The sequence below is a fragment of the Pseudophryne corroboree genome, chromosome 3, assembly GCF_028390025.1.
Source record: "Pseudophryne corroboree isolate aPseCor3 chromosome 3, aPseCor3.hap2, whole genome shotgun sequence".
In the NCBI taxonomy this organism is placed as follows: domain Eukaryota; kingdom Metazoa; phylum Chordata; class Amphibia; order Anura; family Myobatrachidae; genus Pseudophryne; species Pseudophryne corroboree.
In genome coordinates, this window is record NC_086446.1 from 140929907 (window position 1) to 141000843 (window position 70937).

Genomic DNA, 70937 nt, shown 5'->3' on the forward strand with positions numbered 1-70937 from the left:
AATCTTCAGCTGCACCAAATCCAGCAGTCTTCTGCCACCTGATACTTATTCCAGTGTCATCTGCTGATGTAGCTATGTTTATTTACCCTGTACTTGTCCTATATTGTCGTCAACTGTAAATTGCTGTTTTCCTGTTTGATTATTTGTTTATGTACTCTGTAATTGGGCACTGCGGAACCCTTGTGGCGCCATATAAATAAAGGATAATAATAATAATAAATAATATAATATATAGCAGTACGGTACAGTAGGCCACTGCTCTACCTACCTCTGTGTCGTCAAGTATACTATCCATCCATACCTGTGGTGCATTTTAGAAAAAAACATGTCTCGGCAGAGCAATCTATAAATCCATAATTTTTCAGACAGCAACAGTGGGTATTGTAATAGTCACCCAAACCATCACTTTTATAGGGTTACATGCACCCACATGCTACAGCCTGTCTCAATAATTTTACTGTCACGGTGTGTGTGTGTGTGTGTTTTTATTTGGGTATTTTTTGTTGTTGTAGAACTACAGGTACCAGCAAGCCCGTTATTTCCCCGCCTGCTGGTACTTGAGGTTCTCCAAGTACCAGCAAGCGGGGGAGGCTTGCTGGGCCTTGTAGTTCCACAACAACAAAAACAATATTCTTTTTTTACACACATGGCTATCAGCCCGGCACCCACCACCCAGGGGTGCTGGGGACAGCCTCGGGCTTCACCTCTGGCCCTTGGGTGCCTCGAGGGGAGGAACCTCTTGATTTAAGGGGTCCCCACTCCTCCAGGGAACCCCGGCCAGGGGTGACTAGTTGGAGGGGTAATGCCAGGGCCGCAGGGACCTACATAAAAGTGTCCCCCGTCTGTGGCATTATCTCTCTGGCTAGTGGAGCCCGGTGCTGGTTTTAAAAATATGGGGGACCCCTACATCTTTTGTCCCACGTATTTTTGGAACCTGGACCGTTCTAAGAGCCCGGTGCTGGTTGTCTAAATACGGGGAACCCCTGTCCAATTTTCCCCCCAGTATTTAAATAACCAGGACCAGCTCAAAGAGCCCGAGGCTGGTTATACTAAGGAGGGGGGACCTCACGCATTTTTTTTAACCCATTCAGACCCTTCTCCTTTAAGTTAATGGAAGCCCTGGACAACAAAAGTGCATTCATGTCCTCCTCCCTCACCCTTCCCAGTCCCAAACACTCATTTTTTTTTCTTTAAAAATGTATAATATATAACAAGAACAATGAGCAGGCAGGCAGCGGGCATTGGCGGCATCGGACTGAGATAGAAATTAGTGGTGGAGGGCTGGGTCAGTTGATTGTGGGAGAGTTTGTAAGCCATTGACGGTGGCAGCGGGTATCGGCTCAGAGGCAGTAGCGGGCATTGGCTAAGGGTCATCGGCAGGATTCGGCGGAAATTATGGCTGTAGTGCCTCACTAGCCACTGACCTCACCGCACGCCACTGTGGGACAGATGTAACATGCAGAGAGAGGTAGATTTGGGAGGGGGAATGTCCTAGCATAACTGTTAATTGCAGTGTAATACTGTAATTCAGCTGTGCAGCATTTGTGGCTAAATGTCAAAGAAGCCAGTATTTACCCCGCATGCAAAACAATAAATGTATTTGAACATACCTCCCAACTATACCAATTTTTGCAGGACAGTCACTTTTTTTGGGAATGTCCAGCTAACCCAAACAACCCCCCCCCTGTGGGGGCCGCAGTGTCCCATAGTCATGGGGAAGGGGGGGGGGGGGGGGGTGGAAGGCTCCCTGTAGCTTGTTGCTCTGCAAATATGCACATTGTGGGTAATTCAGACCTGATCGCTAGGGTGTGTTTTTTGCTTCCCTGTAATCAGGTAGTTGCCGCCTACAGCGGAAGGGAAAATTTGCTGTGCAGGTGTGTGATCACATGTGCACAAGAGCTGCACAGCTCAGCACTTACTCAGCCATTGAGGTGACGTCACAAATCCTCCCACAAAACGCCGGGTCCCTCCAGTGTTTTTCCGGACACTCCCTAGAAACATTCAGTTGCAACCCACACAAACACCCTCTTCTTGTCAATCTTCTTGTGATCTCCGGACCGTCGCACTTACGCATTGTGGCGCATACGCTTGTGCAGTGCAGACCTGATTGCCCGTTGGGTGAAAATAAATTGAAGCGATCTGGTCTGAATAAGCCTCAATGTCTATTCACGGGAGACAGAGGGGCTGGGGCATGGCCAGCAGCTCACAGAGCACCTATAATGACAAAAATGGGAGACATGGCTCATGATCGCGATATACCTGCGAAGGTACGCCCTCTACTGATTGACAGGCAGAGGCATTCGCATTTTCTGCGGGGCACCCGGAGAAAATGTAGGCACACGCACAGGATGGACCCTGCGTATATGCCCCAATCCTCTTCATAGTTTTTGCGGTTGGAACGCGTATTACGATCCAAACTGAATTAGGCCCTATGTCTTATATACACGAGCAGTGTGAAAATGGGGGTAATTCGATGGGGGTAATTCCAAGTTGATCGCAGCAGGAATTTTGTTAGCAGTTGGGAAAAACCATGTGTACTGCAGGGGAGGCAGATATAACATGTGCAGAAAGAGTTAGATTTGGGTGAGTTATTTTGTTTCTGTGCAGGGTAAATACTGACTGCTTTATTTTTACACTGCAAATTAGATTGCAGATTGAACACACCACACCCAAATCTAACTCTCTCTGCACATGTTAAATCTGCCTTCCCTGCAGTGCACATAGGTGGTCATTCCGAGTTGTTCGCTCGGTAATTTTCTTCGCATCGCAGCGATTTTCAGCTTAATGCGCATGCGCAATGTTCGCACTGCGACTGCGCCAAGTAAATTTGCTATGCAGTTAGGAATATTACTCACGGTTTTTTCATCGTTCTGGTGATCGTAATGTGATTGACAGGAAGTGGGTGTTTCTGGGCGGAAACAGACCGTTTTAGGGGCGTGTGGGAAAAAATGCTACCGTTTCTGGGAAAAACGCGGTAATGGCTGGAGAAACGGAGGAGTGTCTGGGCGAACGCTGGGTGTGTTTGTGACGTCAAACCAGGAACGACAAGCACTGAACTGATCGCACTGGCAGAGTAAGTCTCGAGCTACTCAGAAACTGCACAGAGATGTCTTATCGCAATAGTGCAAATCTTTCGTTCGCAATTTTAAGATGCTAAGATTCACTCCCAGTAGGCGGCAGCTTAGCGTGTGCAATGCTGCTAAAAGCAGCTTGCGAGCGAACAACTCGGAATGAGGGCCATGGGGGGTAATTCTGAGTTGATCGCAGCAGGATTTTTGTTAGCAGTTGGGCAAAACCATGTGCACTGCATTTACGAACAGATGATTTTTTATATAAATTTTAAAATGTTAGTAAATGTGTGTTTTTTTTTCAACCTGGAAGCCCAACATCGATTAAGATCGATCTTAAATAGACCCCTGGGTTTTAAGGATAACCATGGTTGAGTCCAATGGTTAATTCACATTGACCGAAGTTCTAATTAAGTCACCCGTGCTCAAGCATGATATCCTTAAAATCTGGATTGCAATGACAGCATTTGGGAACTATGCCTAAGGGTTTAATTTTTACATTTATCCACTGACAATAAATCTGCCTACAATATCCCTGTAACTGTTATGATTACAGTATTTCACTAAATAATTTAATTTGCTGAACCCTCTGTAAAAAGAAATATTAAGATGCTGTAATTCCCAGATGCAGCAAATTTGTTAGCTAGTGGGCAAAACCATGTGCACTGCAGGGATGGGGGGGGGGGCAGATATAACATTTGCAGAGAGATTTAGGTGGGTTATATTGTTTGTGTGCAGGGTAAATACTGGCTGTTTTGTTTTTACACTGCAATGTAGATTTCAGTTTGAACACACCGCACCAAAATCTAACTCTCTCTGCACATATTATACACCCCCCCCCCTGCAGTGTACATGGTTTTAGCTAATAAATTTGCTGCTGTGATCAGATCTGAGTTAAGCCCTATGTATTTGGCACTGGCAAAGGGTTAGAGCCTTGCTGTAGAACTCACACCTTTCTTATCATGCATTGTAATATTTCCTATGTCCTGATGTTGTGCTCTCTGCTCCATCCAAGTAAACAGCAATGTAGCGTGGCTATCAAAGAGCGTGAAGATTGCAGATTTCCTGTGATTAATGCTAAAGAATGCTATTATAGAGGCTGCTGCTTTAATTCAAGTGTCACTGGGGTTAAATGGTGTTTTTACCTTAAAAACACAGGTAGAGTATACAGTACAGTGGTAGAGTGGGAGCATGTAGTGCTATTGATTACAGATTTGATGGAGCTTAAACATGGATAAGGTCAATAGCTATAAGAGTTTATCTTGTGTATCCTTTATTCTTAGTCATGGTCAGATAAGATTAGAAAATACCATTTAAGTGGAAATTTCCTGTTAGCTGTTTTTCAGTTTGCTCAACTGTCTGATTAACTGGTCCTAAAAAAGGACCAAAGGAGCTAAATTGCCCTGTGATCTAGCTAAATTGCACCAGTTAAAAAAAAAAAAAAACTAAGCTGCTGTAATTCCTGGATGTTTCCTTACTGCATCAACAGGAAGTGACAAGAAACAATGTAATGTGGAACCGTACAGCAGAAGGGATTGCGGCTACCCCACAATAAGTGCAGCGGAATGTAAGAAGAGGAATTGTTGCTTTGACTGCAGCATTCCCGGGGTTAACTGGTGTTTCTTCAAGTCACAAGGTATGGAGCTGCTGTATAGTTACTCGCAAGTCAGTAGTTGTATGATGCTCACACCTGTTAAGCTGGATACACACAGAATGCCCTACACAGGGGGTGAAATGAGCGCCCCCCCACCCCCCGTACGCTCAGCACACATCACGCTGTGCTGAGCGGGGGGAGAGATGTGTGCTGAGCAGTTCGCTCAGCACACATCTCTCCCCAAAATCGGGCCGTGAATACGGACCTTTAAACTGGATCCACACTTAGATTATCTGTCCATTTTTTTTTTCTAGTTGAAACAAAATTATGCTAATATGTGGCAGCAAATGACAATTGACCATTTGCTCACAAACACTGGAAAACATCCAAAAATGGTCATTTAGATAAATTGGTTAAATCCATTTCATTTAGCTAATTTATCCAAACTACCTTTATTGTATCTTTGTGGGTGAATGATGTGTGGGTCAGTGTTGAGGGTGGTGGAGGAGATGGGTAATAGGCACAGCAGGGTGTGGACAGTCAAATAGTGTGCTTAGAGGTTCAGAGTCATTGTATGAGACTCTGGCAACAGTGAATTGATGAGTCTGGTGTCCATAGGGTGGGACGCACTAACCTTTTTATGCTATTGAAATAGTTCTCCTCCTGACCGACGCAGTTCCTTGCTCCGAGGTTGGTGTATTGTCCTGTTGCAGCGCCTCTCCACTGTGGTCACAGTGAGCTGTGTGGTGTTGCTGGCGCATGCCAATCTCCCCCCAACCTCCCTCTGGCATTTCAGACCTACGTACGCATGATGGGATCTTGTATGATATGCGCGTGTGCTGTAGAGATGAAAGTGGCGGTGAGGAGGCAGATCGTGAGATGGGGAAACTTTGTGGACTGTTAGCGAAGGGGAGCACTGGGCAATCTGAGTTGCAAAGAGGGCAGCAGAAGAGGTTATTGCATGTGCACTGGTGACAGGTCCATCCTTGGTGGCTAGCCTCAGTGGTAAAGGGGTACATGAGCTAGTGTCCCTTGGTCAGCCATGTACCATGGCCACCTCCCTACCTCCTATATATTCTCCCAAATCTGTCACTTTGTTACGGTCTGCTGCTGGCACTGGTGTATCGTCCTGCAGATGCCGTCTCCGCCCATTGCTGTGACTTCCCCCAGAGTTAGCCACACAGAGTGACAGATCTGGGAAAATATATAGGAGATCATTACTTTCACTTGCAGCCTACCTTATTTTTTGCAGCCTAGCATGCTCCTGACCCCTTCTCTCACTAATACTTATACAACATTCATGAACTCATCTTAAGGTTTCTTTATTATTCAGTCACACTGTCTTGGATCCAAACCATTTCCTGTGGCATTGCAGTCAAACAATTGAGCTATTTACCCTTGCATAGAAAGGTATAATCTAAGCTAGAGAATTCTATTTGGAGCTCACCTTGTACTTTGTGAAGAAATAATCAGCATTGTGGCTGAGCAGATATATGGAGTGTGTGGCTGCACACTGCATTGATCTGCTGAGTTGCAATGCTAATAATTTTTTTTTGCAAAGTACCAATAGCTTCATATAATGTTCACAATTTTTATGCAGGATCAAGTAGCTCAATGGGTAGGGTGTTTGATTAGAATTCAACAGGTTATAGGTTTGAATCCTGGGTATGGTAGTTTGAGGTGTTATTTAATAAAGTGTGTTTATATATTAGTCACACATGGCTTACTTGTACAAATGGCATGTCACCAGTTAGTGCTGACTGCTGATATGCCATTTGCACAAGCAAGCCATGTGTGACTGTATATGCATTTAAGGAGGGCCCCCCGGCAATACCACAAACCATTGAGTGTCAAGTATACTAGATATATCTTCATATCTCATGTGCTTTCTCTGAGACCAATCTTGTTATGCCCCTTCCCCACGAGGCATGCGCCTTTTGTCCATATTGCAAAAATAGTGGGGGGGGGGGGGGGCATATAATTCTCTGTCACAGGGCACTAAAAAGTCTAGTTATGGCTCTGGTATGCATTATGTAATCTGGCAGACCATCTCTCCAACACTGGCTGATTGGAATAGAAATCCGGTTATCTATGTGAGCAAATGACCATCAACGATTTACTCTCAAACACTAGAAAATGGACAAAAATGGTCCCCTAAACAAATTGGTTAAATTTTGGGTTTAACCAATTTGTGTAATGACCATTTTTGACCACTTTTCTAGTGTTTGGGAGCAAATGGTTAATTGACATTTGCTCCTATACATTACCAGATTTTTATTCCATCCATCCAGACTGGATAGATAGCCTGACAGATAATTGTGTAGTGTACGCCCAGGATAACTGTCAGTTATGCTTTCTTTTATGATGGCACACAAATGGGTGGGCAGATCCAGGGCAAGCACTGCCCACTCATGCATAGTTGTCAACTGATGTGAAGTTCCAGGGGGCAATCTCAGTTATAAATAAAAGTATCTGGAAATTGTCCCTAGTTTAATAAAAAAAAAAAAAATTGATCAACTCCATTTATTTAGTAAGATATCCCAGGTGATAGGATGCCGACATCTCAAACTACAATACCAAGGATTCAAACCTATAACCTGTTGAATTCTAATCAAACACCCTACCCATTGAGCTATAAGATCCTGCATAAAAATTGTGAACATTATATGAAGCTATTGGTACTTTGAAAAAAAAAGTATCAGCATTGCAACGCAGCAGATCCATGCAGTTTGCAGCCACACACTACATGTATCTGCTCAGCCACAATGCTGATTATTTCTTCACAAAGTACAAGGTGAGCTCTAAATAGAATTCTCTATCTTAGAATTATACCTTTCTATGCCAAACTTAGAAGTTGGGCCCCCCACCCTGGGATCCCCCAGAGGGAGGCCCGCCCCGTCATGCGGCAGGCTTGTCCGTTTTGGAAGCAGGCTGACGGGCAGCCCAGGCTTGCTTCAGTCTGGGCTTGGCAGGTCTGGAAGCATGAGCTTGCTTTGGGTATGCCTGACCATGGGTACGCTTTACCTGGAGGATGAAAGGGCCAAGGAAAAGTACTTTTAGCCTTCTACGTGGTAGGAGTCATACTAGGTAGGCAAGTTGTTTTAGCAGTAGCCAGATCAGCTACAATCTTATTGAGGTCTTCTCCAAAGAGAGTGTCTCCCTTGATAGGAAGCACCTCCAGGGTTTTCTTGGAATCCATATCCACCGACCAGGATCTCAACCAGCTGTATAAAGTATTACCTTGGAACTGGCTCTCCACTCCCCATTATCTGGTTATCATGACTTCCTCCGCCAGTTTCCAGACTCGCTTGCTGAAGCTCGGCCACTTCTTCCTAGCAGCAGGCTCCTGGATCACTGGGCAGCAGAGGTGCTTGGGAGCCGGATGGGGGAGGAGCAATAAGGCAGGCAGCCTTTGGCACCCACACACACACACACACACACACACACACACCAAAAAAGAACATATCCCAGTTTAACATAACGCTATGTGGTGCAAGGTATGGAGCTGGTCACTTGTATCAGACCTCTGACATTTGCCTTTTCACCCATATTGCATACTTTTTCTTGCAGGTTGTGTCTTAATTCAAGAAGTGTTCTAAGTACTTCAGCTTAGTATCTTTACTGACCCCTCTTTACCCCACACTACATAACTGACCCCTCTATACCCTACACTACATCACTGACCTTTCTATAACCATCACTGCATTACTGACCCCTCTTTACAGTACACTGACCTCTATATACCTGCTAGTACATCCCTGATGCCTATATTCCCTACGCTACATCCCTGACACCTCTATTCCCTACGCCACATCCCTGATGCCTCTATTCCCTACGCAACATCCCTGATGCCTCTATTCCCTACGCCACATCCCTGACGCCTCTATTCCCTACGCCACATCCCTGACGCCTCTATTTCCTACGCTACATCCCTGACGCCTCTATTCCCTACGCCACATCCATGACGCCTCTATTCCCTACGCCACATCCCTGACGCCTCTATTCCCTACGCCACATCCCTGACGCCTCTATTCCCTACGCTACATCCCTGACGCCTCTATTCCCTACGCTACATCCCTGACGCCTCTATACAGTACAATGCATTACTGATCCCTCTAGACCATACATCCTCATTACATCAGAGAGTTAGTGAAACACTGGAAAAAATAAGGGTATAAGTAGACTACAGAAACTGATGCTCTAAACAAAGGAGAGAGAGAGAGAGAGAGAGAGAGAGAGAGTAAAGCACAAGGGAAAGTGGGCAATTGGAACACCATAGAGAGAGGAGAGATAGAAATGCCTGAAAAAGTAAAGGGGGTTGGGTATGGCATCCGGCGCTCGGGATTCCAGAGGTCACATGATCCCCAATCCTAATACTAACCCTCTGGGGGGGTGGCGGATAGGGCTAACCCTCAGGGGGTGGCAGCTAGGGCTACCCCCCCCCTCCTAGTGCCTTCCCTTACACCACCTCCCCTGGTCCGACTCCTAACCCTCCCTCCAATACTCACCTTCGGGATGTTGGCTGTCTGTGTGCCGGCACCAGTCTCCCAAGTGGTGTCAGGATTCCAACATCGGTCAAATGACCGCCGGTATACCATCTGCCGGGATGGTAAATGTATCCTGAGGACAGGTAGTGAGTGTGGAGGGATAGGTGGTTCAGTAAAATGTAACGGCTCAAACTGCGATCATTCACTGATAAATTGATTTATAGCTCTCCCTTTTTAACCATTGCAATTATAAAAGCAATGTTTTTTTAAACTTTTAAATAAAGCTTGTTAGCATCCCCAGCACACTGTATATGCTGGGAGATGTAGTTCTCAATATGAAAACATTTAATTACTGTATGAACTCTAATCCCACAACTGAAACCTGGATGGTGCTCCTGGCAAGTGACATCCTGGCCAAGGGGTAGATACGCCCCTGAGGGTCAGGGCCAGCAACAGAAATCTTGGGCCCCAGTACACTGATATCTCTGGGGCCCACTTAAGCCCCCCTTAACTTGGCAGAGGGATCTTTAAAAAAAAAATGGAGCCTTTGACTCGGACCGTCAGTGAGGCCGGCAGGTGGTTTTCATACTGGGCTATCCAGCTCTTCGGTGGCGGTGGCAGGGACATTCAGAAAAGGGCCAGCACAGCAACATGCATAATAATGGCAATACAGTATGGACAACAGGGACTGGACAAAGTGATGGGGTAAAAGGAGGGGGGAGGGTTTAGTTGGCCTGTTGACACTGCAGCATACTTACGACTGCAAGGGATATAGGACTCTTGAGTTCACGGGCCAATTTCATGGCAGTCTCGGATAGGAGGGCATTGTGGATTCACCAAGGGAATGCTGATGCTGACTCCAAGAAGAAAGGGAGTCTCTTCCCTATGAAGGTGAAGCCTTGTTTGGCGACGGCCTAGTTAATTTGATCTCGGCAGCTCCCGCAGGTAAGCCAACCTTCTTGCCCTATGTTCCCTCTCAACGGATGAAGACGCATCATTATCTACCGCAGTCATTTTGGCCCAATAGATATGCAAGAAGTTAAGATTCCCCTTTCTTTGCAGGTAGAGGAAGGAGAAGGAAGAGGTCTGTAGCCTCTTCAAGATCGCAGGAGCAGAGATTGTCCTCTGCTTCTGCCAAATCCACTGCATGACGCTGGGGCTTTCTTGCAGGAGCCCACACCAGTGGGGGCACGTCTAAAACTCTTCAGTCAGTTCTGGATTCATTCGGACCTGGACTCGTGGGTTTTACAAATAGTGTCCCAAGGGTACAAACTGGGGTTTCAAGACGTTCCCCCTCACCGATTGTTCAAATCGGCCTTAGTCAGCAGGGAGAAGGTTTTTATTCAAGCCTCTTCGTGGTCCCGAAGCCGGACGGCTCAGTCAGACCAATCTAAATTCTGAAATCCCTCAATTTCTTCCTAAAGAAATTCAATTTCAAGATGGAATCTCTCAGGGTAGTGATCTCCAGTCCGGAGGAAAGAGATTTCATGGTTTTGGTAGACATAAAGGATGCCTACTTACATGTTCCCATTTAGCCACTGCATCAAGCTACCTAAGGTTTGCAATTCAGGATTGTCATTACCAATTTCAGACATTGCCGTTTGGTCTGTCCACGGCTCCGAGGATTTTCACCAGGGTGATGGCGGAAATGATGGTTCTCCTTCGCAAGCAAGGAGTCACAATTATCCCGTACTTGGATGATCTCCTGATAAAGGTGAGATCCAGGGACCAGTTGGTGCAAAACATTGCACTCTCCCTGACAGTTCTTCAACAACATGGTTGGCTCCTATACTTGCCAAAATCGCAGTTGGTCCCAATGACGCGGTAGTTGTTTTTGGGAGTCATACTGGACACAGAAGAGGTTTTCTTCCAGGGGAAAGGCTATGGAGATCCAGAGTCTGGTCAAACAAATTCTGAAACCAGCAAGAGTGTTAATCCATCAATGCATTCGGTTGCTGGGGAAGATGGTTGTGGCCTACGAGGCCATTCAGTTTGGCAGGTTCCATGCTAGAGTGTTCCAGTGGGACCTGTTGGACAAGTGGTCCGGATCCCACCTACACATGCACCGGAGGATAATCCTGTCTTCCAAGACCAGAATCTCACTCCATTGGTGGCTGCACAGTTCTCACCTCCTAGAGGGGCGATGGTTCGGGATCCAGCACTGGATCCTACGGACCACAGATGCAACCCTCCGAGGCTGGGGAGCAGTCACACAGGGGGAAAACGTCAAAGGAAGATGGTCAAGTCAGGAAAGTTGTCTCCACATAAATGTTCTGGAGTTAAGGGCCATTTAATAACTGCAGACACAGTACACACTGGGACGGGTGCCCAGCATCCTCTACAGACTAAGAGAAAAGGATTTACCGGTAGGTATTAAAATCCTAGTTTCTCTAACGTCCTAGAGGATGCTGGGGACTCCGTAAGGACCATGGGGATAGACGGGCTCCGCAGAGTTCATGATCTTCACTGAGGTAACGCACAGCACTGCAGCTGTGCGCCATTGCTCCCATACACCTCACATACTCCGGTCACTGTAAGGGTGCAGGGCGCAGGGGGGGCACCCTGGGCAGCAATATAAACCTCTTTTTGGCAAAAATATAACATATATACAGCTGGGCACTGTATATATGTATGAGCCCCCGCCAATTTTACAGTTTAAGCGGGACAGAAGCCCGCCGCCGAGGGGGCGGGGCTTCTCCCTCAGCACTCACCAGAGCCATTTTTTCTCCAGAGCACCGCTGAGAGGAAGCTCCCCGGACTCTCCCCTGCTTATACCACGGTAGAGAAGAGGGTTGAAAAGAGGGGGGGGCACAAAATTCGGCGCAAATTACATACAGCAGCGCTACTGGACAAACATTAAGTTATTGTGTTATTCCTGGGTTATATAGCGCTGGGGTGTGTGCTGGCATACTCTCTCTCTGTCTCTCCAAAGGGCCTTGTGGGGAAACTGTCTTCAGAAAAAGCATTCCCTGTGTGTGTGGTGTGTCGGTACACGTGTGTCGACATGTCTGAGGAAGAAGGCTATATTAGAGAGGAGCGGGAGCAAATGAATGTGGTGTCTCCGCTGACACCTGATTGGATGGATATGTGGAATGCTTTAAATGCTAGTGTAAACTCATTGTACAAAAGATTAGACAAGGCTGAAGCTTTGGGACAGTCTGGGTCTCAACCCATGCCTGATCCTATGTTGCAGGGACTGTCAGGGTCTCATAAGCGCCCACTATCCCAGATTGTTGACACAGATACCGACATGGATTCTGACTCCAGTGTCGATTACGATGATGCAAAGTTACAGCCAAAATTGGCAAAATCCATTCGATATATGATTATGGCAATAAAAGATGTTTTGCACATCACAGAGGAACCCCCTGTCCCTGACAAGAGGGTACATATGTACAAGGGAAAGAAGCCTGAGGTAACCTTTGAGGGGGTCACACGAGCTGAACGAGTTATGTGAAAAAGCTTGGGAATCTCCAGATAAAAGACTGCAGATTTCCAAAAGGATTGTTATGGCGTATCCTTTTCCATCAACGGATAGGTTACGATGGAAATCCTCCCCTAGGATGGACAAAGCATTAACACGCACAGCTACAGTTGGAAAATCAAATTTTTTACCTTATGTTCCCTCAAAGCATAAGAAAGCTCCGCATTATCAAATGCAGTCCTTTCGGTCACAAAGAAACAAGAAAGTGCGAGGTGCGTCCTTTCTTGCCAGAGGTAGGGGCAGAGGAATAAAGCTGCACAACACAGCTAGTTTCCAGGAACAGAAATCCTCCCCGGCCTCTACAAAATCTACCTCATGACGCTGGGGCTCCACTGGCAGAGTCCGGCCCATGTGATGTCATGCAGCTGCTCTGACCACACCTCCTGTTTCTCCGTTGCCGACCCCATTTTGAAACCATGCCCCCGCACCGCTCCATCTCCGACTTGGAAATGGAGTGTTGTTGACCCCCCTCCCACCCCCCCCTTCACCGATTCACAGACAGAGGCGATCGCATTATCTGCGGGGTGTCGCAGAAAATGCAGGCGGATGCGTATGCTCTTAGCAGTTTTTGCAGTTGGATTGCGATCCAACCTGAATCAGGCCCCATTACCTATCACAATGCACTGCGGGTAGTACAAAATGGGGTTAATATAGGAGAAAAAACCCCAACCTTAACTGTCCCTGGTGGCTAGTGGAGCGGCTGCCCAGTAATCAGTGTCCACGCCAGTGCGCACACGGCCCGCCCCCATCAGCGGCCTCGTGATCCCGGAGGGCGGTGTGTGTGTGTGACTGACCTTAGGAAGAAACCGGAGCCTCCGCTGCAGTGACCCAGCAACCGGGGCACGGGAGTATACTGCGCCATTGGGAGTGATGGAGCTGCAGTAAAGAAGTCTATTAGACCTAGCCTGCTGCAGCCCTTGTAGATTCTTATAAAAAAAGTTCTTCTTTTCTTGCCAAAATTAATAGCTAAGAATAGGCTGCCTGAGGCAGCCCCCTGTTAAGTGGCCTGCTACTGAAGGCACCAACTACAAACTGAGCTCCCTGTTCATGGAAGCGAGGTTATAGAGGAGGGGGCGCTGAGCATCTTGGGAACAGTCAAAAGCTTTGAGCCTGTTGGTGCCTCAGATCAAGATCCTACTCTACACCCCAATGTGAATCCTTGTGGAGTCCAGTGTACCACACAGAAGAAATTAATGTGTCACACCCATTGGCAGCAACATTAGAATAGCTGCTGATGGGCACAATTGAGAAAGGAAGGGGGGAAAACATTTGAATCCAGCACATATATGTAATTTGAATATGTAATTTGTACCTTCCTACTTTAAAATGTAATGGATGAACCTCACCCTGTGAGAACTATCTTCATGATCAAGAGACCTCATATGCAAGATAAGTATGTGTTGGGATAGGGCTGTGGAGGGCGGCTGCTCGGGCACACCCCTGTCAAGTTAAGGAGATTCAACAGAGGCAGCACAAGGGAACTCTCATCTGGGGACAACAACTGCAGGGAGAACACATTTTCAGACGAATGTGGGAGGGCAGAAGGCTGCCTAATACTGAAGCACCCCCAAACAACAAACCAAATGCAGCAACTAGTGCAAGCATTCCTGGGGGAAGGCCTGCAGCAGATGGATTTGAATATGGTGATGTCATCCAAGCAGTGGGCATAGTTGGCTGCAACCCTCGTCTGCATATGAAAAGAGAAAAGGGTCACGCAGGGCATGGCGGCCTTTGTGGGGTTGCGCTTGGATGACGCCTAAATCGCTTTATACACCCCCACCCCCCATCAGTGTGGGCTCATGTTGGCCATGCCCCAGCCCCTGAAGCATTCAAGCTGATTTCTTGCAGCAGCTGGACCCAGTAACAGCTCCAGAGTTGCTCTACAAGACAAGTAAAAGGGTGTGAGCCCTGCAGCACCACCTGTAGTTTGCATACACACATATATAGGACAGCATCTCTTATATGCCCCAGGGTCAATAAAATAGTATCCTTATCTAGGGTATCCATCCCCTCAGATAAGGTATCCGTCCATGCCGCTACAGCACTACACACCCAGGCCGACGCAATTGCCGGTCTGAGTAAGGTACCTGAATGTGTATAAATGGACTTCAGGGTAATCTCCTGTTTGCGGTCAGCAGACTCTTTGAGGGTAGCCGTATACTGGGACGGGAGGGCTACCTTCTTGGATAAGCGTGTTAATGCTTTGTCCACCCTAGGGGAGGATTCCCATCGTAACCTATCCATTGATAGGAAAGGATACGCCATAAGAATCCTTTTGGAAATCTGCAGTCTTTTATCTGGAGATTCCCAAGCTTTTTCACATAACTCGTTCAGCTCGTGTGACCCCCTCAAAGGTTACCTCAGGCTTTTTTCCCTTGTACATATGTACCCTCTTGTCAGGGACAGGGGATTCCTCTCTGATGTGCAAAACATCGTTTATTGCCATAATCATATATCGAATGGATTTTGCCAATTTTGGCTGTAACTTTGCATCATCGTAATCGACACTGGAGTCAGAATCCGTGTCGGTATCTGTGTCAACAATCTGGGATAGTGGGCGCTTATGAGACCCTGACAGTCCCTGCAACATAGGATCAGGCATGGGTTGAGACCCTGACTGTCCCAAAGCTTCAGCCTTGTCTAATCTTTTGTGCAATGAGTTTACACTAGCATTTAAAACATTCCACATATCCATCCAATCAGCTGTCGGTGGAGACACCACATTCATTTGCTCCTGCTCCTCTCTAATATAGCCTTCTTCCTCAGACATGTCGACACACGTGTACCGACACACCACACACACAGGGAATGCTTTTTCTGAAGACAGTTTCCCCACAAGGCCCTTTGGAGAGACAGAGAGAGAGTATGCCAGCACACACCCCAGCGCTATATAACCCAGGAATACACAGTAACTTAATGTTTGCCCAGTAGTACTGCTGTATGTAATTTGCGCCGAATTATGTGCCCCCCCCCCCCCCCTCTTTTCAACTCTCTTGTCTACTATGGTATAAGCAGGGGAGAGTCCGGGGAGCTTCCTCTCAGCGGTGCTGTGAAGAAAAAATGGCGCTGGTGAGTGCTGAGGGAGAAGCCCCGCACCCTCGGCGGCGGGCTTCTGTCCCGCTTAAACTGTAAAATTGGTGGGGGCTCATACATATATATAGTGCCCAGCTGTATATGTGTTATATTTTTGCCAAAAAGAGGTTATATTGCTGCCCAGGTGCCCCCCCCCCCCCTGCGCCCTGCACCCTGCAGTGACTGGAGTGTGTGAGCTGTATGGGAGCAATGGCGCACAGCTGCAGTGCTGTGCGTTACTTCAGTGAAGATCATGAAGTCTTCTGCCACCTCTGAAGTCTTCTTTTCTTCTCATACTCACCCGGCTTCTATCCTCCGGCTCTGCAAGGGGGACGGAGGCGCGGCTCTGGGACGGACGGCGATGGTGAGATCCTGCGTACCAATCCCTCTGGAGCTAATGGTGTCCAGTAGCCTAAGAAGCAGGACCTTGCAACTCAGAGTAGGGCTGCTTCTCTCCCCTCAGTCCCTCGATGAGGGAATCTGTTGCCAGCAGTGCTCCCTGAAAATTAAAAACCTAACAAAATACTTTCTGTCAGAAAGCTCAGGAGAGCTCCTGAAAGCATCCAGTCTCCACTGGGCACAGTATCAAACTGAGGTCTGGAGGAGGGGCATAGAGGGAGGAGCCAGTGTACACCAAGAACTAAAGTCTTTCTTAAAGTACCCATGTCTCCTGCGGAGCCTGTCTATCCCCATGGTCCTTACGGAGTCCCCAGCATCCTCTAGGACGTTAGAGAAAATAGGATTTTAATACCTACCGGTAAATCCTTTTCTCTTAGTCCGTAGAGGATGCTGGGCACCCGTCCCAGTGCGTACTGTGTCTGCAGTTATTAAATGGCCCTTAACTCCAGAATATTTATGTGGAGACAACTTTCCTGACTTGACCATCTTCCTTGGATGTTTTCCCCTGTGTGACTGCTCCCCAGCCTCGGAGGGTTGCATCCGTGGTCCCTAGGATCCAGTCCTGGATCCCGAACCATCGCCCCTCTAGGAGGTGAGAACTGTGCAGCCACCAATGGAGTGAGATTCTGGTCTTGGAAGACAGGATTATCCTCCGGTGCATGTGTAGGTGGGATCCGGACCACTTGTCCAACAGGTCCCACTGGAACACTCTGGCATGGAACCTGCCAAACTGAATGGCCTCGTAGGCCGCAACCATCTTTCCAAGCAACAGAATGCATTGATGGATTAACACTCTTGCTGGTTTTAGAATTTGTTTGACCAGACTCTGGATCTCCATAGCCTTTCCACTGGAAGAAAGCCTCTTCTGTGTCCAGTATGACTCCCAAAAACAACAACCGCGTCATTGGGACCAACTGCGATTTTGAATAGAACCTCACCCTGGGAGAACAATCTTCATGACCATGGTATCTCCTATGCAAAATAAGTATGATTTGGGATAGGGCTGGGGAGGGCCGCTGCTCAGGCACATCTCTGTCAAGTAAAGGAGATTCAACTGAGGCAGCACAAGGGAACTCACATCTGGGGACAACAACTGCAGGGAGAACACATATTTTCAGATGAACATGGGAGGGCAGAAGGCTGCCTAATACTGAAGCACCCCCAAACAACAAACCAAATGCAACAACTAGTGCAAGCATTCCTGGGGGAAGGCCTGCAGCAGATGGATTTGCATATGGTTGTGTCATCCAAGTAGTGGGTCAAAGTTGGCTTCAACCCTCGTCTGCATATGAAAAGAGAAAAGGGGCGTGCAGGGCATGGCGGCCTTTTGCGGCGCTTGGATGACCCCTAGTTCACATTAAACACCACCACCCTCCTTCGGTGTGGGGCTCATGTTGGCAATGCCCCAGCCCCTGAAGCATTCAAGCTGATTTCTTGCAGCAGCTTGGCACTGTAACAGCTCCAGAGCTGCTCTGTAAGGCAAGTAAAAGGGTGTGGGCCCTGCAGCACTACCTGTAGTTCGCATTGTGCGTTGGAAGGCACAAAGTAAGCAGACAGGAGGAGAAGTCAGGATAGTGCACAAGGGTATAGAAGGGAGGGGCTCAAAAAAAAAAGAAGTGGAAACAGACAGCAAACTAGGCTGGAGAGAGACCTGAGACAAAGAGATCTGAATTATATGAAAGCCGACCAGTGGAAACACAAATTATGCAGTCAAGTGTCCCACATTTGGGGAAATCGCAGGAGCAGCACACCCAGAGTGCAATGGGTGAGCCTTGCCCTGGGAGAAGCACCTTCCTGATCATAGTATCTCACCTGGCAGGTAAGTAGGAGTTGGGCTAGAGCTGGGGAGGGTCGCTGCTCGGGCACCCCCCTGTCAAGTGAAGGAGATCCAACTGAGGCAGCACAAGGGAACTCTCGAAAGAAGAACAAGGCTAGAGGAAGATCTGAGACAAAGAAATCTGACTTTTACCAGAGCTGACCAGAGGAAAGCACAAACACAGTCCCCCACTACCACAAATAATGCAGTCGAGTTTCCCACATTTGGGGAAATCACAGGGGTCAGCATACCCAGAATGCAATGAATGAACCTCACCCTGGGAGAAGAATCTTCATGACCATGGTATCTCCTATGCAAAATAAGTATGATTTGGGATAGGGCTGGGGAGGGCCGCTGCTCAGGCATATCTCTGTCAAGTAAAGGAGATTCAACTGAGGCAGCACAAGGGAACTCTCATCTGGGGACAACAACTGCAGGGAGAACACATATTTTCAAATGAACATGGGAGGGCAGAAGGCTGCCTAATACTGAAGCACCCCAAAACAACAAACCAAATGCAACAACTAGTACAAGCATTCCTGGGGGAAGGTCTGCAGAAGATGGATTTGCATACAGTGATGTCATCCAAGCAGTGGGCCAAAGTTGTCTGGAACCCTCATCTGCATATGAAAAGAGAAAAGGGGTATGCAGGGCATGGCGGCCTTTTGCGGCGCTTGGATGACCCCTAGTTCGCATTAAACACCTCCACCCTCCTTCGGTGTGGGGCTCATGTTGGCTATGCCCCAGCCCCTGACGCATTCAAGCTGATTTCTTGCAGCAGCTGGGCACTGTAACAGCTCCAGAGCTGCTCTGTAAGGCAAGTAAAAGGGTGTGGGCCCTGCAGCACTACCTGTAGTTCGCATTGTGTGTTGGAAGGCACAAAGTAAGCAGACAGGAGAAGTCAGGATAGTGCGCAAGGGCATAGAAGGGAGCGGCTCAAGAAAAGAGAAGTGGAAACAGACAGCAAACTAGGCTGGAGAGAGACCTGAGACAAAGAGATCTGAATTATATGAGAGATGACCAGGGGAAACACAAATTATGCAGTCAAGTGTCCCACATTTGGGGAAATCGCAGGAGCAGCACACCCAGAGAGCAATGGGTGAGCCTTGCCCTGGGAGAAGCACCTTCATAATCATAGTATCTCACCTGGCAGGTAAGTAGGAGTTGGGCTAGAGCTGGGGAGGGTCGCTGCTCGGGCACCCCCCTGTCAAGTGAAGGAGATCCAACTGAGGCAGCACAAGAGAACTCTCAAAAGAAGAACAAAGCTAGAGGAAGATCTGAGACAAAGAAATCTGACTTTTACCAGAGCTGACCAGAGGAAAGCACAAACACAGTCCCCCACTACCACAAATAATGCAGTCGAGTTTCCCACATTTGGGGAAATCACAGGGGTCAGCATACCCAGAATGCAATGAATGAACCTCACCCTGGGAGAACAATCTTCATGACCATGGTATCTCCTATGCAAAATAAGTATGATTTGGGATAGGGCTGGGGAGGGCCGCTGCTCAGGCACATCTCTGTCAAGTAAAGGAGATTCAACTGAGGCAGCACAAGGGAACTCTCATCTGGGGACAACAACTGCTGGGAGAACACATATTTTCAGATGAACATGGGAGGGCAGAAGGCTGCCTAATACTGAAGCACCCCCAAACAACAAACCAAATGCAACAACTAGTACAAGCATTCCTGGGGGAAGGTTTGCAGAAGACGCATTTGCATACAGTGATGTCATCCAAGCAGTGGGCCAAAGTTGGCTGGAACCCTCATCTGCATATGAAAAGAGAAAAGGGGTATGCAGGGCATGGCGGCCTTTTGCGGCGCTTGGATGACCCTTAGTTCGCATTAAATACCCCCACCCTCCTTTGGTGTGGGGCTCATGTTGGCAATGCCCCTGCCCCTGAAGCATTCAAGCTGATTTCTTGCAGCAGCTTGGCACTGTAACAGCTCCAGAGCTGCTCTGTAAGGCAAGTAAAAGGGTGTGGGCCCTGCAGCACTACCTGTAGTTCGCATTGTGTGTTGGAAGGCACAAAGTAAGCAGACGGGAGAAGTCGGGATAGTGCGCAAGGGCATAGAAGGGAGCGGCTCAAGAAAAGAGAAGTGGAAACAGACAGCAAACTAGGCTGGAGAGAAACCTGAGAAAAAGAGATCTGAATTATACGAGAGCCGACCAGGGGAAACACAAATTATGCAGTCAAGTGTCCCACATTTGGGGAAATCGCAGGAGCAGCACACCCAGAGTGCAATGGGTGAGCCTTGCCCTGGGAGAAGCACATTCATGATCATAGTATCTCACCTGGCAGGTAAGTAGGAGTTGGGCTAGAGCTGGGGAGGGTCGCTGCTCAAGCACCCCCCTGTCAAGTGAAGGAGATCCAACTGAGGCAGCACAAAGGAACTCTCGAAAGAAGAATAAGGCTAGAGGAAGAAATGAGACAAAGAAATCTGACTTTTACCAGAGCTGACCAGAGGAAAGCACAAACACAGTTCCCCACTACCACAAATAATGCAGTCGAGTTTCCCACATTTGGGGAAATCACAGGGGTCAGCATACCTAGAATGCAATGAATGAACCTCACCCTGGGAGAACAATCTTCATGACCATGGTATCTCCTATGCAAAATAAGTATGATTTGGGATAGGGCTGGGGAGGGCCGCTGCTCAGGCACATCTCTGTCAAGTAAAGGAGATTCAACTGAGGCAGCACAAGGGAACTCTCATCTGGGGACAACAACTGCAGGGAGAACACATATTTTCAGATGAACATGGGAGGGCAGAAGGCTGCCTAATACTGAAGCACCCCCAAACAACAAACCAAATGCAACAACTAGTGCAAGCATTCCTGGGGGAAGGCCTGCAGCAGATTGATTTGCATATGGTTATGTCATCCAAGCAGTGGGTCAAAGTTGGCTTCAACCCTCGTCTGCATATGAAAAGAGAAAAGGGGCGTGCAGGGCATGGCGGCCTTTTGCGGCGCTTGGATGACCCCTAGTTCGTATTAAACACCTCCACCCTCCTTCGGTGTGGGGCTCATGTTGGCTATGCCCCAGCCCCTGAAGCATTCAAGCTGATTTCTTGCAGCAGCTGGGCACTGTAACAGCTCCAGAGCTGCTTTGTAAGGCAAGTAAAAGGGTGTGGGCCCTGCAGGACTACCTGTAGTTTGCATTGTGCATTGGAAGGCACAAAGTAAGCAGACGGGAGAAGTCAGGATAGTGCGCAAGGGCATAGAAGGGAGCGGCTCAAGAAAAGAGAAGTGGAAACAGACAGCAAACTAGGCTGGAGAGAGACCTGAGACAAAGAGATCTGAATTATACGAGAGCCGACCAAGGGAAACAAAAATTATGCAGTCAAGTTTCCCACATTTGGGTAAATCGCAGGAGCAGCACACCCAGAGTGCAATGGGTGAGCCTTGCCCTGGGAGAAGCACCTTCATGATCATAGTATCTCACCTGGCAGGTAAGTAGGAGTTGGGCTAGAGCTGGGGAGGGTCGCTGCTCGGGCACCCCCCTGTCAAGTGAAGGAGATCCAACTGAGGCAGCGCAAGGGAACGTTCGAAAGAAGAACAAGGCTAGAGGAAGATCTGAGACAAAGAAATCTGACTTTTACCAGAGCTGACCAGAGGAAAGCACAAACACAGTCCCCCACTACCACAAATAATGCAGTCGAGTTTCCCACATTTGGGGAAATCACAGGGGTCAGCATACATAGAATGCAATGAATGAACCTCACCCTGGGAGAACAATCTTCATGACCATGGTATCTCCTATGCAAAATAAGTATGATTTGGGATAGGGCTGGGGAGGGCCGCTGCTCAGGCACATCTCTGTCAAGTAAAGGAGATTCAACTGAGGCAGCACAAGGGAACTCTCATCTGGGGACAACAACTGCAGGGAGAACACATATTTTCAGATGAACATGGGAGGGCAGAAGGCTGCCTAATACTGAAGCACCCCCAAACAACAAACCAAATGCAACAACTAGTGCAAGCATTCCTGGGGGAGGGCCTGCAGCAGATGGATTTGCATATGGTGATGTCATCCAAGCAGTGGGTCAAAGTTGGCTTCAACCCTCGTCTGCATATGAAAAGAGAAAAGGGGCGTGCAGGGCATGGCGGCCTTTTGCGGCGCTTGGATGACCCCTAGTTCGCATTAAACACCTCCACCCTCCTTCGGTGTGGGGCTCATGTTGGCTATGCCCCAGCCCCTTAAGCATTCAAGCTGATTTCTTGCAGCAGCTTGGAACTGTAACAGCTCCAGAGCTGCTTTGTAAGGCAAGTAAAAGGGTGTGGGCCCTGCAGCACTACCTGTAGTTTGCATTGTGCATTGGAAGGCACAAAGTAAGCAGACGGGAGACGTCAGGATAGTGCGCAAGGGCATAGAAGGGAGCGGCTCAAGAAAAGAGAAGTGGAAACAGACAGCAAACTAGGCTGGAGAGAGACCTGAGACAAAGAGATCTGAATTATACGAGAGCCGACCAAGGGAAACAAAAATTATGCAGTCAAGTTTCCCACATTTGGGGAAATCGCAGGAGCAGCACACCCAGAGTGCAATGGGTGAGCCTTGCCCTGGGAGAAGCACCTTCATGATCATAGTATCTCACCTGGCAGGTAAGTAGGAGTTGGGCTAGAGCTGGGGAGGGTCACTGCTCGGGCACCCCCCTGTCAAGTGAAGGAGATCCAACTGAGGCAGCGCAAGGGAACTCTCGAAAGAAGAACAAGGCTAGAGGAAGATCTGAGACAAAGAAATCTGACTTTTACCAGAGCTGACCAGAGGAAAGCACAAACACAGTCCCCCACTACCACAAATAATGCAGTCGAGTTTCCCACATTTGGGGAAATCACAGGGGTCAGCATACCCAGAATGCAATGAATGAACCTCACCCTGGGAGAACAATCTTCATGACCATGGTATCTCCTATGCAAAATAAGTATGATTTGGGATAGGGCTGGGGAGGGCCGCTGCTCAGGCACATCTCTGTCAAGTAAAGGAGATTCAACTGAGGCAGCACAAGGGAACTCTCATCTGGGGACAACAACTGCAGGGAGAACACATATTTTCAGATGAACATGGGAGGGCAGAAGGCTGCCTAATACTGAAGCACCCCCAAACAACAAACCAAATGCAACAACTAGTGCAAGCATTCCTGGGGGAAGGCCTGCAGCAGATGGATTTGCATATGGTTCTGTCATCCAAGCAGTGGGTCAAAGTTGGCTTCAACCCTCGTCTGCATATGAAAAGAGAAAAGGGGCGTGCAGGGCATGGCGGCCTTTTGCGGCGCTTGGATGACCCCTAGTTCGCATTAAACACCTCCACCCTCCTTCGGTGTGGGGCTCATGTTGGCTATGCCCCAGCCCCTTAAGCATTCAAGCTGATTTCTTGCAGCAGCTGGGCACTGTAACAGCTCCAGAGCTGCCCTGTAAGGCAAGTAAAAGGGTGTGGGCCCTGCAGCACTACCTGTAGTTCGCATTGTGCGTTGGAATGCACAAAGTAAGCAGACGGGAGAAGTCAGGATAGTGCGCAAGGGCATAGAAGGGAGCGGCTCAAGAAAAGAGAAGTGGAAACAGACAGCAAACTAGGCTGGAGAGAGACCTGAGACAAAGAGATCTGAATTATACGAGAGCCGACCAGGGGAAACACAAATTATGCAGTCAAGTGTCCCACATTTGGGGAAATCGCAGGAGCAACACACCCAGAGAGCAATGGGTGAGCCTTGCCCTGGGAGAAGCACCTTCATGATCATAGTATTTAACCTGGCAGGTAAGTAGGAGTTGGGCTAGAGCTGGGGAGGGTCGCTGCTCGGGCACCCCCCTGTCAAGTGAAGGAGATCCAACTGAGACAGCACAAGAGAACTCTCAAAAGAAGAACAAGGCTAGAGGAATATCTGAGACAAAGAAATCTGACTTTTACCAGAGCTGACCAGAGGAAAGCACAAACACAGTCCCCCACTACCACAAATAATGCAGTCGAGTTTCCCACATTTGGGGAAATCACAGGGGTCAGCATACCCAGAATGCAATGAATGAACCTCACCCTGGGAGAACAATCTTCATGACCATGGTATCTCCTATGCAAAATAAGTATGATTTGGGATAGGGCTGGGGAGGGCCGCTGCTCAGGCACATCTCTGTCAAGTAAAGGAGATTCAACTGAGGCAGCACAAGGGAACTCTCATCTGGGGACAACAACTGCAGGGAGAACACATATTTTCAGATGAACATGGGAGGGCAGAAGGCTGCCTAATACTGAAGCACCCCCAAACAACAAACCAAATGCAACAACTAGTACAAGCATTCCTGGGGGAAGGTCTGCAGAAGACGCATTTGCATACAGTGATGTCATCCAAGCAGTGGGCCAAAGTTGGCTGGAACCCTCATCTGCATATGAAAAGAGAAAAGGGGTATGCAGGGCATGGCGGCCTTTTGCGGCGCTTGGATGACCCTTAGTTCGCATTAAACACCCCCACCCTCCTTCGGTGTGGGGCTCATGTTGGCTATGCCCCAGCCCCTTAAGCATTCAAGCTGATTTCTTGCAGCAGCTGGGCACTGTAACAGCTCCAGAGCTGCTTTGTAAGGCAAGTAAAAGGGTGTGGGCCCTGCAGCACTACCTGTAGTTTGCATTGTGCATTGGAAGGCACAAAGTAAGCAGACGGGAAAAGTCAGGATAATGCGCAAGGGCATAGAAGGGAGCGGCTCAAGAAAAGAGAAGTGGAAACAGACAGCAAACTAGCTGGAGAGAGACCTGAGACAAAGAGATCTGAATTATACAAGAGCCGACCAAGGGAAACAAAAATTATGCAGTCATGTTTCCCACATTTGGGGAAATCGCAGGAGCAGCACACCCAGAGTGCAATGGGTGAGCCTTGCCCTGGGAGAAGCACCTTCATGATCATAGTATCTCACCTGGCATGTAAGTAGGAGTTGGGCTAGAGCTGGGGAGGGTCGCTGCTCGGGCACCCCCATGTCAAGTAAAGGAGATCCAACTGAGGCAGCGCAAGGGAACTCTCGAAAGAAGAACAAGGCTAGAGGAAGATCTGAGACAAAGAAATCTGACTTTTACCAGAGCTGACCAGAGGAAAGCACAAACACAGTCCCCCACTACCACAAATAATGCAGTCGAGTTTCCCACATTTGGGGAAATCACAGGGGTCAGCATACCCAGAATGCAATGAATGAACCTCACCCTGTGAGAACAATCTTCATGACCATGGTATCTCCTATGCAAAATAAGTATGATTTGGGATAGGGCTGGGGAGGGCCGCTGCTCAGGCACATCTCTGTCAAGTAAAGGAGATTCAACTGAGGCAGCACAAGGGAACTCTCATCTGGGGACAACAACTGCAGGGAGAACACATATTTTCAGATGAACATGGGAGGGCAGAAGGCTGCCTAATACTGAAGCACCCCCAAACAACAAACCAAATGCAACAACTAGTACAAGCATTCCTGGGGGAAGGCCTGCAGCAGATGGATTTGCATATGGTGATGTCATCCAAGCAGTGGGTCAAAGTTGGCTTCAACCCTCGTCTGCATATGAAAAGAGAAAAGGGGTGTGCAGGGCATGGCGGCCTTTTGCGGCGCTTGGATGACCCCTAGTTCGCATTAAACACCTCCACCCTCCTTCGGTGTGGGGCTCATGAGTGCTATGCCCCAGCCCCTTAAGCATTCAAGCTGATTTCTTGCAGCAGCTGGGCACTGTAACAGCTCCAGAGCTCCTCTGTAAGGCAAGTAAAAGGGTGTGGGCCCTGCAGCACTACCTGTAGTTCGCATTGTGCGTTGGAATGCACAAAGTAAGCAGACGGGAAAAGTCAGGATAGTGCGCAAGGGCATAGAAGGGAGTGGCTCAAGAAAAGAGAAGTGGAAACAGACAGCAAACTAGGCTGGAGAGAGACCTGAGACAAAGAGATCTGAATTATACGAGAGCCGACCAGGGGAAACACAAATTATGCAGTCAAGTGTCCCACATTTGGGGAAATCGCAGGAGCAACACACCCAGAGTGCAATGGGTAAGCCTTGCCCTGGGAGAAGCACCTTCATGATCATAGTATCTCACTTGGCAGGTAAGTAGGAGTTGGGCTAGAGCTGGGGAGGGTCGCTGCTCGGGCACCCCCCTGTCAAGTGAAGGAGATCCAACTGAGACAGCACAAGAGAACTCTCAAAAGAAGAACAAGGCTAGAGGAAGATCTGAGGCAAAGAAATCTGACTTTTACCAGAGCTGACCAGAGAAAAGCACAAACACAGTCCCCCACTACCACAAATAATGCAGTCGAGTTTCCCACATTTGGGGAAATCACAGGGGTCAGCATACCCAGAATGCAATGAATGAACCTCACCCTGGGAGAACAATCTTCATGACCATGGTATCTCCTATGCAAAATAAGTATGATTTGGGATAGGGCTGGGGAGGGCCGCTGCTCAGGCACATCTCTGTCAAGTAAAGGAGATTCAACTGAGGCAGCACAAGGGAACTCTCATCTGGGGACAACAACTGCAGGGAGAACACATATTTTCAGATGAACATGGGAGGGCAGAAGGCTGCCTAATACTGAAGCACCCCCAAACAACAAACCAAATGCAACAACTAGTACAAGCATTCCTGGGGGAAGGCCTGCAGCAGATGGATTTGCATATGGTGATGTCATCCAAGCAGTGGGCCAAAGTTGGCTGGAACCCTCATCTGCACATGAAAAGAGAAAAGGGGTATGCAGGGCATGGCGGCCTTTTGCATTGTGCGTTGGAATGCACAAAGTAAGCAGACGAGAGAAGTCAGGATAGTGCGCAAGGGCATAGAAGGGAGCGGCTCAAGAAAAGAGAAGTGGAAACAGACAGCAAACTAGGCTGGAGAGAGACCTGAGACAAAGAGATCTGAATTATACGAGAGCCGACCAAGTTCAATCCCACCCAGGAACGTAATTGACCTTGTTATCAGATTTTGGTGATCTTTAAGTAGACAAGTCAAAATTTCAAACCCCCTCTTATGGTGTAGGGTACCTGGCCTTCTCTGATGTAATCAGAGTTAGATTTGATTCAGTGATTTTATAAAAACAGCTAGGAAGCACAATTTAGCAGTGGGTTGCAGAGAAAAAGAAATATGCTGGCAAAAAAATCCAATTGAGTGATTAAACAGCTCTTCATTTTCTGGCTTTATTTTTATGCTAACAAATTTGTTCTCCTGAAAAGTGTCCACAAAGCCAAGTCTCTGATTAACACCTTTGTAAGGATGGTTTTTCACCTATTACTAAATTAAACTTGCTTCATTGGAAAGGCAGCAAGATGCATCCTCATTTCAATGTCTACTGAAATAATACGGGTTGACACCAGGAAACATTAACGCCACTGCATCCTTGCTGCTTTCTCATGTGGAAGTCTGTTTAATGTGAAAACAAGGTGATATCTAATTAGCACACAGGTAAGGAATTAAGAAAATCTTTATTTAAGGGTGAAGATGTTGCTAACAAAATCGTTGCCCCAATGCATCATTGAAATTCAAGCTGAAAAGATGATTTTAATATATCACTTGTACATTTTGTATTGCTCTTCTGGTGACAATGTAGTTTGTTTTTGTCAATTACCATTTTAATAATAGGGTAAAGAAAATTAAGTGGATTTTTGAAAGAAAACAATACTGTCAATATACTATTAAAACAAATTAAAATGGTAAAAGTTATTGTACTTTAAGTAAAAATAAAAGAACCAAAATATCAATCCCAGTTTTGGATTACTTTAATTAACAAAAAAAAAAATGCATATAGCAAAGGATAGTTTCAATCTGCCTACCTCTGGGTTATGGGCCCAGCATGCTTCCATTGCAGTACTCTGCTGCACATGTAAGTGCAAGAGAACCTGAAGCACTCACTCATCATGGAAAAGTACCAATGTGTTTCTTCGTTGGTTGGTGGAAGAAACATCTTACAAAAACTCTCCAGATTATTGACTTTTTAAAGTTTTTCTAGGAAACGTTCTAGATAAATGCTTATTAGCCTTTGTCAGTATGTACTTTTTGCAAAGTGTCTCTGTGGCGCAATCGGTTAGTGTGTTCGGCTATTAACCAAAAGGTTGGTGGTTCAATCCCACCCAGGGACGTAATTGACCTTTTGATCAGATTTTGGTGATCTTTAAGTAGACAAGTCAAAATTTCAAACCCCCTGTTATGGTGTAGGGTACCTGGCCTTCTCTGATGTAATCAGAGTTAGATTTGATTCAGTGATTTTATAAAAACAGCTAGGAAGCACAATTTAGCAGTGGGTTGCAGAGAAAAAGAAATATGCTGGCAAAAAAATCCAATTGAGTGATTAATAGAGATGAGCGGGTTCGGTTCCTCGGAATCCGAACCCGCCCGAACTTCAGCTTTTTTTACACGGATCCGAGCGACTCGGATCTTCCCGCCTTGCTCGGTTAACCCGAGCGCGCCCGAACGTCATCATGACGCTGTCGGATTCTCGCGAGGCTCGGATTCTATCGCGAGACTCGGATTCTATATAAGGAGCCGCGCGTCGCCGCCATTTTCACACGTGCATTGAGATTGATAGGCAGAGGACGTGGCTGGCGTCCTCTCCATTTAGATTAGAAGAGAGAGAGTGAGATTGAGACAGAGACACTTGATTTACTGGAGCTTAGGAGTACTAGAGAGTGCAGAGTTTACTAGTGACTGACCACTGACCAGTGACCACCAGTGCAGTTTTATTTAATATAATCCGTTCTCTGCCTGAAAAAAACGATACACAGTGACTCAGTCACATACCATATCTGTGCTCAGCCCAGTGTGCTGCATCATCTATGTATAATATCTGACTGTGCTCACACAGCTTAATTGTGGGGGAGACTGGGGAGCAGTTATAGGTTATAGCAGGAGCCAGGAGTACATACATATTATTAAAATTAAACAGTGCACACTTTTGCTGCAGGCAGGAGTGCCACTGCCAGTGTGACTGACCAGTGACCTGACCACACTGACCACCAGTATAGTATACTATATTGTGATTGCCTGAAAAAGTTAAACACTCGTCGTGTGACTTGTGTGGTGTTTTTTTATTCTATAAAAAACTCATTCTGCTGACAGACAGTGTCCAGCAGGTCCGTCATTATATAATATATACCTGTCCGGCTGCAGTAGTGATATATATATATTTTTTATATCATTATTTATCATCCAGTCGCAGCAGACACAGTACGGTAGTTCACGGCTGTAGCTACCTCTGTGTCGGCACTCGGCAGTCCATCCATAATTGTATACCACCTACCCGTGTTTTTTTTTTTCTTCTTTATACATACTACATCTCATTATCATCCAGTCTATATTAGCAGCAGACACAGTACAGTACGGTAGTCCACGGCTGTAGCTACCTCTGTGTCGGCACTCGGCAGTCCATCCATAATTGTATACCACCTACCCGTGGTTTTTTTTTCTTTCTTCTTTATACATACTACATCTCATTATCAACCAGTCTATATTAGCAGCAGACACAGTACAGTACGGTAGTCCACGGCTGTAGCTACCTCTGTGTCGGCACTCGGCAGTCCGTCCATAATTGTATACCACCTATCCGTGGTTTTTTTTTCTTTCTTCTTTATACATACTACATCTCATTATCATCCAGTCTATATTAGCAGCAGACACAGTACAGTACGGTAGTCCACGGCTGTAGCTACCTCTGTGTCGGCACTCGGCAGTCCGTCCATAATTGTATACCACCTACCCGTGTTTTTTTTTTCTTTCTTCTTTATACATACTACATCTCATTATCAACCAGTCTATATTAGCAGCAGACACAGTACAGTACGGTAGTCCACGGCTGTAGCTACCTCTGTGTCGGCACTCGGCAGTCCATCCATAATTGTATACCACCTACCCGTGGTTTTTTTTTCTTTCTTCTTTATACATACTACATCTCATTATCAACCAGTCTATATTAGCAGCAGACACAGTACAGTACGGTAGTCCACGGCTGTAGCTACCTCTGTGTCGGCACTCGGCAGTCCGTCCATAATTGTATACCACCTATCCGTGGTTTTTTTTTCTTTCTTCTTTATACATACTACATCTCATTATCATCCAGTCTATATTAGCAGCAGACACAGTACAGTACGGTAGTCCACGGCTGTAGCTACCTCTGTGTCGGCACTCGGCAGTCCGTCCATAATTGTATACCACCTACCCGTGTTTTTTTTTTCTTTCTTCTTTATACATACTACATCTCATTATCAACCAGTCTATATTAGCAGCAGACACAGTACAGTACGGTAGTCCACGGCTGTAGCTACCTCTGTGTCGGCACTCGGCAGTCCATCCATAATTGTATACCACCTACCCGTGGTTTTTTTTTCTTTCTTCTTTATACATACTACATCTCATTATCAACCAGTCTATATTAGCAGCAGACACAGTACAGTACGGTAGTCCACGGCTGTAGCTACCTCTGTGTCGGCACTCGGCAGTCCATCCATAATTGTATACCACCTACCCATGGTTTTTTTTTCTTTCTTCTTTATACATACTACATCTCATTATCATCCAGTCTATATTAGCAGCAGACACAGTACGGTACGGTATTCCACGGCTGTAGCTACCTCTGTGTCGGCACTCGGCAGTCCATCCATAATTGTATACCACCTACCCGTGGTTTTTTTTTCTTCTTTATACATACTACATCTCATTATCATCCAGTCTATATTAGCAGCAGACACAGTACAGTACGGTAGTCCACGGCTGTAGCTACCTCTGTGTCGGCACTCGGCAGTCCGTCCATAATTGTATACCACCTACCCGTGGTTTTTTTTTCTTTCTTCTTTATACATACTACATCTCATTATCATCCAGTCTATATTAGCAGCAGACACAGTACAGTACGGTAGTCCACGGCTGTAGCTACCTCTGTGTCGGCACTCGGCAGTCCGTCCATAATTGTATACCACCTACCCGTGGTTTTTTTTCTTTCTTCTTTATACATACTACATCTCATTATCAACCAGTCTATATTAGCAGCAGACACAGTACAGTACGGTAGTCCACGGCTGTAGCTACCTCTGTGTCGGCACTCGGCAGTCCATCCATAATTGTATACCACCTACCCGTGGTTTTTTTTTCTTTCTTCTTTATACATACTACATCTCATTATCAACCAGTCTATATTAGCAGCAGACACAGTACAGTACGGTAGTCCACGGCTGTAGCTACCTCTGTGTCGGCAATCGGCAGTCCATCCATAATTGTATACCACCTACCCGTGGTTTTTTTTTCTTTCTTCTTTATACATACTACATCTCATTATCAACCAGTCTATATTAGCAGCAGACACAGTACAGTACGGTAGTCCACGGCTGTAGCTACCTCTATGTCGGCACTCGGCAGTCCATCCATAATTGTATACTAGTATCCATCCATCTCCATTGTTTACCTGAGGTGCCTTTTAGTTGTGCCTATTAAAATATGGAGAACAAAAATGTTGAGGTTCCAAAATTAGGGAAAGATCAAGATCCACTTCCACCTCGTGCTGAAGCTGCTGCCACTAGTCATGGCCGAGACGATGAAATGCCAGCAACGTCGTCTGCCAAGGCCGATGCCCAATGTCATAGTACAGAGCATGTCAAATCCAAAACACCAAATATCAGTAAAAAAAGGACTCCAAAACCTAAAATAAAATTGTCGGAGGAGAAGCGTAAACTTGCCAATATGCCATTTACCACACGGAGTGGCAAGGAACGGCTGAGGCCCTGGCCTATGTTCATGGCTAGTGGTTCAGCTTCACATGAGGATGGAAGCACTCAGCCTCTCGCTAGAAAACTGAAAAGACTCAAGCTGGCAAAAGCACCGCAAAGAACTGTGCGTTCTTCGAAATCCCAAATCCACAAGGAGAGTCCAATTGTGTCGGTTGCGATGCCTGACCTTCCCAACACTGGACGTGAAGATCATGCGCCTTCCACCATTTGCACGCCCCCTGCAAGTGCTGGAAGGAGCACCCGCAGTCCAGTTCCTGATAGTCAGATTGAAGATGTCAGTGTTGAAGTACACCAGGATGAGGAGGATATGGGTGTTGCTGGCGCTGGGGAGGAAATTGACAAGGAGGATTCTGATGGTGAGGTGGTTTGTTTAAGTCAGGCACCCGGGGAGACACCTGTTGTCCGTGGGAGGAATATGGCCGTTGACATGCCTGGTGAAAATACCCAAAAAATCAGCTCTTCGGTGTGGAAGTATTTCACCAGAAATGCGGACAACATTTGTCAAGCCGTGTGTTCCCTTTGTCAAGCTGTAATAAGTAGGGGTAAGGACGTTAACCACCTTGGAACATCCTCCCTTATACGTCACCTGCAGCGCATTCATAATAAGTCAGTGACAAGTTCAAAAACTTTGGCCGACAGCGGAAGCAGTCCACTGACCAGTAAATCCCTTCCTCTTGTAACCAAGCTCACGCAAACCACCCCACCAACTCCCTCAGTGTCAATTTCCTCCTTCCCCAGGAATGCCAATAGTCCTGCAGGCCATGTCACTGGCAATTCTGACGAGTCCTCTCCTGCCTGGGATTCCTCCGATGCATCCTTGCGTGTAACGCCTACTGCTGCTGGCGCTGCTGTTGTTGCTGCTGGGAGTCGATGGTCATCCCAGAGGGGAAGTCGTAAGCCCACTTGTACTACTTCCAGTAAGCAATTGACTGTCCAACAGTTCTTTGCGAGGAAGATGAAATATCACAGCAGTCATCCTGCTGCAAAGCGGATAACTGAGGCCTTGACAACTATGTTGGTGTTAGACGTGCGTCCGGTATCCGCCGTTAGTTCACAGGGAACTAGACAATTTATTGAGGCAGTGTGCCCCCGTTACCAAATACCATCTAGGTTCCACTTCTCTAGGCAGGCGATACCGAGAATGTACACGGACGTCAGAAAAAGACTCACCAGTGTCCTAAAAAATGCAGTTGTACCCAATGTCCACTTAACCACGGACATGTGGACAAGTGGAGCAGGGCAGGGTCAGGACTATATGACTGTGACAGCCCACTGGGTAGATGTATGGACTCCCGCCGCAAGAACAGCAGCGGCGGCACCAGTAGCAGCATCTCGCAAACGCCAACTCTTTCCTAGGCAGGCTACGCTTTGTATCACCGCTTTCCAGAATACGCACACAGCTGAAAACCTCTTACGGCAACTGAGGAAGATCATCGCGGAATGGCTTACCCCAATTGGACTCTCCTGTGGATTTGTGGCATCGGACAACGCCAGCAATATTGTGTGTGCATTAAATATGGGCAAATTCCAGCACGTCCCATGTTTTGCACATACCTTGAATTTGGTGGTGCAGAATTTTTTAAAAAACGACAGGGGCGTGCAAGAGATGCTGTCGGTGGCCAGAAGAATTGCGGGACACTTTCGGCGTACAGGCACCACGTACAGAAGACTGGAGCACCACCAAAAACTACTGAACCTGCCCTGCCATCATCTGAAGCAAGAAGTGGTAACGAGGTGGAATTCAACCCTCTATATGCTTCAGAGGTTGGAGGAGCAGCAAAAGGCCATTCAAGCCTATACAATTGAGCACGATATAGGAGGTGGAATGCACCTGTCTCAAGTGCAGTGGAGAATGATTTCAACGTTGTGCAAGGTTCTGATGCCCTTTGAACTTGCCACACGTGAAGTCAGTTCAGACACTGCCAGCCTGAGTCAGGTCATTCCCCTCATCAGGCTTTTGCAGAAGAAGCTGGAGACATTGAAGGAGGAGCTAACACGGAGCGATTCCGCTAGGCATGTGGGACTTGTGGATGGAGCCCTTAATTCGCTTAACAAGGATTCACGGGTGGTCAATCTGTTGAAATCAGAGCACTACATTTTGGCCACCGTGCTCGATCCTAGATTTAAAACCTACCTTGGATCTCTCTTTCTGGCAGACACAAGTCTGCTGGGGTTGAAAGACCTGCTGGTGAGAAAATTGTCAAGTCAAGCGGAACGCGACCTGTCAACATCTCCTCCTTCACATTCTCCCGCAACTGGGGGTGCGAGGAAAAGGCTCAGAATTCCGAGCCCACCCGCTGGCGGTGATGCAGGGCAGTCTGGAGCGACTGCTGATGCTGACATCTGGTCCGGACTGAAGGACCTGACAACGATTACGGACATGTTGTCTACTGTCACTGCATATGATTCTCTCAACATTGAAAGAATGGTGGAGGATTATATGAGTGACCGCATCCAAGTAGGCACGTCACACAGTCCGTACTTATACTGGCAGGAAAAAGAGGCAATTTGGAGGCCCTTGCACAAACTGGCTTTATTCTACCTAAGTTGCCCTCCCACAAGTGTGTACTCCGAAAGAGTGTTTAGTGCCGCCGCTCACCTTGTCAGCAATCGGCGTACGAGGTTACATCCAGAAAATGTGGAGAAGATGATGTTCATTAAAATGAATTATAATCAATTCCTCCGCGGAGACATTGACCAGCAGCAATTGCCTCCACAAAGTACACAGGGAGCTGAGATGGTGGATTCCAGTGGGGACGAATTGATAATCTGTGAGGAGGGGGATGTACACGGTGATATATCGGAGGATGATGATGAGGTGGACATCTTGCCTCTGTAGAGCCAGTTTGTGCAAGGAGAGATTAATTGCTTCTTTTTTGGGGGGGGTCCAAACCAACCCGTCATATCAGTCACAGTCGTGTGGCAGACCCTGTCACTGAAATGATGGGTTGGTTAAAGTGTGCATGTCCTGTTTTGTTTATACAACATAAGGGTGGGTGGGAGGGCCCAAGGACAATTCCATCTTGCACCTCTTTTTTCTTTTATTTTTCTTTGCGTCATGTGCTGTTTGGGGAGGGTTTTTTGGAAGGGACATCCTGCGTGACACTGCAGTGCCACTCCTAGATGGGCCCGGTGTTTGTGTCGGCCACTAGGGTCGCTTATCTTACTCACACAGTCAGCTACCTCATTGCGCCTCTTTTTTTCTTTGCGTCATGTGCTGTTTGGGGAGGGTTTTTTGGAAGGGACATCCTGCGTGACACTGCAGTGCCACTCCTAGATGGGCCCGGTGTTTGTGTCGGCCACTAGGGTCGCTTATCTTACTCACACAGTCAGCTACCTCATTGCGCCTCTTTTTTTCTTTGCGTCATGTGCTGTTTGGGGAGGGTTTTTTGGAAGGGACATCCTGCGTGACACTGCAGTGCCACTCCTAGATTGGCCCGGTGTTTGTGTCGGCCACTAGGGTCGCTTATCTTACTCACACAGTCAGCTACCTCATTGCGCCTCTTTTTTTCTTTGCGTCATGTGCTGATTGGGGAGGGTTTTTTGGAAGGGACATCCTGCGTGACACTGCAGTGCCACTCCTAGATGGGCCCGGTGTTTGTGTCGGCCACTAGGGTCGCTTATCTTACTCACACAGTCAGCTACCTCATTGCGCCTCTTTTTTTCTTTGCGTCATGTGCTGTTTGGGGAGGGTTTTTTGGAAGGAACATCCTGCGTGACACTGCAGTGCCACTCCTAGATGGGCCCGGTGTTTGTGTCGGCCACTAGGGTCGCTTATCTTACTCACACAGTCAGCTACCTCATTGCGCCTCTTTTTTTCTTTGCGTCATGTGCTGTTTGGGGAGGGTTTTTTGGAAGGGACATCCTGCGTGACACTGCAGTGCCACTCCTAGATGGGCCCGGTGTTTGTGTCGGCCACTAGGGTCGCTTATCTTACTCACACAGCTACCTCATTGCGCCTCTTTTTTTCTTTGCGTCATGTGCTGTTTGGGGAGGGTTTTTTGGAAGGGACATCCTGCGTGACACTGCAGTGACACTCCTAGATGGGCCCGGTGTTTGTGTCGGCCACTAGGGTCGCTTATCTTACTCACACAGCTACCTCATTGCGCCTCTTTTTTTCTTTGCGTCATGTGCTGTTTGGGGAGGGTTTTTTGGAAGGGACATCCTGCGTGACACTGCAGTGCCACTCCTAGATGGGCCCGGTGTTTGTGTCGGCCACTAGGGTCGCTTATCTTACTCACACAGCGACCTCGGTGCAAATTTTAGGACTAAAAATAATATTGTGAGGTGTGAGGTATTCAGAATAGACTGAAAATGAGTGGAAATTATGGTTTTTGAGGTTAATAATACTTTGGGATCAAAATGACCCCCAAATTCTATGATTTAAGCTGTTTTGTAGGGTTTTTTGAAAAAAACACCCGAATCCAAAACACACCCGAATCCGACAAAAAAAATTCGGTGAGGTTTTGCCAAAACGCGGTCGAACCCAAAACACGGCCGCGGAACCGAACACAAAACCAAAACACAAAACCCGAAAAATTTCCGGCGCTCATCTCTAGTGATTAAACAGCTCTTCATTTTCTGGCTTTACTTTTATGCTAACAAAGTTGTTCTCTGAAAAGTGTCCACAAAGCCAAGTCTCTGATTAACACCTTTGTAGGGATGGTTTTTCACCTATTACTAAATTAAACTTGCTTCATTGGAAAGGCAGCAAGAAACACTAGACTAATTGGAGGTGCGCCCTAAAGCAAATTACAATGTTAGGATTAGGGGGTTCGGAAAGACCTCTAGTGTATACTGTCACGATCCGGGTATCTGGACGCCATAACTTACCTTTCAGATGCCTCCTAAGGCTGGCTCAGCGCTCCAGGACCGGATCCCATCTGTTATTCTGATGTCCCCATTCCTGCCTCCTCTCCTGTCACTCTGAGACGCTGTCACAGCGGCGCCATGTTACATCTTGAATGGCATCTCCCGCGGCCTCCGCCGCCGTCCCTGAGTTTCTGCATGCAGGATGTCAGAGTGGCGCTTATGTCAGCCGCGGCCTCCGCTGTTGCCCGCGTGGTTCAAATGTGCACTCATCAGTCTGGCGTCTCCTGTTTACTGTGGCCGGCGCCGCCATTGCTGTTAAAGTTCCCACATGGATTATCAAACCAATCTTCCCTCCAAGTGTCTGCATGGGCGCAGCCATGTTGGATTCTGTCACCTGTTCATTTCCACCAATCCGATGTTTCCATTGTAATCTGCATAATTGCCTAGCCAATCCCTTCCTTGCTGCAGGTATAAGTATTCTGTGCCTGAGCAAGGAAGGCGTCAGTGATTTGGTTGTCAAACCTAGTTCCAGTTTGTCTCTCTCCCGTGGTTGTTTTCCAGGTTCCAGTTACCATCTCCAAACCTCCACTAAAGAGACCCGCTCTAGTCTACCACCTGCGGTGCAGCCTGACTCTCCAGTCCTCTGGGACTCATCTGTTTCCAGTTACAGATTTACCTGCTTCCAGCCTAGCTTCCAGCAGAGATCAGCTCTTCTTAAAGTGCCGGTATCATTTCCGCAGATTACCACTCACCACCGGCACTATTATTTCACCGCTCTCAAACTCCATATATCAATCATATTTCATCGCTCTCAAGCTTCATTTATTATTTGGCTGGTTCCATCCAGCAATCCACTCCGTGCTTACATCAGTCTGGTTTCAGCCAGTACCCACAGCAGCCATTTTATCCACAGCAGCCCAGCTTTTCCTGGAACACCAGCTAGTATGATCCTGGGCTATCTCCATTGCTACAGTCGGGCCTAGTAAGGACTTTCCAACTAGAAGATAATAAGAACTGTCTCATACTACCAGAGCCCTGTGGTCCTTGCCCTCCTGTAGTACCCAGGAACTGTATTATTTCTCTGCTGATTTTATGTTTCTCTTTTATTACTGCTGTGATGCATGGAGTTTGTCAAAATAAACATCATTGACTTTTATCCTGGTTGTCGTGGGCACGCCTTCGGGCAATTCTTCTACATTTAACTTACATGTCCAGGGGTCTGATACAACCTCCCAGGTTCCACTACACCTCAGCCCCTACAACTGAGGCTGCCTCCAGTCAGCTCAGGCCCTCAGTTGTGACATATACACTGTATATACATTTTAAGATAGGAAGGTACAAATTACATATTCACATTGCATCTATGGGCTGGATTCAAATGTCCCTTTCCTCCCTCAATCGTGCCCGTCAGCAGCTATTCTATTCTATATAAGGAGCTACGCGTCGCCGCCATTTTCACTTGTGCATTGGAGATGATAGGGAGAGGACGTGCAGCGTTTTCTCAGTTTCTGTGTTCAGTGTGCTGCAAATATCTGTGCTCAGTGTGCTTGCAAATATCTGTGCTCAGTGTGCTTGCAAATATCTGTGCTCAGTGTGCTGAAAATATCTACGTTCTCTGCCTGAAAAATGCTCCATATCTGTGCTGCATTGTATTATATAGTATGAGGACAGGGCAGAATTTTGCTGACCACCAGTATATAATAATTAGCAGTACGGTACAGTAGGCCACTGCTCTACCTACCTCTGTGTCGTCAAGTATACTATCCATCCATACCTGTGGTGTATTTTAGTAGTTGTGCGCAGTATATATAGTAGGAGGACAGGGCAGAATTTTGCTGACCACCAGTATATAATATATAGCAATACGGTACAGTAGGCCACTGCTCTACCTACCTCTGTGTCGTCAAGTATACTATCCATCCATACCTGTGGTGTATTTTAGTAGTTGTGCGCACTATATATAGTAGGAGGACAGTGCAAAATTTTGCTGACCACCAGACTTCTACTTAAGTCCAATGGTGTAGGATGTGCAAAGCTGTTTGGCTGTGCATTTATTGATCTAAGCATGCATTTTTATCAAAGCGTGATAAAATTGACACATAACGCAGCGTTCAATCAGCGTTAATTTATCTTCAGCTGATATCGATTGTGAATTGACGTTTCTTCTCTTCTTGTCACCTACAGGTAATTACAATTGACTACAACCACCAATCTATTCTGCTGCACTATATCTATATATGCAAAGCTAATTCTGCTGGGTAATGCAAATTGAAACATTATTGCATAGTATGTGATTTTGAAGTACTTTTTTAAAGTTTTGAATGATATAGACCCAGTTTAATCTTTGTGGAATGCCTGGTTGTTGTTTTTAAGGTAATTTATTGCCTGGCATTTGAGGGGGTGGGGTGTGGTTACAGATTTCAATTATTGGTTTCACTTGTAATAGTCTTCTACTAAAGTCCAATGGTGTAGGCTGTGCAAAGCCATTTGGCTGTGCATTTATTGATCTAAGCGTGCATTTTTATAAAAGCGTGATAAAATTGACACATAACAGCAGTGTTCAATTAGCGTTCAATCGAAGTGAAAAAGAAGGAAAACAGAAGCACACCAATCTAACAAAACAAAGAAAACTGAAGAACTAATAACAAATGTGAGTCACTTACTCCTCAGATCACTCACCTCCTGATTGTTGCATCTGATTACATAGCACAGAACTACCTTACTTGGACATTTCATAAACCATCCATTTCACCTACAAATGCCTGTATCTGTATTATTGTAATTTTGTTTTTTAAGCACAGCTGCACCAATGCAATTTTACCTGCAAACACTTAAAACATCTAACATAATTACCATTGCTTCTTAAACCTCACACAATCCTTTCATTTCTTACACTCCAAATACATTTCTGCACCCACTTTATCTACGCTTTTGATTCATTTCATACTAAATCTACACCCCTTGAGCCTACACTGCTTTTCTCACCTGCATTTCTACAATTCTTCTGCTCGGATTCCCTTACAGTCTCCTCTCCTACTTCCACTTTCCCTCAACCTATTTACCTACTTAACACTATGTCAATGCTTTCTTATACTCCCCACATCACTCAGTGTCTACCTAATAATGTATCTTTATCCTTCCCCCCTAGTCTCCTCCACCTCCTCCTCTGTCTCCCCTCCATCCCTCTGTTTCCTTCCCCCACCTTTCCTGTTACCCCACTTTCATTCACCTCTGCCCCATGGTCCTGCTACCCCACAACTCAGCCCTGCTCCCTCTCTCCCTTCCCTGTCACCTCCCCACACCCCCATCCACATCACACTGACCTCCCTCCCTGCCCACCTCCTGCAGTTTCCCCTCCTATCTCAGGCACCCGTACCATCACTACTCTCTCATCCCTGCCCTCAAAGTTAATCCCACCTCATCGCTACAGCAACCCTGAAAATCTAATTCACATCTCTCCCACAAACTCATACCCCCTATCCTGTGCCCTCTGGAATGCCAGATCCGTTTGTAACAAACTGGTCCCCACTCATGACCTTTTCATTTCCAACTCCCTACACCTACTAGCCATTACTGAAACTTGGATTACGCCCTCTGACACTACTTCTGCTGCTGATCTCTCTGCTGGGGGCCTTACATTCACACACACACCCCCCGACCAGGGGGTCGCCATGGGGGTGGTGTTGGAGTCCTTATACCTTCTAGTTACTCCTACCAACTCATACCACCAGAACCATCCCTTATATTATCTACATTTGAGGTCCACTCCATATGTCTCTTCCAACCAGTCCATCTTAGAGTAGCTGTCATTTACCGCCCCCCTGGCACTGCTTCCAAATTCATCGACAACTTTGCTTCCTGGCTTCCTCACTTCCTCTCTTCGGACATTCCCACCATTATCCTAGGCGATTTCAACATCCCTATTGACATCCCCACACAATCCCCTGCCTCTAAACTCCTTAACCTCACCTCTTCACTTGGTCTCTCCCAGTGGACCTCCTCACCCTCCCATGTGAATGGGAGCTCACTGGATCTGGTCTTCACTCACCGCTGTGATATTTCTGATTTTTCCAACTCCCCATTTCCCCTCTCTGACCACCACCTGCTCTCCTTCAACCTATCTCTCTCGACTTCCCCATCTCAACCTCCTAAGGCTACCATCACTAAGCGTAACATTGAAGCTATTGACACCACATTCCTTTCCTCCCTGTTTGACTCACTTCTCTCTCCTATTCTCTCTCTCTCTCATGCCCTGAACAAGCCACTTCCACATACAATGCTTCCCTTACTTCTGCTCTTGACTCTGTTGCTCCACCAACCACTGTTCACCCTCGCAAATTAACACCTCAACCCTGGCACACCAAATGCACCAGATATCTGCAAAAATGCTCACGTACTGCTGAGCGACACTGGAGGAAATCACGCTCTAAGGCAGACTTCCTCCATTTCAAACTTATGCTCTCATCCTTCAGTGCTGCCCTTTCTCTTGCTAAACAGTCATACTTCAAGAACCTCATCTCCTCCCAGTCTTCCAACCCCCGGCGCCTCTTTGCCACTCTCAACTCACTCCTCTGCCCACCTCCACCTCGTCTCCCTTCCTCACTCTCTGCTCTTGACTTTGCCACTTACTTCACATCCAAAATTGACTCCATACGTCAGGACATCACATCACACCAGACTATCAGTAACCAGCCTTCTCCCATCCCTTACCAACCCTCCCCATCCCTCGCACCAACTCTGTCATCTTTCTCCCATGCATCTGGAGAGGAAGTCATGGCCCTCATTCGTTCCTGTCCCCTCACCACCTCCCCACTTGACCCTATCCCCTCCCGCCTCCTCTGCCACATCTCTTCTTCTGCTTGTTCCCATCTTTCCCACCTTCTCAATCTCTCCCTCTCATCAGGCACTGTCCCCTCTGCCTTCAAGCACGCTCTCATCTCTCCTATTCTTAAAAAACCTAACCTTGATCCAAACACTCTCTCCAACTACCGACCCATCTCTCTTCTCCCTTTTGCCTCCAAACTCCTTGAGCGTATTGTCTACAACCGCCTTACTTCCTTTCTTTCCTCACACTCACTGCTTGACCCATTCCAGTCTGGCTTCCGTCCTCTCCACTCCACTGAAACTGCCCTTACAAAAGTATGCAATGACCTCCATGCTGCTAAATCTAAGGGACACTACTCTCTACTTATTCTACTTGATCTCTCTGCTGCTTTTGACACTGTGGACCATCCTCTCCTACTGCAAATCCTTCACTCCATTGGTCTGCGTAACACTGCCCTCTCTTGGTTGTCGTCCTACCTTTCTGACCGTCATTCTCTGTCTCCTCTCATGACTCCACCTCCCCCTCACTTCCACTAACTGTAGGGGTACCCCAAGGTTCTGTCCTTGGTCCTCTTCTCTCTCTATACGTCCTCACTAGGTAAGCTCATTAGTTCTTTTGGTTTCCAATATCATCTCTATGCTAATGACACTCAAATCTATCTTTCCTCTCCAGACCTCTCCCCTACTCTCCTCACTCGTATCTCCAACTGTCTCTCTGCTATCTCTTCCTGGATGTCCCAGCGCTTTCTTAAACTTAACATGTCTAAGACCGAGCTGATCATCTTCCCTCCCTCCCGCATAACCTCACCTCCTACAATCTCATTATCTATTGATGGCACTACTATCTCCTCTACCCCCCAAGTGCGCTGTCTTGGAGTAATCCTTGACTCCTCCCTCTCCTTCAAACCACACATTCAGCACCTCTCACAAACCTGCCGTTTTCATCTAAAAAATATTTCCAGGATCAGACCCTTTCTGACCCAGGATGCTACTAAGACTCTTATCCACTCACTGGTCATCTCCAGACTGGACTACTGTAATCTCCTCCTGACTGGCATTCCTGACAAATACCTCTCTCCACTCCAATCTATCCTCAATGCTGCTGCCCGGCTCATTTTCCTCACCAAATGCACTACGTCCACCTCTCCTCTCTTACTAGTCCTTCACTGGCTCCCCTTCCCTTTCAGAATCCATTTCAAGCTTCTCACACTTGCTTACAAAACCCTCACCCACTCCTCTCCCATCTACATCTCTGATCTTATCTCGCTTTACACTCCCACCCGTCCTCTTCGCTCTGCTAATGCACGCCGACTCTCCTGCCTACGGATTACTTCCTCCCACTCCTACCTCCAAGATTTTTCATGCGCTGCACCACTTCTCTGGAATTCCCTACCTCTCCCCCTCAGACTCTCCACCTCTCTACAAAACTTCAAATGGGCTCTCAAGACCCACTTCTTCACCAAACCCAGCCAAATCTCATCCTAAACCTCTGTTCCACACTCTCTATGTACCCCATCTGTCTCACCCCTGTCTTTCTACCCCTCCCCTTTAGAATGTAAGCTCTCATGAGCAGGGCCCTCTTCCCTCATGTGCTTACTCTTTTCTTACTTTAATAATCTTCAGCAGCACCAAATCCAGCAGTCTTTTGCCACCTGATACTTATTCCAGTGTCATCTGCTGATGTAGCTATGTTTATTTACCCTGTACTTGACCTATATTGTCATCAACTGTAAGTTGCTGTTTTCCTGTTTGATTATTTGTTTATGTACTCTGTAATTTGGTGCTGCGGAACCCTTGTGGCGCCATATAAATAAAGGATAATAATAATAAATAATATAATATATAGCAGTACGGTACAGTAGGCCACTGCTCTACCTACCTCTGTGTCGTCAAGTATACTATCCATCCATACCTGTGGTGCATTTTAGAAAAAAAACATATCTCGGCAGAGCAATCTATAAATCCATCATTTTTCAGACAGCAACAGTGGGTATTGTAATAGTCACCCAATCCATCACTTTTATAGGGTTACATGCATCCACATGCTACAGCCTGTCTCAATAATTTTACTGTCACGGTGTGTGTGTTTGTGTTTTTATTTGGGTATTTTTTGTTGTTGTAGAACTACAGGTACCAGCGAGCCCGTTATTTCCCCGCCTGCTGGTACTTGAGGTTCTCCAAGTACCAGCAAGCGGGGGAGGCTTGCTGGGCCTTGTAGTTCCACAACAAAAAAACAATATTCTTTTTTTACACATATGGCTATCAGCCCGTCGCCCACCACCCAGGGGTGCTGGGGACAGCCTCGGGCTTCACCCCTGGCCCTTGGGTGCCTCGAGGGGAGGAACCTCTTGATTTAAGGGGTCCCCACTCCTCCAGGGAACCCCGGCCAGGGGTGACTAGTTGGAGGGGTAATGCCAGGGCCGCAGGGACCTACATAAAAGTGTCCCCTGGCTGTGGCATTATCTCTCTGGCTAGTGGAGCCCGGTGCTGGTTTTAAAAAATATGGGGGACCCCTACATCTTTTGTCCCACGTATTTTTGGAACCAGGACCCGTCTAAGAGCCCGGTGCTGGTTGTCTAAATACGGGGAACCTCTGTCCAATTTTTCCCCCAGTATTTAAATAACCAGGACCGGCTCAAAGAGGCTGGTTATACTAAGGAGGGGGGACCTCACACATTTTTTTTAACCCATTCAGACCCTTCTCCTTTAAGTTAATGGAAGCCCTGGACAACAAAATTGCATTCATGTCCTCCTCCCTCACCCTTCCCAGTCCCAAACACTCATTTTTTTTCTTTAAAAATTTATAATATATCACATGAGCAGGCAGGCAGCGGGCATTGGCGGCATCGGACTGAGATAGAAATTAGTGGTGGAGGGCTGGGTCAGTTGATTGTGGGAGAGTTTGTAAGCCATTGGCGGTGGCAGTGGGTATCGGCTCAGAGGCAGTAGCGGGCATTGGCTAAGGGTCATCGGCAGGATTCGGCGGACATTATGGCTGTAGTGCCTCACTAGCCACTGACCTCACCGCACGCCACTGTGGGACAGATGTAACATGCAGAGAGAGGTAGATTTTGGGAGAAGGAATGTCCTAGCATAACTGTTAATTGCAGTGTAATACTGTAATTCAACTGTGCAGCATTTGTGGCTAAATGTCAAAGAAGCCAGTATTTACCCTGCATGCAAAACAATAAATGTATTTGCACATACCTCCCAACTAACCCAATTTTTGCAGGACAGTCACTGTTTTTGGGAATGTCCAGCTAACCCAAACAACCCCCCCCCCCCCCAGTGTCCCATAGTCATGGGGAAGGGGGTGGGGGGTGGAAGGCTCCCTGTAGCTTGCACATTGTGGGTAATTCAGACCTGATCGCTAGGGTGTGTTTTTTGCATCCCTGTGATCAGGTGGTTGCCGCCTACAGCGGAAGGGAAAATTTGCTGTGCAGGTGTGTGATCACATGTGCACAAGAGCTGCACAGCTCAGCACTTACTCAGCCATTGAGGTGACGTCACAAATCCTCCCACAAAACGCCGGGTCCCTCCAGTGTTATTCCGGACACTCCCTAGAAACATTCAGTTGCCACCCACACAAACACCCTCTTCTTGTCAATCTTCTTGTGATCTCCGGACCGTCGCACCTACGCATTGTGGCGCATACGCATGTGCAGTGCAGACCTGATTGCCCGCTGGGTGAAAATAAATTGAAGCGATCTGGTCTAAATAAGCCCCAATGTCTATTCACGGGAGACAGAGGGGCTGGGGCATGGTCAGCAGCTCACAGAGCACCTATAATGACAAAAATGGGAGACATGGCTCATGATCGCGATATACCTGCGAAGGTACGCCCTCTACTGATTGACAGGCAGAGGCATTCGCATTTTCTGCGGGGCACCCGGAGAAAATGTAGGCACATGCACAGGATGGACCCTGCGTATATGCCCCCATCCTCTTCATAGTTTTTGGGGTTGGAACGAGCAGTGTGAAAACATCAATCGATGGGGGTAATTCCAAGTTGATCGCAGCAGGAATTTTGTTAGCAGTTGGGCAAAACCATGTGCACTGCATTTACGAACAGATGATTTTTTATATAAATTTTAAAATGTTAGTAAATGTGTGTTTTTTTCAACCTGGAAGCCCAACATCGATTAAGATCGATCTTAAATAGACCCCTGGGTTTTAAGGATAACCATGGTTGAGTCCAATGGTTAATTCACATTGACCGAAGTTCTAATTAAGTAGTGATGTGCACCGGAAATTTTTCGGGTTTTGGTTTTGGGTTCGGTTCCGCGGCCGTGTTTTGGGTTCGGACGCGTTTTGGCAAAACCTCACCGAAATTTTTTTGTCGGATTCGGGTGTGTTTTGGATTCGGGTGTTTTTTTCAAAAAACCCTAAAAAACAGCTTAAATCATAGAATTTGGGGGTAATTTTGATCCCATAGTATTATTAACCTCAATAACCATAATTTCCACTCATTTTCAGTCTTTTTTGAACACCTCACACCTCACAATATTATTTTAATTGGTATTTGGTACCGGGGACACAGTACCTCAATCAAGTCTATAGTTGGCTCTGAAATCAGCATTAAACTGGATCCACACTTAGATTATCTGTCCAATTTTTTTTTCTAGTTGAAACAAAATTATGCTAATATGTGGCAGCAAATGACAATTGACCATTTGCTCCCAAACACTGGAAAACATCCAAAAATGGTCATTTAGATAAATTGGTTAAATCCATTTCATTTAGCTAATTTATCCAAACTACCTTTATTGTATCTTTGTGGGTGAATGATGTGTGGGTCAGTGTTGAGGGTGGTGGAGGAGATGGGTAATAGGCACAGCAGGGTGTGAACAGTCAAATAGTGTGCTTAGAGGTGCAGATAAATAGGGATATCTAATAATTCACCCACTATTCTGTAGAATTATTAGATATCCCTATTTATCTGCATTACTCACCTAACACTCAGCATTTATCTACATGCTGATGCTATTCATAGCACTTAGCTTGCAAGTATTTTACCCATAAGGAGACACATTAGATGTTCCCTCTCTTTTCATTAAAGACGTCCCCAGCAACCATACTGTACTATACTACAACAGGAATAATTACTGTGGGGGATTATACCATTTGATCTGGAATAAAGGGAAAATATTGTGGAAAGAGTGCTGTAAGTGTATGATATGTAGAACTATTGCCAGGTTCTGACATTTGTCAAGTGAATTACTAATATACATTCAACTAATATTACATAGTGTCCAGTAATTCAATATCAGACTAATTGATATAGTCAATTTGGATCAATAATAAAGACACAACACAGGTAGCGAACCTTGATATTAATAAATGTATTTCCATTTATTATATATGGTAATTACATTATACAAACTTATTGTACTTTATTTCGTGTTTAGACAATTTTAACAAATTTATTAAAAGTTAATTTTTAAATCATCATTTGTGCGCCAGCAAAAGAGACATTCTTTTCTCTTCTCCTTTCCTGCATAACATTACTTGTCTCTGGTAGCACCCCGAACGTCCTACAATTAATATTTAATATAACTGATGGACATTTATTGGGGCCTCTTCATACAAATATTTAGAATTTAATAGCTGGTGCAGAACACATCCCCTTCCCCCCATTCCCTGTATATCTGGATTCACCAAGGAAATGCTGATACTGACTCCAAGAAGAAAGGGAGTCTCTTCCCTATGAAGGTGAAGCCTTGTTTGGCGACGGCCTAGATAATTTGATCTCGGCAGCTCCCGCAGGTAAGTCAACCTTCTTGCACTATGTTCCCTCTCAACGGATAAAGACGCATCATTATCTGATGCAGTCATTTCGGCCCAATAGATATGCAAGAAGTTAAGATTCCCCTTTCTTTGCAGGTAGAGGAAGGAGAAGAGGGAAGAGGTCTGTAGCCTCTTCAAGATTGCAGGAGCAGAGATTGTCCTCTGCTTCTGCCAAATCCACTGCATGACGCTAGGGCTTTCTTGCAGGAGCCCGCACCAGTGGGGGCACGTCTAAAACTCTTCAGTCAGTTCTGGATTCATTCGGACCTGGACTCATGGGTTTTATAAATAGTGTCCCAAGGGTACAAACTGGGGTTTCAAGACGTTCCCCCTCACCGATTGTTCAAATCAGCCTTAGTCAGCAGGGAGAAGGTTTTTATTCAAGCCGCTTCGTGGTCCCGAAGCCGGACTGCTCAGTCAGACCAATCTGAAATCTGAAATCCCTCAATTTCTACCTAAAGAAATTCAATTTCAAGATGGAATCTCTCACGGTAGTGATCTCCAGTCCGGAGGAAGGAGATTTCATGGTTTTGGTAAACTTAAAGGATGCCTACTTACATGTTCCCATTTAGCCACTGCATCAAGCTACCTGAGGTTTGCAATTCAGGATTGTCATTACTAATTTCAGACGTTGCCATTTGGTCTGTCCACGGCTCCGAGGATTTTCACCAGGGTGATGGCGGAAATGATGGTTCTCCTTCGCAAGCAAGGAGTCACAATTATCCCGTACTTGGATGTTCTCCTGATAAAGGCGAGATCCAGGGACCAGTTGGTGCAAAACATTGCACTCTCCCTGACAGTTCTTCAACAACATGGTTGGCTCCTAAACTTGCCAAAATCGCAGTTGGTCCCAATGACGCGGTTGTTGTTTTTGGGAGTGATACTGGACACAGAAGAGGTTTTCCTCCAGTGGAAAGGCTATGGAGATCCAGAGTCTGGTCAAACAAATTCTGAAACCAGCAAGAGTGTTAATCCATCAATGCATTCGGTTGCTGGGGAAAATGGTTTTGGCCTACGAGGCCATTCAGTTTGGCAGGTTTCATGCCAGAGTGTTCCAGTGGGACCTGTTGGACAAGTGGTCCGGATCCCACTTACACATGCACCGGAGGATAATCCTGTCTTCCAAGACCAGAATCTCACTCCATTGGTGGCTGCACAGTTCTCACCTCCTAGAGGGGCGATGGTTCGGGATCCAGGACTGGATCCTAGGGACCACGGATGCAACCCTTTCGAGGTGGGGAGCAGTCACACAGGGGGAAAACGTCCAAGGAAGATGGTCAAGTCGGGAAAGTTGTCTCCACATAGATGTTCTGGAGTTAAGGGCCATTTAATAACAGCAGACACAGTACACACTGGGACGGGTGCCCAGCATCCTCTACGGACTAAGAAAAAAAGGATTTACCGGTAGGTATTAAAATTCTAGTTTCTCTAATGTCCTAGAGAATGCTGGGGACTCCGTAAGGACCATGGGGATAGACGGGCTCCGCAGGAGACATGGGCACTTTAAGAAAGACTTTAGTTCTGGGTGTGCACTGGCTCCTCCCTCTATGCCCCTCCTCCATACCTCAGTTTGATACTGTGCCCAGTTGAGACTGGGTGCTTTTCAGGAGCTCTCCTGAGCTTTCTGACAGAAAGTATTTTGTTAGGTTTTTAATTTTCAGGGAGCACTGCTGGCAACAGACTCCCTGCATCGAGGGACCGAGGGGAGAGAAGCAGCCCTACTCTCTGAGTTGCAAGGTCCTGCTTCTTAGGCTACTGGACACCATTAGCTCCAGAGGGATTGGTACGCAGGATCTCACCCTCGCCGTCCGTCCCAGAGCCGCGCCGCCGTCCCCCTCGCAGATTCAGAAGATAGAAGCCGGGTGAGTATGAGAAGAAAAGAAGACTTCAGAGGCGGCAGAAGAGTTCATGATCTTCACTGAGGTAACGCACAGCACTGCAGCTGTGCACCATTGCTCCCATACACCTCACATACTCCGGTCACTGTAAGGGTGCAGGGCGCAGGGGGGGCGCCCTGGGCAGCAATATAAACCTCTTTTTGGCAAAAATATAACATATATACAGCTGGGCACTGTATATGTATGAGCCCCTGCCAATTTTACAGTTTAAGCGGGACAGAAGCCCGCCGCCGAGGGGGCGGGGCTTCTCCCTCAGCACTCAGCAGCGCCATTTTTCTCCACAGCACCGCTGAGAGGAAGCTGCCCGGACTCTCCCCTGCTTATACCATGGTAGACAAGAGGGTTGAAAAGAGAGGGGGGGCACATAATTCGGCGCAAATGACATACAGCAGCGCTACTGGACAAACATTAAGTTACTGTGTTATTCCTGGGTTATATAGCGCTGGGGTGTGTGCCAATGGGCCTTGTGGGGAAACTGTCTTCAGAAAAAGCATTCCCTGTGTGTGTGGTGTGTCGGTACACGTGTGTCGACATGTCTGAGGAAGAAGGCTATATTAGAGAGGAGCGGGAGCAAATGAATGTGGTGTCTCCACCGACACCTCATTGGATGGATATGTGGAATGTTTTAAATGCTAGTGTAAACTCATTGCACAAAAGATTAGACAAGGCTGAAGCTTTGGGACAGTCAGGGTCTCAACCCATGCCTGATCCTATGTCGCAGGGACTGTCAGGGTCTCATAAGTGCCCACTATCCCAGATTGTTGACACAGATACCGACACGGATTCTGACTCCAGTGTCGATTACGTTGATGCAAAGTTACAGCCAAAATTGGCAAAATCCATTCGATATAGGATTATGGCAATAAAAGATGTTTTGCACATCACAGAGGAACCCCCTGTCCCTGACAAGAGGGTACATATGTACAAGGGAAAGAAGCCTGAGGTAACCTTTCCCCCCTCACACGAGCTGAACGAGTTATGTGAAAAAGCTTGGGAATCTCCAGATAAAAGACTGCAGATTTCCAAAAGGATTCTTATGGCGTATCCTTTCCCATCAACGGATAGGTTACGATGGGAATCCTCCCCTAGGATGGACAAAGCATTAACACGCACAGCTACAGCTGGAAAATCAAATTTTTTACCTTATGTTCCCTCACAGCATAAGAAAGCTCTGCATTATCAAATGCAGTCCTTTCGGTCACAAAGAAACAAGAAAGTGCGAGGTGCGTCCTTTCTTGCCAGAGGTAGGGGCAGAGGAAAAAAGATGCACAACACAGCTAGCTCCCAGGAACAGAAGTCCTCCCCGGCCTCTACAAAATCTACTGCATGACGCTGGGGCTCCACTGGCGGAGTCCGGCCCATGTGATGTCATGCAGCCGCTCTGACCACGCCTCCTGTTTCTCCGTTGCCGACCCAATATTGAAACCCTGCCCCCGCACCGCTCCATCTCCGACTTGGAAATGGAGTGTTGTTGACCCCCCTCCCCCCCCTGCACCGATTGACAGGCAGAATCGATCGCATTATCTGCAGGCGGATGCGTATGCTCTTAGCAATTTTTGCAGTTGGATTGCTTATTGCGATTGCAATCCAACCTGAATCAGGCCCTATTACCTATCACAATGCACTGCGGGTAGTACAAAATGGGGTTAATATAGGAGAAAAACCCCCAGAGCTGTGCTCCTTAACTGTCCCTGGTGGCTAGTGGAGCAGCTGCCCAGTAATCAGTGTCCACGCCAGTGCGCACACGGCCCGCCCCCTACAGCCACGCTGGATCACGGTATAAAGTGGGCACAGAAGCCCCTTACCACCCTTTCATCAGCGGCCTCGTGATCCCGGAGGGCGGTGTGTGTGTGACTGACCTTAGGAAGAAACCGGAGCCTCCGCTGCAGTGACCCAGCAACCGGGGCACTGGAGTATACTGTGCCGCTGGGAGTGATGGAGCTGCAGTAAATATGTCTATTAGACCTAGCCTGCTGCAGCCCTTGTAGATTCTTATTAAAAAAGTTCTTCTTTTCTTGTCAAAATTAATAGCTAAGAATAGGATGCCTGAGGCAGCCCCCTGTTAAGTGGCCTGCTACTGAAGGCACCAACTACAAACTGAGCTCCCTGTTCATGGAAGCGAGGTTATAGAGGAGGGGGCGCTGAGTATCTTGGGAACAGTCAAAAGCTTTGAGCTTGTTGGTGCCTCAGATCAAGATCCTACTCTACACCCCAATGTGAATCCTTGTGGAGTCCAGTGTACCCCACAGAAGAAAAAAATGTGTCACAACCATTGGCAGCAACATAAGAATAGCTGCTGATGGGCACAATTGAGAAAGGAAGGGGGGAAAACATTTGAATCCAGCACATATATGTAATTCGAATATGTAATTTGTACCTTCCTACTTTAAAATGTAATGGATGAACCTCACCCTGTGAGAACTATCTTCATGATCAAGAGATCTCATATGCAAGATAAGTATGTGTTGGGATAGGGCTGTGGACAGAGCCGGATTAAGGGGGGGTCACAGGGGGTCAGTACCCCAGGCCCTCTAATCTTAGGGGGCCCCCCTGACCGACGATCATCAGCGCTGCTGAAAGATGTTTTTTTTTTTTTTTTCATTGCGTGTATACAATACACGGCTGCTCCAGCTCCCTACACTGTCAGGCGGCTGGCTGCCTGTAGGGGGAGCTGCAGCGATAACGAGCAGCTCCTCACAGGCTGTACATGAACGTGCCTGACTCCTCTTGACTGAGTCTTCTTTGAAACAGCCCTCTGGGTGAGAGCAGGCAGCGGCTGCTGCTGTCTCTCTCTCCACTGACTATGCAAGCAGCCAGATGAAGAAAGGGCCAGTAGGCCATGTGGCATGCTGTCCCATATACTGCAGCAGTTTGTGTGGTGAGTAGCATGTGATTGAATGAGTGGCATGCTTCCTCTTAATGGTGTGTGTCATCACAGTGTGTGTATATATGTATATATATATATGCTGTGTGCATGTAATATAAGTATGTATATATGCTATGTGCATGTAATATAAGTATGTATGTATGCTGTGTGCATGTGTACTATGTGTATGTATCATGCTGTGTGCATGTATAGTGTGTGTGTGTGTGTGTGTGTGTATACTTCCTGTATGTATGTTTACTGTGTGTGCAAGTATACTCTGTGTATGTATGTATGTATGTATGTATGTATGTATGTATGCTGTGTGTGCTGCGTGTGTTTAAGTATGATAATGTATGTGTGTGTGTGTGCAGTGGTCTGATACTCAGGTGCTTCTCTATTTAATTGTAATCCGGTTTAAAAAGTCAGGAGCCCGTAGCTTCGACACATTGGTATACCGTGACCTTGTATATAGTTTTTTTTTTTTTTAAATAAAATCTGATTGCCCCTGCCTTTTTTTTTACCAGGGGAAAAAAAAAGTAAAATCTATCTATCATATAGTGGGGGCGGCACTCAATGGACTTCATAACGCAAATACTAACGTATTAGAACTTTATTCCTTCATCAGAGTTCACTGATGAAGGCTTAATGTTCCGAAACGTTAGTGCTGTACATGTGGTTGGTACAGTGATTTTTGTTTGCCTCATGATGTCCGTTGAGTGCCGCCTCCACTATGTCTGCTATTAAATCCTTATGGGCCATTGTAAATATTGTTGAGAGTGCCGGGCACTGCTGCATCTGTATATGTATGTAACTATATATATATATATATATATATATATATATCCTACAGTACATACATGTACGGAAACCCCCAACAAAAATCCTGCGTTTGCCACTGCCCCAGCTAGAGCTGTCCTGCCTCTGACACAACCGCCCCCTGCTGTCTTGCACACTGAAGTCATTCTGCATCGCTGAGTGGCAGCACGAAGGGTTACGCAGCTACTGTACAGTGTACAGCAGTAGCAGACCACACCTCCTCCCAGCGTCTCTCTGAGGAGAGACAGACCAAGCGGATTGAAGCAGAGAATGAACAGACCTCTGAATGCAGCTAATAAAAAGTGGCAAAGGTCAAACAAGTAAAGAAATCTGGATTTTGAAAAGGCGAGTGCCAATCCCACACAGTGTCATCTTCTGTGTGAATGTATGCAGGGCCGGTTCCGGGGCTTCTGGCGCCCCGGGCGGCATTGGGGGTGTGTGGCTTCATACAGGGGGCGTGCATTTACGCCCCCTGTACAGACTGGAATGATGCGCGGTGCGTGATGACATCATCGCGCACCGCACAGTAAAGGACCTCTCCACGAAGGGAAACTAGACGCGTACGCGTCTAGTTTCCCTTCCCAGAGGAAGGCGGCGCCCCGGGCAAAAGTCCTGCTTGCCCGTGGCAAGATCCGCTACTGAATGTATGCCATGAAGTGTGTATGTCAGTAAGTGTGTCAGTGTGTGTTTTTGTGTCAGTAAGTGTGTTAGTGTGTGCATGTCAGTAGGTTTGTGTGTCAATAAGAGGTATCAGCCAATAAGTGGTGTCTATGTCAGACAGTCAGTCAGTCAGTCGTATCTGTGTGAATAAGTGTGTTGTGTGTGTCAGTAAGGGGTATCTGTGTTAGTAAGTTTTCTCTGTCAGTAAGGTGTGCCTGTAGATATGTATGATAATGTGTCAGTAAATAGTGTCAGTAGGGGATATCTGTCAGTAAGTGGACTCTGTGTCAATAAGTGTGTGTTTCAGTAAGTGTTTGTGTCAGTAAGGGGTGTCAGTAAATGTTTGTATCAGTAACTTGTATCTGTATCACTAAGGGGTGGCTCTAAGTATGCATATGCCAGTAAGTGGTGTGTAAGTAAGGTGTGTTTGTCTGTGTCAGTAAGGGTGTCTGTCAGTAAGCGGTGTCTGTGTCATTAAGTGTATGTGTGTCAGTGTTTGTATCAGTAAGATGCGTCTGTGACATGTCAGTAAGTGGTATCTGTCAGTAAGAGGTGTCCATGTCAGTAAGGCAGTGTGTGTGTGCAGCTATGGGGGCAGTATGTATGTGTTCAGCTATGGGGGCAGTATGTGTGTGTGTGTGTGTGTGTGTGTGTGTGTGTGTGTGTGTGTGTGTGTGTGAAACTGCATTCAATCGAGGGAGGGGGGACCTACACTGATGGTCTAAATCTGGCTCTGGATGTGGGTACAGCGAATTGCTGTAGTGGGAGGAGCAGGCACACACATAATGGACATTACCAGGGGGGTAGTTCTGATAAGAGGGCCCCCCTATCTAAAGTACCCCAGGCCCCCTGAAGGCTTAATCCGGCCCTGGCTGTGGAGGGCGGCTGCTCGGGCACACGCCCGTCAAGTTAAGGAGATTCAACTGAGGAAGCACAAGGGAACTCTCATCTGGGGACAACAACTGTAGGGAGAACACATTTTCAGATGAATGTGGGAGGGCAGAAGGCTGCCTAATACTGAAGCACCCCCAAACAACAAACCAAATGCAACAACTAGTGCAAGCATTCCTGGGGGAAGGCCTGCAGCAGATGGATCCAATAACAGCTCCAGAGTTGCTCTACAAGACAAGTAAAAGGGTGTGAGCCCTGCAGCACCACCTGTACTTTGCATACACACATATAGGACAGCATCTCTTATATGCCCCAGGGTCAATAAAATAGTATCCTTATCTAGGGTATCCATCCCCTCAGATAAGGTATCCGTCCATGCTGCTACAGCACTACACACCCAGGCCGACGCAATTGCCGGTCTGAGTAAGGTAGCCGAATGTGTATAAATGGACTTCAGGGTTATCTCCTGTTTGCGGTCAGCAGACTCTTTGAGGGTAGCCGTATCCTGGGACGGGAGGGCTACCTTCTTGGATAAGCGTGTTAATGCTTTGTCCACCCTAGGGGAGGATTCCCATCTTAACCTATCCATTGATGGGAAAGGATACGCCATAAGAATCCTTTTGGAAATCTGTAGTCTTTTATCTGGAGATTCCCAGGCTTTTTCACATAACTCGTGTGAGGGGAAAAGGTTACCTCAGGCTTCTTTCCCTTGTACATATGTACCCTCTTGTCAGGGACAGGGGGTTCCTCTGTGATGTGCAAAACATCTTTTATTGCCATAATCCTATATCGAATGGATTTTGCCAATTTTGGCTGTAACTTTGCATCATCGTAATCGACACTGGAGTCAGAATCCGTGTCAGTATCTGTGTCAACAATCTGGGATAGTGGGCGCTTATGAGACCCTGACAGTCCCTGCGACATAGGATCAGGCATGGGTTCAGACCCTGACTGTCCCGAAGCTTCAGCCTTGTCTAATCTTTTGTGCACTGAGTTTACACTGGCATTTAAAACATTCCACATATCCATCCAATCAGCTGTCGCAGAGACACCACATTAATTTGCTCCCGCTCCTCTCTAATATAGCCTTCTTCCTCAGACATGTCGACACACATGTACAGACACACCACACACACAGGGAATGCTTTTTCTGAAAACAGTTTCCCCACAAGGCCCTTTGGAGAGACAGAGAGAGAGTATGCCAGCACACACCCCAGCGCTATATAACCCAGGAATAACACAGTAACTTAATGTTTGCCCAGTAGTGCTGCTGTATGTAATTTGCGCCGAATTATGTGCCCCCCCCCCCCTCTTTTCAACCCTCTTGTCTACCGTGGTTTCAGCAGGGGAGAGTCTGGGGAGCTGCCTCAGCGGTGCTGTGGAGAAAAAATTGCGCTGGTGAGTGCTGAGGGAGAAGCCCCGCCCCCTCGGCGGCGGGCTTCTGTCCCGCTTAAACTGTAAAATTGGCGGGGGCTCATACATATATACAGTGCCCAGCTGTATATATGTTATATTTTTTCCAAAAAGAGGTTTATATTGCTGCCCAGGGTGCCCCCCCTGCGCCCTGCACCCTTACAGTGACCGGAGTATGTGAGGTGTATGGGAGCAATGGCGCACAGCTGCAGTGCTGTGCGTTACTTCAGTGAAGATCATGAAGTCTTCTGCCACCGCTGAAGTCTCTTTTCTCATACTCACCCGGCTTCTATCTTCTGGCTCTGCGAGGGGGACGGCGGCGCGGCTCTGGGACGGACGGCGAGGGTGAGATCCTGCGTACCAATCCCGCTGGAGCTAATGGTGTCCAGTAACCTAAGAAGCAGGACCTTGCAACTCAGAGAGTAGGGCTGCTTCTCTCCCCTCAGTCCCTCGATGCAGGGAGTCTGTTGCTAGCAGTGCTCCCTGAAAATTAAAAACCAAACAAAATACTTTCTGTCAGAAAGCTCAGGAGAGCTCCTGAAAAGCACACAGTTTCCACTGGGCACAGTATCAAACTGAGGTATGGAGGAGGGGCATAGAGGGAGGAGCCACTGCACACCCAGAACTAAAGTCTTTCTTAAAGTGCCCATGTCTCCTGCGGAGCCCGTCTATCCCCATGGTCCTTACGGAGTCCCCAGCATCCTCTAGGACGTTAGAGAAACTAGGATTTTAATACCTACCGGTAAATCCTTTTCTCTTAGTCCGTAGAGGATGCTGGGCACCCGTCCCAGTGCGTACTGTGTCTGCAGTTATTAAATGGCCCTTAAATCCAGAACATTTATGTGGAGACAACTTTCCCGACTTGACCATCTTCCTTGGATGTTTTCCCCCTGTGTGACTGCTCCCCAGCCTCGGAGGGTTGCATCCGTGGTCCCTAGGATCCAGTCCTGGATCCCGAACCATCGCCCCTCTAGGAGGTGAGAACTGTGCAGCCGCCAATGGAGTGATATTCTGGTCTTGGAAGACAGGATTATCCTCCGGTGCATGTGTAGGTGGGATCCGGACCACTTGTCCAACAGGTCCCACTGGAACACTCTAGCATGGAACCTGCCAAACTGAATGGCCTCGTAGGCCGCAACCATCTTCCCCAGCAACCGAATGCATTGATGGATTAACACTCTTGCTGGTTTCAGAATTTGTTTGACCAGACTCTGGATCTCCATAGCCTTTCCACTGGAAGAAAACCTCTTCTGTGTCCAGTATCACTCCCAAAAACAACAACCGCGTCATTGGGACCAACTGCGATTTTGGCAAGTTTAGGAGCCAACCATGTTGTTGAAGATCTGTCAGGGAGAGTGCAATGTTTTGCAACAACTGGTCCCTGGATCTCGCCTTTATCAAGAGATCATCCAAGTACGGGATAATTGTGACTCCTTGCTTGCGAAGGAGAACCATCATTTCCGCCATCACCCTGGTGAAAATCCTCGGAGCCGTGGACAGACCAAACGGCAACGTCTGAAATTGGTAATGACAATCCTGAATTGCAAACCTCAGGTAGCTTGATGCAGTGGCTAAACGGAACATGTAAGTAGGCATCCTTATGTCTACCAAAACCATGAAATCTCCTTCCTCCGGACTGGAGATCCCTACCCTGAGAGATTCCATCTTGAAATTTAATTTCTTTAGGTAGAAATTGAGGGATTTCAGATTTCAGATTGGTCTGACTGAGCCTTCCGGCTTCGGGACCACGAAGAGGCTTGAATAAAAGCCTTCTCCCTGCTGACTAAGGCCGATTTGAACAATCGGTGAGGGGGAACGTCTTGAAACCCCAGTTTGTACCCTTGGGACACTATTTGTAAAACCCACGAGTCCAGGTCCAAATTAATCCAGAACTGACTGAAGTGTTTTAGACGTGTCCCCACTGGTGTGGGCTCCTGCAAGAGAGCCCCAGCGTCATGCAGTGGATTTGGCAGAAGCAGAGGACGATCTCTGCTCCTGCGATCTTGAAGAGGCTACAGACCTCTTCCCTCTTCTCCTTCCTCTACCTGCAAAGAAAGGGGAATCTTAACTTCTTGCATATCTATTGGGCCAAAATGACTGCGTTAGATAATGATGCGTCTTCATCCGTTGAGAGGGAACATAGGGCAAGAAGGTTGACTTACCTGCGGGAGCTGCCGAGATCAAATTAACTAGGCCGTCGCCAAACAAGGCTTCACCTTCATAGGGAAGAGACTCCCTTTCTTCTTGGAGTCAGCATCAGCATTCCCTTGGTGAATCCACAATGCCCTCCTATCCGAGACTGCCATGAAATTGGCCCGTGAACTCAAGAGTCCTATATCCCTTGCAGTCGTAAGTATGCTGCAGTGTCCTTGATATGATCCAACGTAAGGAGCATCCCATGTCTCCAGGATATCTATATCGGATGACAAGGTATTCGACCAATTCTTGAATACTACTACTCACCCATGCGCATGTAATGGCAGGTCTAAGTAATGTACCCGTGGTTACATAACTAGAAATAATGTAGCTTCCTGCATACGATCCGCTGGATTTGTGACAGGGCCCCGTGCAGAACAGGGGGTGATTCCCACTTTATTCTGTCCGCAGCAGGAAATGAATAAACAACCGGAAACCTTTTGGGGATTTGAAACCATCTTGTCGAGCTGGCCCAGACTTTCTCAAACAGAGATGGAGGAACGTTACATCAGCTTTCATTATATATCTATATATACATACATATAGACCCCTTTGTCAGGAACAGCAGGGTCCTCAGTGATGTTAATATGTCCTTAATATCCACAATCATGTACTGAATGCTCCTTGCCAATATTGGATCTAATCAGGAAATATTATGGTCGACATAGGAATCAGTATCTGAGTCAGTATCAGTGTGTAGTAACTGGGCAAAATAACATTTTTGCGGGGCCTGAGGGAAAAGAAGCATAGCCATGAACATCACATCTTTTCTCTACGTCTGTGTCTGGGACACAGATTTATCCAACCTCACTCTGATATTACTGAAACTTTCACCCAGTCAGTTATTGGTGGTGCCAACAGGGCCACCATCATATGTCTGCATTCCTAATATAGTTTCCTCTTGGGAAAAACATTCAGCCACCGACATGTTGACACACATGTACCAAGTACCCACAGACACATCGGCTTATGGGGGATAGACCTACAGTAAATCTGTCAGAGGGACAGATGGGATTTTTCAGCTCACAACCCAGCGTCAAAAGTACACAGTCTGGGAAATAATAAACTCTATAGTGATAGACTTGTAACGCTCTATAGATGTGCTGGTGAGGTGAGGAAGAAGCCCCGCCGCTGTAATGGCACGCTTCTGTCCCGCTCAGAAACAAATAATTAATTACGCTGGTGGGGTAAGGACAGTGCCCAGGCACTAATGTCCACTTTTGCCAGCCTTTTGTGAGGAATTTATGCTACCCAGGGTGCCCCCCCCCCCCCAACGCCCTGCACCCTGCAGTGCCTGTGTTTGTGTGGGAGCATGGCGCACAGCATTCCGCTCGCTGCGTGGTACCTCAGAATGCCATCTGTTCTTCTGCTACTCGCCTGTCTTCTGACTTCTGGCTCTGTAAGGGGGTGACGGCAGGCTACGGGAGTGGGCATCTAGGCGTACCCAGCGATCAGCACCCTCAGGAGCTAATGGTGTCCTGTCAGCCAGAAGTAGAGCCATTGAACTCACTAGAAGTTGGTCATACTTCTCTCCCCTAAGTCCCACGAAGCAGCCTCCCTGAAAATAAGAAAAACTAACATAAGTCTTTTCAGAGAAACTCAGTAGAGCTCCCCTGTAGTGCATCCAGTCTCACTGGGCACAATTCTAAAACTGGAGTCTGGAGGAGGGGCATAGAGGGAGGAGACAGTTTACACCCTTTGAAAGTCTTAAAGTGCCCATGTCTCCTGCGGATCCCGTCTATACCCCATGGTTCTTAATGTGATCCCAGCATCCTCTAGGACGTATTAGAAAACAAATAACGCACACACGAGGAGGAGAGAACAAAGGAAGCTATAAGGAGGGGAGGGGAGGGGAGGGGAGGGGGGGGGGAAGGTAAGGTAGTAAAGGCATATTGGATAAACTACAACCTTATACATATTCATTAATGTACCAGTAGTTAGAAGTAGAAGAGCTCTAACAGAAACCACAAAGCTTATCTAAAGCCACACCACACTGGATATGCCCAATCTCATTTGATCTTTGAAGCAAAGCAGTATTGGACTTTGTTACTACCAAGCAGTCTCCCATCCATGTATTATCAGATTCTTTAGGTGTTTTTAAACTACCAACACCCTTTTCTTGGTACATTTAATTTTTACACGTATTCTTTTATGTACCAGAAGTTAGAAGTAGAAAAGCTCTAACAGAAACCACCAGCTCATCTACAGCCACAGCACACTGGATTTGCCCAATCTCTCCTGATCATGGAAGCTGAGCAGTATTGGTCCTGGTTTTAGTACTTGGATGGGAGACCACCAGGAAATACCAGGAGCTGTGTGTATTTTTACAATACCAACACCGTTCTCTTGATGCATTCCATTTTGAAACATTGGGGCAGATCTATTAAGCCTGGTGAACTGATAAAGTGCAAGGTGATAAAGTACCAGCCAGTCAGCTCCTAACTGTCATTTTTCAAACCCAGCCTGTGACATGGCAATTAGGAGCTGATTGGCTGGTACTTTATCACCATGCAAATTATAATTCCACCAGGTTTAATAAATCGGCCGCTTATTCATTTATGTACTAGTAGTTAGAAGTAGAAGAACTCTAACAGAAACCACTAAGCTCATCTACAGCCACACCACACTGTATATGCCCAATATCACCTGATCTTAGGCCTGGTTTGTTCTTGGATGTGAGACCACCTGGGAATACCAGGTGCTGTAGGTAGTTTTATACTACCAACACCGTTCTCTTGATGCATTCTATTTTGAAACTTATTCATTGATGTAGAAGTTAGAAACAGCAAAAATCATCTACAGCCGCATCACACTGAATATGTCCAATCTCATCTGATGTTGGAAGCTAAGCAGTGTTGTGCCTGGTTAGTTTTTGGATTTCAGGTCCTGCCTTCTGGTATGGCCACGGCACCTCGGAAATTCACCAAGGTCATGGCCGTGATGACGACCCTTCACCATCGGTGGACCAGGGAGGAATCTCTCCTCCCGATAAACATTCTGGAATTGCGGGCAGTGTTCAATTCATTGATACTGGCCCTGCCTCTAGTACAGAACAGGCCTGTTCAAGTACAATCGGACAACGCCACCACGGTAGTGTACACAAATCATCAAGTCGGCACTCGAAACTGCATGGCAAAGCTGGAAGTATAAAAAAATCCTCAGTTGGGTAGAACGTCATCTGCCAGCAATATCGGCAGTGTTCATTCCCGGAGTCCTCAACTGGGAAGCGGATTTCCTCAGTCGTCAGGACGTTCACGCTGGAGAGTGGAGAGGCTGCAGCAGAAATATCTGCACTGGTGTCAGTAGGTGACTGAGGCAGGGATGACTGGGAGATAGTGGGTGACTGAAGCATGTATGAGTGGGATATAGTGGGTGACTGAAGCCGGGGTGACTGGGAGATAGTGGGTGACTGATGCAGGGGTGACAGTGATAGTGGGTGACTTAGGCAGGGGTGACAGGGAGATAGTGGGTTACTGAGGGAGGGGTGATAGGAAGGGGTTGGGTAAGTATGGGAAGAAAGTGGGTGACAGGGATAATAAATGAATAAGGCAGGGATGATAGGGAGATAGTGGATGACTGTGGCAGGGGTGACAGGGACAGTAAGAGACTGAGGCAGGGGTGACCGGGATAGTGGGTGACTGAGGCAGGGGTCGCAGGTATAGTGGTTGACTGAGGCAGCGGTGACTGGGAGATAGTGGGTAACTGAGGCAGGGGTGACAGGGAAAGTGTGTGACTCAGGCAGGGGTGATAGGGAGATAGTGGGCAGCATATCTCTGCCTCACTGCAGCAGCACATTCCTGATTCACTGACAGCAGCACATCCCTGCAACGTTGACAGCAACACATCCCTGCAACATTGACGGCAGCACATCCCTGCCTCATTGACGGCAGCACATCCCTGCCTCACTTATAGCAGCACATCCCTGCCTCGCTGACAGCAGCACATCACTGCCTCGCTGACAGCAGCACATCACTGCTTCACTGACAGCAGCACATCACTGCTTCACTGACAGCAGAACATCCCTGCCTCACTGGCAGCAGCACATCCCTGCTTTACTGACAGCTGTATATAGGGCCTAATTAAGACCTGATCCCTGCTGTGCATATTCACACAACAGGAGATCAGGTCTGAAGTGCGTGTGTGCTGGTGCCACAGTGCACCGGCACATGCCAGAGATGCGATCAGCATCTCTGCCCAGTGAGCGCCTCTGCCTGATTGACAGGTAGAGGCGGTCACTGGGCAGGAGGAGTCGGGCCAGCGGCGTTGTGCCGCCATTTTGGGGGCACAGTCAGGACAACGCAGACATGACCGGACCGTATGGGGGCGGGGCCGTGACGGCTGTGTGACCCGGACAGCAACGGGCCTTATTTACTAAAATCTCAGATAAATTTTATGGCATTTATGTGCAGTCTAGTTTGCACAGTTGATAGAGTGTTGATCTTGCACTATCAATGTAAGCCTCACATAGGTTTGATACACATGTAAGTTTGTTTTTATTTTACTACATTGTGGTTTGTGGCTCTATACCATGTAATGCATGTCTTTTAACAGTAGTCAAGTCTTCCAATGTGCTTGTTAGTGAAACCCAATACATAGCTTTATTTTATTTTGTTTCTTCAAATATTACATAGTAACATAGTAACATAGTATCTGAGGTTGAAAAAAGACAATTGTCCATCGAGTTCAACCTATTTGTGGTGTCCTATGCATGATGATTTTACTAAAATTTCTGACTGATGCTGCTGTCAGCCATTACATTTTATCCCTATTTATAGTAACTATAATGCATGACTATGCACCATACCCCTGGATATCCTTATCCAATAGGAATTTATCTAACCCATTCTTAAAGGTGTTGACAGATTCCGCCATTACAACTCCCTCGGGCAGGGAATTCCAAACACGTATTGTCCTTACCGTGAAAAAGCCTTTACGCTGTATTGTGCGGAATCTCCTCTCCTCTAACCTGAGCGAGTGTCCACGAGTCCTCTGTGTTGATCTAACCAGAAACAGGTCCCGCGCAAGCTCTGTGTATTGTCCCCTTATATATTTGTAGATGTTGATCATATCCCCTCTTAGTCTCCGCTTTTCCAATGTAAACATGCCTAGTCTTTCAAGCCTTTCCTTGTATTCCATCATCTCCATGCCCTTAATTAGTTTGGTCGCCCTCCTCTGTACCTTTTCAAGCTCCAGGATATCCTTTTTGTAGTACGGTGCCCAGAACTGTACACAGTATTCAAGGTGTGGCCTCACTAGTGATTTATATAACGGGAGTATAATACTCTCGTCCCTAGCATCAATACCCCGTTTTATGCATGCTAATATCTTATTAGCCTTCTTTGCTGCAGTCCTACTTTGGGTACTACTGCTTAGCTTGCTATCTATGAGGACACCTAAGTCCTTTTCCAGTACAGAATCCCCTAATTTTACCCCATTTAGTAGGTAGGCATATGTCTTATAACTTTTTTTTTCAATATATAAACATTTTTATTATAAGATTTTCAATGACACAAGTACATCCAAGTTGCAGATTATGGATTGTGAAGGACAAATCAACCATATAAACAATTTAAGCAATTTAAATTGCATGCAGGTAGTAGAATATCAAACTCCTTGGATGAAAGTTGGTCGTAATAAACTAGGATAGAAAAGAATAAAGTAGAAAATAAGATTTTAAACCTACCGGTAAATCTTTTTCTCGTAGTCCGTAGAGGATGCTGGGGACTCCGTAAGGACCATGGGGATAGACGGGCTCCGCAGGAGACATGGGCACTTTAAGAAAGACTTTAGTTCTGGGTGTGCACTGGCTCCTCCCTCTATGCCCCTCTATGCCACAGTTAGAGAAACTGTGCCCAGAGGAGACTGACAGTATGAGGAAAGGATTTTGTTAATCCAGGGCAAGATTCATACCAGCCACACCAATCACACCGTATAACTTGTGATAAACTACCCAGTTATGAGTACGAAAAAACAACATACTGTAGCATCAGTGCAGGACCGATGCAACTATAACATAACCCTTATTGAAGCAATAACTATATACAAGTATTGCAGAAGTAGTCCGCACTTGGGACGGTCGCCCAGCATCCTCTACGGACTACGAGAAAAAGATTTACCGGTAGGTTTAAAATCTTATTTTCTCTAACGTCCTAGAGGATGCTGGGGACTCCGTAAGGACCATGGGGATTATACCAAAGCTCCAAAACGGGCGGGAGAGTGCGGATGACTCTGCAGCACCGATTGAGCAAACATGAGTTCCTCCTCAGCCAGGGTATCAAACCTATAGTATTTTGAAAAGGTGTTTGAACCTGACCAAGTAGCAGCTCGACACAGCTGTAGTGCCGAGACCCCTAGGGCAGCCGCCCAAGAAGAGCCCACTTTCCTCGTGGAATGGGCCTAGACCGATTTCGGTAACTGCAATCCAGCCATAGAATGCGCTTGCTGAATCGTGTTACAAATCCAGCGAGCAATAGCCTGCTTTGAAGCAGGGGCACCAATCTTGTTGGTTGCATACAGGACAAACAGCGCTTCAGTTTTCCTGACTCTAGCCGTCCTGGCCACGTAAATTTTCAAAGCCCTGACCACATCAAGTAACTCGGAATCCTCCAAGTCACGCGTAGCCAAAGGCACCACAATAGGTTGGTTCATATGAAAAGATGAGACCACTTTTGGTAGGAATTGAGGACGGGTCCGCAATTCCGCTCTATCCACATGGTACACCAAATATGGGCTTTTATGTGACAAAGCCGCTAATTCCGACACTCGCCTAGCCGAAGCCAAGGCTAATAACATGACCACCTTCCATGTGAGATATTTTAACTCCACCGTTTTAAGTGGTTCAAACCAGTGTGATTTTAGAAAACTTAACACCACGTTAAGGTCCCAAGGTGCCACCGGAGGCACAAAAGGAGGCTGAATATGCAGCACTCCTTTTACAAAAGTCTGAACTTCTGGAAGAGAAACCAATTCTTTTTGAAAGAAAATGGATAAGGCCGAAATCTGGACCTTAATAGAGCCTAATTTTAGGCCCAAATTCACTCCAGTTTGTAGGAAGTGAAGGAAACGGCCCAGATGGAATTCTTCCGTAGGAGCATTCCTGGCCTCACACCAAGAAACATAATTTCGCCATATACGGTGTAATGTTTTGACGTTACATCCTTCCTAGCCTTTATCAGCGTAGGGATGACCTCAACCGGAATGCCTTTCACTGCTAGGATCCGGCATTCAACCGCCATGCCGTCAAACGCAGCCGCGGTAAGTCTTGGAACAGACAGGGCCCCTGATGCAACAGGTCCTGTCTTAGAGGAAGAGGCCACGGATCTTCTGTGAGCATTTCCTGCAGATCCGGATACCAGGTCCTCCGTGGCCAATCTGGAACAATGAGGATTGTTCTCACTCCTCTTTGTCTTATTATCCTTAACACCTTGGGTATGAGAGGAAGAGGAGGAAATACATAGACCGGCTGGAACACCCACGGTGTCACTAGGGTGTCTACAGCTACTGCCTGAGGGTCTCTTGACCTTGCGCAATACCTCTGTAGCTTTTTGTTGAGCCGGGACGCCATCATGTCTATCTGTGGCAGTTCCCACCGACTTGTAATCTGTGCAAAGACTTCCTGATGAAGTCCCCACTCTCCCGGATGTAGGTCGTGTCTGCTGAGGAAGTCTGCTTCCCAGTTGTCCACTCCCAGAATGAACACTGCTGACAGTGCGCTTGCGTGATTCTCCACCCAGCGAAGAATTCTGGTGGCTTGTGCCATCGCCACTCTGCTCCTTGTGCCGCCTTGGCGGTTTACATGAGCCACTGCGGTGACGTTGTCTGACTGGATCAGAACCGGTTGGTCGCGAAGTAAGGTCTCCGCTTGACGTAGGGCATTGTATATGGCCCCTAGTTTCAGGATGTTGATGTGAAGACAAGTCTCTTGACTTGACCAAAGACCTTGGATATTTCTTCCCTGTGTGACTGCTCCCCAACCTTGGAGGCTTGCCTCTGTGGTCACCAGGATCCAGTCCTGAATGCCGAATCTGCGTCACTCGAGAAGGTGAGCACTCTGCAGCCACCACAGGAGTGATACCCTGACCCTGGGGGACAGGGTGATCAACCAATGCATCTGCAAATGTGACCCAGACCACTTGTCCAGTAGGTCCCATTGGAAAGTCCTCGCATGGAACCTGCCGAATGGAATGGCTTCGTATGATGCCACCATCTTTCCCAGGACTCGAGTGCAGTGATGCACTGACACAAGTTTTGGTTTCAATAGGTTCCTGACAAGAGTCATGAGTTCCTGGGCCTTTCCTATCGGGAGATAAACTCTCTTCTGGTCTGTGTCCAGAATCATGCCCAAGAAAGACAGACGAGTCGTAGAAACCAACTGCGACTTTGGGATATTGAAAATCCAGCCGTGTTGCTGTAACACTTTCAGTGAAAGTGATACGCTGTTCAGCAACTGCTCTCTTGATCTCGCTTTTATGAGATCGCTCAAGTACGGGATAATTGTGACACCTTGCTTACGCAGGAGAACCATCATTTCCGCCATTACCTTGGTGAAAATTCTCTGGGCCGTGGAGAGACCAAACAGCAACGTCTGAAATTGGCAATGACTGTCCTGTACCGCAAATCTGAGGTACGCCTGATAAGATGGATAAATGGGGACATGAAGGTATGCATCCTGTACACAAATGCGGACAACAGGTGTCAAGCCGTGTGTTGCCTTTGTCAAGCTGTAATAAGTAGGGGTAAGGACGTTAACCACCTCAGAACATCCTCCCTTATACGTCGTCTGCAGCGCATTAATCATTAGTCAGTGACAAGTTCAAAAACTTTGGATGACAGCGGAAGCAGTCCACTGACCACTAAATCCCTTCCTCTTGTAACCAAGCTCCTGCAAACCACACCACCAACTCCCTCAGTGTCAATTTCCTCCTTAGACAGGAAAGCCAATAGTCCTGCAGGCCATGTCACTGGCAAGTCTGACGAGTCCTCTCCTGCCTGGGATTCCTCCGATGCATCCTTGAGTGTAACGCCTACTGCTGCTGGCGCTGCTGTTGTTGCTGCTGGGAGTCGATCGTCATCCCAGAGGGGAAGTCGGAAGACCACTTGTACTACTTCCAGTAGGCAATTGACTGTCCAACAGTCCTTTGCGAGGAAGATGAAATATCACAGCAGTCATCCTGCTGCAAAGCGGATAACTCAGGTCTTGTCAGCCTGGGTGGTGAGAAACGTGGTTCCGGTATCCATCGTTAATTCAGAGGCAACTAGTGACTTGATTGAGGTACTGTGTCCCCGGTACCAAATGCCATCTAGGTTCCATTTCTCTAGGCAGGCGATACCGAAAATGTACACAGACCTCAGAAAAAGAGTCACCAGTGTCCTAAAAAATGCAGTTGTACCCAAGGTCCACTAGTCCACATGTCCGTGGTTAAGTGGAGCCGGGCAGACTCAGGACTATATGACTGTGACAGCCCACTGGGTAGATGTATTGCCTCCCGCAGCAAGAACAGCAGCGGCGGCACCAGTAGCAGCATCTCGCAAATGCCAACTCGTTCCTAGGCAGACTACGCTTTGTATCACCGCTTTCCATAAGAGGCACACAGCTGACAACCTCTTACGGAAACTGAGGAACATCATCGCAGAATGGCTTACCCCAATTGGACTCTCCTGGGGATTTGTGACATCGGACAATGCCACCAATATTGTGCGTGCATTACATCTGGGCAAATTCCAGCACGTCCCATGTTTTGCACATACATTGAATTTGGTGGTGCAGAATTATTTAAAAAAACGACTGTGGCGTGCAAGAGATGCTGTCGGTGGCCCGAAGAATTGCGGGCCACTTTCTGCATTCAGCCACCGCGTGCCGAAGACTGGAGCACCACCAAACATTCCTGAACCTGCCCTGCCATCCTCTGAAGCAAGAGGTGGTAACGAGGTGGAATTCAACCCTCTACATGCTTCAGAGGATGGAGGAGCAGCAAAAGGCCATTCAAGCCTATACATCTACCCACGATATAGACAAAGGAGGGGGAATGCACCTGACTCAAGCGCAGTGGAGAATGATTTCAACGTTGTGTAAGGTTCTGCAACCCTTTGAACTTGCCACACGTGAAGTCAGTTCAGACACTGCCAGCCTGAGTCAGGTCATTCCCCTCATCAGGCTTTTGCAGAAGAAGCTGGAGACATTGAAGGAGGAGCTAAAACAGAGCGATTCCGCTAGGCATGTGGGACTTGTGGATGGAGCCCTTAATTCGCTTAACCAGGATTCAATCTGTTGAAATCAGAGCAATACATTTTGGCCACCGTGCTCGATCCTAGATTTAAAACCTACATTGTAGCTCTCTTTCCGGCAGACACAAGTCTGCAGAGGTTCAAAGACCTGCTGGTGAGAAAATGGTCAAGTCAAGCGGAACGTGACCCGTCAACAGCTCCTCCTTCACATTCTCCCGCAACTGGGGGTGCAAGGAAAAGGCTAAGAATTCCGAGCCCACCCACTGGCGGTGATGCAGGGAAGTTTGGAGTGAGTGCTGACATCTGGTCCGGACTGAAGGACCTGGCAACGATTACTGACATGTCGTCTACTGTCACTACATATGATTCTGTCACCTTTGAAAGAATGGTGGAGGATTATATGAGTGACCGCATCCAGGTAGGCACGTCAGACAGTCCGTATGTATACTGGCAGGAAAAAGAGGCAATTTGGAGGCCCTTGCACAAACTGGCTTTATTCTACCTAAGTTGCCCTCCCTCCAGTGTGTACTCCAGAAGAGTGTTTAGTGCAGCCGCTCACCTTGTCAGCAATCGGCGTACGAGGTTACTTCCAGAAAATGTGGAGAAGATGATGATCATCAAAATGAATTATAATCAATTCCTCCGTGGAGACATTTACCAGCAATTGCCTCCAGAAAGTACACAGGGATCTGAGATGGTGGATTCCAGTGGGGACGAATTAATAATATGTGAGGGGGGCGATGTACACAGTGAAAGGGGTGAGGAATCGGAGGATGATGAGGTGGACATCTTGCCTCTGTAGAGCCAGTTTGTGCAAGGAGAGATTGATTGCTTCTTTTTTGGTGGGGGCCCAAACCAACCAGTCATTTCAGTCAGCCGTGTGGCAGACCCTGTTGCTGAAATGATGGGTTCGTCAATGTTTTTCTTTTCAATCTAAGCCCCTGCAGTTTTCTGTAAGAATCTGCTTCGCTATGATGATCAACAAGTCACAAGGGCAAACACTCAGGGCTGGAGGCGTAGATCTTAGGACCAGCTGCTACAAGCATGGCAAAGGTGTCACTATCATTGGTGACACCCAGAGAGGCAGCGAGGGAGATTGTAATGCAGTGTGCGCAGATAAGCAGCGCAATGGTAAAAAGGAGGCATGGTCTCATAGGTAGGGGTGTGGCCTGTTTTCCTGAATCTCCATTTTGTTGCTCCGGGTATCCCGGGGGTTGAGTGCTGCACCCGGGGACTAGTGTGTGAGTGGTGCTGGCTCCTGCACAGTGACAGAAACTGGGTGTTGCACGTAATGTTACAGTGAAACACCCATATTCTGTCACTGAAGAGGAGCCGGCACTTTGGTGTCACCCCCCTTGGCGGGTGACACTCGGGTGTGGGCCGCAACCCCGTTGTGATGCCACTGACCCATGGGAAGCTTTACGTGGCTTACCCATGTGTTAGTAGCCCCAAGCATCTTTTGTGTTAGTCCCTGAAGAAAAACTTCAAATATTTACAAATACATTTTGTAATCAATGGGCCTAATTCAGTAAGGATTGCAAATTCTGCTAAGTAACAGAATTTGCAATCCTTTGGTTCGCATGCTGGGGCCACCCAGCATGCCGCCTCCCTTCTTGACCACGCTGAAATTGCAGTCTCAGTGCAGTTCAGCGTGATCATAAAAAATGGGTCAGCCTCCTGTTGGTGCAGACTGTATGTGTGCGCAGGAAGCCGCCACCATTTTTGTGATCGCAGCTGCTGCATGTGATGTCATGCAGCAGCTCTGACCACGCCTCCTGTTTCTCCGATGCCGACCCCATTTTGTAGCCCTGCCCATGCACCGCTCCATCTCCGACTTGGAAATGGATTGTTGCTGACCCCCCCCCCCCAGCACCAATTGACAGTCAGAAGCGATCGCATTATCTGCGGGGTGCCGCAGAAAATGCAGGCGCATGCGTATGCTCTTAGCAATTTTTGCAGTTGGATTGCTTATTGCGATTGCAATCCAACCTGAATCAGGCTCTATTACCTATCACAATGCACTGCGGGTAGTACAAAATGGGGTTAATATAAGAGAAAACCCCCCCAGAGCTGTGCTCCTTAACTGTCCCTGGTGGCTAGTGGAGCGGCTGCCCAGTAATCAGTGTCCACGCTAGTGCGCACATGGCCCACCCCCTACAGCCACGCTGGATCACGGTATAGTGTGGGCACAGAAGTCCCTTACCTCCCTTTCATCAGCGGCCTCGTGATCCCGGAGGGCGGTGTGTGTGTGACTGACCTTAGGAAGAAACCGGAGCCTCCGCTGCAGTGACCCAGCAACCAGGGCACGGGAGTATACTGCGCCGCTGGGAGTGATGGAGCTGCAGTAAAGATGTCTATTAGACCTAACCTGCTGCAGCCCTTGTAGATTCTTATAAAAAAAGTTCTTCTTTTCTTGTCAAAATTAATAGCTAAGAATAGGCTGCCTGAGGCAGCCCCCTGTTAAGTGGCCTGCTACTGAAGGCACCAACTACAAACTGAGCTCCCTGTTCATGGAAGCGAGGTTATAGAGCAGGGGGCGCTGAGCATCTTGGGAACAGTCAAAAGCTTTGAGCCTGTTGGTGCCTCAGATCAAGATCCTACTCTACACCCCAATGTGAATCCTTGTGGAGTCCAGTGTACCCCACAGAAGAAATTAATGTGTCACACCCATTGGCAGCAACATTAGAATAGCTGCTGATGGGCACAATTGAGAAAGGAAGGGGGGAAAACATTTGAATCCAGCACATATATGTAATTTGAATATGTAATGTGTACCTTCCTACTTTAAAATGTAATGGATGAACCTCACCCTGTGAGAACTATCTTCATGATCAAGAGATCTCATACGCAAGAAAAGCATGTGTTGGGATAGGGCTGTGGAGGGCGGCTGCTCGAGCACACCCCCGTCAAGTTAAGGAGATT

The 70937-nt window shown here is 47.5% G+C and overlaps 14 non-coding genes and 2 pseudogenes across 14 annotated transcripts; all 16 read right to left on the bottom strand.

Moving 5' to 3' along the window:
- Window positions 1-17768: 17768 nt before the first annotated feature.
- Window positions 17769-17931, bottom strand: LOC134899347 (U1 spliceosomal RNA). Its single transcript, XR_010173026.1, has one exon. It is a non-coding gene; the product is annotated as a U1 spliceosomal RNA (small nuclear RNA).
- Window positions 17932-18083: 152 nt separating this feature from the next.
- On the bottom strand, window positions 18084-18247 carry LOC134898830 (U1 spliceosomal RNA). The gene has a single exon (XR_010172521.1). It is a non-coding gene; the product is annotated as a U1 spliceosomal RNA (small nuclear RNA).
- A 692-nt stretch (window positions 18248-18939) lies between these two features.
- On the bottom strand, window positions 18940-19081 carry LOC134899550 (U1 spliceosomal RNA; annotated as a pseudogene).
- A 152-nt stretch (window positions 19082-19233) lies between these two features.
- Window positions 19234-19397, bottom strand: LOC134898725 (U1 spliceosomal RNA). Its single transcript, XR_010172416.1, has one exon. It is a non-coding gene; the product is annotated as a U1 spliceosomal RNA (small nuclear RNA).
- A 671-nt stretch (window positions 19398-20068) lies between these two features.
- LOC134899357 (U1 spliceosomal RNA) lies at window positions 20069-20231 on the bottom strand. Its single transcript, XR_010173036.1, has one exon. It is a non-coding gene; the product is annotated as a U1 spliceosomal RNA (small nuclear RNA).
- A 152-nt stretch (window positions 20232-20383) lies between these two features.
- LOC134898917 (U1 spliceosomal RNA) lies at window positions 20384-20547 on the bottom strand. Its single transcript, XR_010172607.1, has one exon. It is a non-coding gene; the product is annotated as a U1 spliceosomal RNA (small nuclear RNA).
- Window positions 20548-21218: 671 nt separating this feature from the next.
- LOC134899214 (U1 spliceosomal RNA) lies at window positions 21219-21381 on the bottom strand. The gene has a single exon (XR_010172895.1). It is a non-coding gene; the product is annotated as a U1 spliceosomal RNA (small nuclear RNA).
- Window positions 21382-21533: 152 nt separating this feature from the next.
- Window positions 21534-21697, bottom strand: LOC134898876 (U1 spliceosomal RNA). The gene has a single exon (XR_010172564.1). It is a non-coding gene; the product is annotated as a U1 spliceosomal RNA (small nuclear RNA).
- A 671-nt stretch (window positions 21698-22368) lies between these two features.
- LOC134899206 (U1 spliceosomal RNA) lies at window positions 22369-22531 on the bottom strand. Its single transcript, XR_010172887.1, has one exon. It is a non-coding gene; the product is annotated as a U1 spliceosomal RNA (small nuclear RNA).
- A 152-nt stretch (window positions 22532-22683) lies between these two features.
- On the bottom strand, window positions 22684-22847 carry LOC134898726 (U1 spliceosomal RNA). Its single transcript, XR_010172417.1, has one exon. It is a non-coding gene; the product is annotated as a U1 spliceosomal RNA (small nuclear RNA).
- Window positions 22848-23518: 671 nt separating this feature from the next.
- On the bottom strand, window positions 23519-23681 carry LOC134899641 (U1 spliceosomal RNA). The gene has a single exon (XR_010173292.1). It is a non-coding gene; the product is annotated as a U1 spliceosomal RNA (small nuclear RNA).
- A 152-nt stretch (window positions 23682-23833) lies between these two features.
- Window positions 23834-23997, bottom strand: LOC134898727 (U1 spliceosomal RNA). The gene has a single exon (XR_010172418.1). It is a non-coding gene; the product is annotated as a U1 spliceosomal RNA (small nuclear RNA).
- A 681-nt stretch (window positions 23998-24678) lies between these two features.
- On the bottom strand, window positions 24679-24830 carry LOC134899473 (U1 spliceosomal RNA; annotated as a pseudogene).
- Window positions 24831-24982: 152 nt separating this feature from the next.
- On the bottom strand, window positions 24983-25146 carry LOC134898891 (U1 spliceosomal RNA). The gene has a single exon (XR_010172579.1). It is a non-coding gene; the product is annotated as a U1 spliceosomal RNA (small nuclear RNA).
- Window positions 25147-25817: 671 nt separating this feature from the next.
- LOC134899496 (U1 spliceosomal RNA) lies at window positions 25818-25980 on the bottom strand. Its single transcript, XR_010173168.1, has one exon. It is a non-coding gene; the product is annotated as a U1 spliceosomal RNA (small nuclear RNA).
- Window positions 25981-26132: 152 nt separating this feature from the next.
- Window positions 26133-26296, bottom strand: LOC134898785 (U1 spliceosomal RNA). Its single transcript, XR_010172475.1, has one exon. It is a non-coding gene; the product is annotated as a U1 spliceosomal RNA (small nuclear RNA).
- Window positions 26297-70937: the final 44641 nt, after the last annotated feature.